The sequence below is a fragment of the Apostichopus japonicus genome, chromosome 9 (genome assembly GCF_037975245.1).
Source record: "Apostichopus japonicus isolate 1M-3 chromosome 9, ASM3797524v1, whole genome shotgun sequence".
NCBI lineage: Eukaryota > Metazoa > Echinodermata > Holothuroidea > Aspidochirotida > Stichopodidae > Apostichopus > Apostichopus japonicus.
The window spans coordinates 16607647-16679735 of NC_092569.1; the positions used below are offsets into that span (position 1 = coordinate 16607647).

General features: G+C 33.4%; 4 protein-coding genes across 4 annotated transcripts; all 4 read right to left on the minus strand.

Moving 5' to 3' along the window:
- Positions 1-3178: 3178 nt before the first annotated feature.
- LOC139973911 (fibrinogen-like protein A) lies at positions 3179-20181 on the minus strand. Its single transcript, XM_071980797.1, has 4 exons — positions 20178-20181; positions 19578-19750; positions 18989-19259; positions 3179-3605 (listed from the first exon to the last, which is right to left on the minus strand). The coding sequence occupies exons 1-4, from the start codon at positions 20179-20181 to the stop codon at positions 3355-3357; spliced, it is 699 nt and encodes a 232-aa protein (XP_071836898.1). The 3' UTR covers positions 3179-3354.
- Positions 20182-30370: 10189 nt separating this feature from the next.
- Positions 30371-37924, minus strand: LOC139972999 (fibrinogen-like protein A). Its single transcript, XM_071979344.1, has 4 exons — positions 37786-37924; positions 34632-34677; positions 32312-33305; positions 30371-30797 (listed from the first exon to the last, which is right to left on the minus strand). The coding sequence occupies exons 1-3, from the start codon at positions 37852-37854 to the stop codon at positions 33121-33123; spliced, it is 300 nt and encodes a 99-aa protein (XP_071835445.1). The 5' UTR covers positions 37855-37924; the 3' UTR covers positions 30371-30797; positions 32312-33120.
- On the minus strand, positions 30547-32612 carry LOC139973912 (fibrinogen-like protein A). The gene is made up of 2 exons (XM_071980798.1): positions 32312-32612; positions 30547-30797 (listed from the first exon to the last, which is right to left on the minus strand). Exons 1-2 carry the CDS (start codon positions 32610-32612, stop codon positions 30547-30549), a joined length of 552 nt encoding a protein of 183 aa, XP_071836899.1.
- Positions 37925-43011: 5087 nt separating the features above from the next.
- LOC139973917 (fibrinogen-like protein A) lies at positions 43012-48078 on the minus strand. Its single transcript, XM_071980806.1, has 5 exons — positions 48016-48078; positions 46954-46999; positions 45393-45565; positions 44545-44815; positions 43012-43442 (listed from the first exon to the last, which is right to left on the minus strand). Exons 1-5 carry the CDS (start codon positions 48076-48078, stop codon positions 43183-43185), a joined length of 813 nt encoding a protein of 270 aa, XP_071836907.1. The 3' UTR covers positions 43012-43182.
- Positions 48079-72089: the final 24011 nt, after the last annotated feature.

Here is a 72089-nt window from a genome sequence, read left to right on the forward strand (position 1 = left end):
TCGCAGTATCTAACTAACCGCATTCAATTTCAAATACAGATAAAATAGTGGGAAATTTGGTAACATTCATATTGTCTTGTTAAAGGTTCCACCTGTGTGCATTTTTGCCTACGAAAAACAAGTGCTCTGTGTAAACACAAATGCTTAAAACAGTTAGTGTAACTGGAATTTTCGAAAATATGTTTCAAAAGAGCTCTTAGTCCATAGTTACTCCAGAAATAGTTTATAATATTAATGTTCAACTTACGGTACTGTTATGATCTGCAGTCAGTCAATGCAAGTCAGTGCAAGTTTCGAGGAACTAGATAGGATCGATATAATAGCGCCCTCTATTAAGTATGGTTGTGGCTGGAGAGCCCCATTGAATTTTCAAGTGCTTACTGCTGTCGATACTTTGCAGCTCTGATTTTTTTGAGGGGCTCTTCTCAAACAGTGATATTCTTACGGCGATACGAATTGCATTTGGTTTATTATTATTATTATTATAATTATTATTATTATTATATTGGTAATTGTATTGTTGCAAAGGTAATGATATAAAAGGAAAGACCACTCAATATTCATTTGAGTTTCTGCAAAGTAAACATGGTTTGAAATTAACATTAAATGTAATACACAAGTTTAATAATATGAAAGTAAATCAATTGGCAAATTACGGAAAGTAGTCGTGTTGCGGCGTATATAAAGCATTGAATGGTTAAAACCCTTTGGTAAGATAAATTAATTTCAATTAGTTTTGTTTTAAGCAAAGAACTAAGCTACCAGGAATTTTAGAGCTAAACTAAAACGGAATTTAAAACTTGCAAATTTGTCTATTGTTTTGTCTGATGTTATGACTATTAAACAATCTTATAAAAATGAAGGTCGAGTGACAATATGACATTGTTTAGTAACAGGGGTAGGGTAAGATGCAGGTTGCCCCCTCCTCCTTACTTATTGCTATTGTGATCGACAGTGGTAATGCGACGCCCCGTCTGCGCATTTGCTACACCTACGGATGAACTCAAAAGCCATTTGCGGGATCGCTCTGGTTTATCAATTGAATTAGAAAACAAGAGTTTCAGATAATCAAATGATGGAATTTTTAGTCACATTTCTCTTTGTAAACCTTGAAGTATCTTTTACAAATATGGCATATTCACGAAATCCCTCCCCTCTAAATTTACGAAATGTATTGAATTTCCATCTGGGAACCCTACGCTAAATAATAAATTAAAAGATTCCCCCAGTGACTTGGGTAGTGACTTGCATGGGACAGTGGTGAATCGAGGATTCCACAAAGGAAGGAGTGCTGCCCTGGTGTCATTAAAGCCGTCTCCTGTTCAGGGATTTTGTTGTTTTTTAACAATCAAAGAATGAACAATTCAGACGCCAAACAGTGCATTCTGATACATATTAAGACAAATTAAATAAATACAAGTAGTGCTAAATGCCAGTTTTTGCTAACAAATATTTCGTATGATATTGAAAAAAAAGATGGGTGGACAGCCGTATAGAAGTAACTCAATTCTTCTCCAACTGAATAAGGAAAGTACCACGAATGATCCATTTACCCCGACTGACCATCTAAGGTAGAGATGGGGAGGGGGGGGGGGGGGGGTGAGGGCATGGTCTCTGTGAGCGATTATTATAAATTACGCTCCTACCTCAAATGGAAGAAGTGTGTTATATGTTTTTCTTAGCTAAGTTAACGCTCACCAAACTTCAATGTAAGTCCAGCATGTTCAAGGTTTTAACACGTGATATTTCTGCTCTTCTTGTGACTTGAAACTCCGAAATAGCTGGGTCTACTTCAAATAATTCTCCTTTTGTCTTACACACATACTAATTGTTAAACTACTGTTTCAATAGACACTATACATTTGTATTGGTAACTGGCACGTTGGCTATACATGGCACGTAATTTTATATTCTCAAATGAAAATGTTTAGCCGCGACGAAGCCGAAAGGTTGTTCATTAAATCCCTTGAATCGACACAATTTCCTCAATTATGTTCGATATGTTAATGTACTTTAAAATGCAATAATCCAGAAACAAGCAAAGATAAACAAGATTTAGTATTTAATATTGAATGATATCTTCATTTCGATGTAGTTTTAGCTAAATCAATTAATGCTCTTGCGGATGGTTATCTATTACTATTTATATCAACATTTTATATGGTAAAGGGTTTACTACGATTAACTGTCAAGTACTGTGTTAACAGTTATATTGATACTAACCTTAATAAGGATCATATTCACAGGTGTGTCAACGTGTCTTTATTTCTGTATCTATGGGGAGGGGGGGGGGAGTGGTAAGGGATGTAAAATACATACTTATAGGCAAAATCGTTTTTTTTTGTAAAGAAATTTATAGACTGGCTGCTTTCCAATAAATGTATCCCATGTTATGAGTTTCGTTTTGTTATGTGGAGTAAGGAATACACCTTAAGTGATGAAATTTCATCAATTATGTTCAAATCGTTAATGTACTCTAAAATGCAATTATCCAGAAACAAGCAAATATAAACATGATCATATTGAATGATTTTTGAATTCCATGTTATTTTTGGCAAATTTATTGATACTTAGGCGGATGGTTATTTATTACTTACACTTTGGTAAGTTGTATGGTAATTTAACAGTTACATTCACTATAACCTTTAAGGGTGTGAAGACTCGCGCAAAAAGAAACGTCTAATGCCGGTAATCTGACCTAGGTTCGAATGAGGTGTAACAGAAGTGTTAGACACCACCATCGATCCCCCAAAACACACACACAGCTTGCTACCATGGGTAATTAGAGACTAGTCTACAGTCAGTACATACAGCTGCGGTCAATACCCACAGCACAGTGTACAAACTATACAGCGATGGACATCTCGGGTCCAGCTAAAGATAACAAGGTATCATGTTTCATTACTGTACTGTCTGCATTTTGTAGCGACACGAACAAAACGTCACTTGCAAGCAACGGGAAGTTAACTTTTTCAGATGGCCGCACGCGGTTTGGGGCGAGTCTTCAATGCCTTTAAAGATATCATGAATGTTTATCAGAGTAACTATTTTCTACAGGGGGGGGGGGGAGGGGGCAAGCTGCTTTCAATTAAAGGTGCTAACATTATTATCTTCGTCATCAGCTTACTGCTGTTTAAATATTCAACACACACAGGACAAAGGATTTACACTCAGGGTGGATAATTACCTGACATTTATTCAAAAAATATTATCAAGAAGCAGTTATCGGTTTTGACAGAGAGATATATTTAAAGTTGTTCGTCAAGTTAAATTTTCGTTCATTGTATTCGAAAGTTGTAAGTTCATTTTTCTAGAAGCACTCATTGATAGATGTTGCTGTCTGCGGCTGATGTATCACACTGGACGTATCTTCATTTCTGCGTATTTTATGTTGTAATTACTTCCTGGAAGACTATACCAGTGGATGCTTTTGTAATTAGTACTTCCGGATGAGTAAAGTCCGTTGAGATTGACATTATAGTTATAAGTCTTGTACCACCACGCTCCATGATAATTCTGGGCCAGGTTATAACTACTATGTAGGTCGTTGTCACTGTCGAATGTAGTAAATGACATGTTCCTGTAGTAAGCCATTCTATCATTCACTGTGAAAATGAAAACACGAGATGGAGATAAAATGCATGATCATATTTAAAATAGTTTTCAGTTATTTCCACACGGCATAAATTAAGAGACGGTTCATAGTATAATTTATGTAGAATTATTGATGAATGAAACACTGTCAAATTAAACAAACAGTTTTTTTTTAAATTTGTATTAATTCCCAAATAAATGTTGTATACACCGCTTGAAGGAATTGTTAGTGCCTTTAGATGAAACCCAAATTAATATTGATTTGCTTTATTATACTTTTGTGCTTTTTTCCCAACATTATAAGAACACAATGATATATTTTCATTGCAAACTGACAATTTCTTTACGATTATACTGGAACCCTTTCCAACGTCAATTAATACAAACAATAAAAACGGGACAAAATGGCTAAATTTAAACCAGTTTGTTGTCAGTATCCAATTTTCACATCACACGTTATGGATTCATTTTTACTTTATGATACACATTATGTCTATGTCAAGTATTATATCGTTGCTACGACAATGGTACCGGTATGTGGGAACCGTATATAAAATTAAATTAACCAATTATGAAGAACATTATTTTTTCATCAATGGTTTTATTTACCAAATTATTGTATTATTGTTTGAGAAGTCTTTAAAGATTTTTACTCTGTTATTATTCTATTTTCGTTACGATTCCATTGGAACGGATATGAGGTCTTTTTAATTATTAGAGAGGGTAAAAAAAATTATGGGATGATGGGCAGATGACAAGGAAGTTGGAATAGGTTTGTTGTTATCAATTACAATGCCTTATGTCACTGTAGGTATAAGTGTTTCAACCTGAGTTCATTTAAGGTATATCTTTCAACCTGAGTTCATTTAAGGTGCGCATTGATCATGGATTCCAACCACAATTTCACCTGACCAGCTCTCTTCCGATTTGATAACAAACAGTGTTCTAATTGAATAAAAATAGTCAGTAATTGTCTATGACCGCCGGCTGTCTACGCTTTAGCTCCCAATTTATCGTTTATCACATGTAAGTATACTTTATTAAATCTCACATTCGAACATAATAAATAAACCAAATATAATTAAGATTTATGGATATATTAAAACAGTATGTTCAGACTGACAGCGTTGACGTGTTGGATTCTTCCGATGTTTTTTTTTATAACAACAGAAGTATAGTATAACGGCCATTGCCCGGGAGGTTTGCAGTGTATCGTTGCAGATTTATGCAATGTTATTATAGACATGTAAATGAGTTCATCATCATAGATATCGTTTTTGAGATGATCATTTCTAAAAGTCTGCGCATATGCTACATATTTGATGAATGATTACAATCACTAATGAACTGACAAATTTAAATATACGGGTTATTTTGACGACAAATGTTACAAAGGGAGGTAACGTATCAAGGTAGTAATGCATAATTTGGTAGAGGCGTTCATAATTTCCTTGCTAATATTTAGTCCTTTGTAAGGTATTGATGGTGACAAGCAAAATCCACGAGGTTTTATATTTACGTACCTGTAGTGCTGGAGCTATCGTAGTCTCCGAGGCCAACTAAACGATACTTAGTCTCTTCATCGCTGATCCTAAACAGGTCGTACTTCGCAAAATAGGGATCTCCGTTCACGTTGTTTAAATCAATGCGAAGCATGTAATCCTTTTGGTTAGTTAAGAGCGATATTTTATCGTTGCCAAGCCAAAATTCCTTATTTAGGAAACCAAAGCCATCTCGGTACTCATCCCAGTCTCTGTAAAATTCTACGGAACCATCGACCCGGCGTTGGAAGACCTGGTTTAGTTTTAAAACAAAAACATGTCATATTTGGGTTGAAAATAAAGAACAATGTGAACGATTTACGTTTGAGGGGTATGATGTATTAGCCTTAGTGTAGTTAGTGTTTAATGGTGCGTCTAACGTTGAACAGATACGGTAACCCTTGCACCATTTAGATTCTTCTTTTCAAATGGAATACATTGGTATCATATCATTTTTGCCCATATTGCGAACAGTAATATGGCTATAGAAACATTTTGAGGCACCAAAAAACTTTACACTATAAGAGAAAACAATCATACTTAGGATTATTAAGGTTACTCGTGAAGTTATTTTAAGCGTTATTAGAAACAATATCTAATACAGTAAATTTGACACTAAGTAACGTTTTCCTGAGAATTAAATCAAATTGAAAGGTATGAATAAAGAATGCAGCCCTTGTCGAACGAATAAGCACCTGTAACACAGAAAATCTGTATAATGGAATCGCTTTTTACTGACCCAATGAAGTATAAAATATCAAAACACTGCAGCAGGCACGCTAAGGAGATATGAATTAAGGCTAATATTATTTTATGTTCTTACCGTCCAGCCTCCTCCGTCAATTGAGTTATTACAGTAAACTTGAAAAGGTTCATTGGCTCCATCTGGCTTAATCAGATAAATTCCAGATTCAGAGGAACTCCCTTCACATTGGTCGTAAACTTCTTTACAATCTCGAGGATATTCTGGCACTTGGTAGAAAAAGTAGGAAGAGTCTGTAGAAATGAAAGAAAAACTTTTAAGTGAACTACCGAACTCGATGTCCCGTTTACCTAACTCTCGATTAAGGTGAAAATCACCGTTTGAAAAACAAATGTTTGTCAAATATTATAAATAAATCTTACATACATTTTTTTGCTTGAAAGAACACCATTGAAGTACACATTGTAAAATCGCAAAAAAAAACAACAAATAAACAGAATAATAATTAATGAAGTAACAGAATAACAAGCAAGTCCTGATAAGTTCTGGTAACTATTTTGTTAATTATAAAGGACAAATGTTGGCCCCCTTTTCACCGCCGCGACAAACATTAAAACAATTTCATTAATATTTTGTACTTTTCAGCCAGTGTTAAAAGCGTGCTGCTTTTCGATTTTTAGATATTTTTTATAATTTTTATTTGACCAAATTACAAAATCCAGAGTACGCCTTTCTGTGAAATAAGAATTATGAATAATGGTGGTAGGTCTTAGTTTATATAAAATACCGCATCAAGAAACGAGAGTATAAATGCATATTAACCATATTATGTGAAGACTACAAAAGCAGAAATCACCATTTTTGTCAATTCAGATCATTAATATGACTGATTAATTACGTTCCCGTATTACTGTTTTTGATGATAGCAATTTTTTTTACAAACGGAATTGAATATTAATTGAGATAAATACAATAAATGTATTTATTCACCAATGGGTATCTCCATAATAACAGTTTCCTAAAGGCATGAAATCCAAATTAATAATGTAAATTAAGTTTCATTCAAACAGAAATTTTAAATGAAGTAAACTAAATTAAAAAATCAATTCTAGTAGCTATGTTTGTTTAAGATTAATCGACAAATGTTGGCCTTCTTTAGACCACCGCGAAAAACGTTAAAAGGCTCTCAGTTTTGCTTACTATAAGTTGTTTTCAGCCAGCTTTAAAAGCTGGTTAGTTTTCGTTTTACAGTAGTGTTTGTAACCAAATTAAACAATCCACAATACGTCTTTATGTAAAGAAAGTATTTAATAAATATTAACAACTCGATGATGATATAAGGTAGTAGGTATTGGTACATATTTAATAACCACATCACGAATCGGAAGTATAGCAGCATATTAAACTAATGTATGTAAAACAAAGATGAAATCACAATAATTATCTATCAAAATCAATGATATAAATAACTTATTTAGTTAGATGAATCCTATATATCGATGGGTACCTCTAAATTTAAAAAAAAAAATGAAAATTACATTCATACTTGCAATGTCCATTTTAGAACGTGTAGATTTTTTCTTTGTTAAAGATTCATGTAAAAGTTCATTGAAATAGTAAACACAAAATGAATAAGAATGACACATTTTCTTACCTCCAGTGCTTCTTTTGTTCCTGCCAGAATTTTCCCGTCCAACATTCTAAAATGGAGATATGAAAATTGAAACATCAAAGTCAACAAATTCACTAAAAGGACATTCCGATAGGCAGGAGGGACTCGTTTGTAAAGGGTACTTACCGCCGAATTCAATTAAGTTCCAAAGCATTTTTAAGTTGCTGTTAATCTTTGGTTAAAGTTTAATGTAGTGATATCAAGGATCATTAACTATGTCACCATTGGGTCATCTTAATCATTTCACTGATAGAGAAGCAGTTACTTTGACCTATCGTGTGACAAGGTTTCGGTAATATTCGTATAAAATATCTTTCTCTTTTACTCAGATATTTAGCTTCTTTGTAGGAAACATTACGGGAAATCAAGAGACACTATTCCAACACTCTATCCCAACACAGTATAACTATTCAGTTCATAACGTATATAGAACTTTCGTTAAGCCGTGACATATTTTAATGAACACAAAATGTGTTTCTATTTGATAGTGTATTGTCGTTCTGTTTACTTCTTGGCATACATGTTTGAAGAAACTTTTCAAATTATTTTTGAAACTATTAAGATGACAGAATGACTGAAGAAACAAGTTACACACTCATTGCTATTGTTGTCCTGTTTCCCGCCCTTATATTGAATAACCTAGATAAAACAATAATATGTGGCGATGAATTTTCGCGACATGAAGTGAGAAAGTAATATGATTCGTTCTGGACGTTCACAATTTTCATAAATATATCTCATATTAATGGTCATGTTGTGTTTGTGTAGTAAAGGGAAATACGACTATAGTAGTGCTTACTTGAATTTATTATCGTTTAATTAGAAATTAAGGATTGATGAAAATATTGCGAATTGACTTTCATGTACATACAAATGCGTCTCGAATTATCCTGGTTGAATAAGTCGCTTTCGTATCATTTCTGCATTTTGTCATGTCACCTTGTTCTTTTATTATTATTTTTTTCAGAATAAGCTGAATGAATAGCCCAGCTTCAACTTGAAACATAATTTACATTGATAAGAAAGTTTAGAGATTTATCTAAAATAGTACTAAGTACGGAAGGTACTCTCACCGTTTCTTCCCTTCAAGGTTATGTTTGCTTAGTAAGTTCTACCAGTTTGGCCTTATGACACATATGATGTATTTGTTAGTAATGATCTAGAATACTTTAAAAAAATTCCTTCATAAACTTATACAACAGATTTAATTTGCTACAATTAAAGCTATATGGAATGCATCGTATTAAGCAAGGTTGTGTTTAAGAACTTGGAAAACTTCAACGCACTGATATTGACAACATTTTATCATCAACTGTAATATTCGCTTTCTGTGTTGTTCAAAAATTGAAATGGATTCCTTATTGCCTTCTCCATTTTTTTCAAATGTTTCCAAAGATAAATCCTTTTTGAATGTTTTATATAAAAAATTATTCGTTAACATAAACTAGCAGCGTTTCTCCATTAGAATCACTAATACAAATCCTAATCTAATCTAATAAATCTGGAAAGACATATTTATTTGAGAGATATTTTACAGGCCTTTATTAATACATACGATTCAACAATGTTATTAAGCCTATAAACCCTAATATGCTATTTTAACCAGTCTCAGTCATAAACGAATTGTTCAGTTTTCCTTTGTAGTAATACGGCGTACTTTTGACGTTTATATTCAACACTACAACACAGTTTAAGGCAATGAGTGATTCTTGTCATTTGTTTAAACTGTTATTAAAATATTTGGATATTCCATCGCTATGTCGTCGATGTCATGTCAAGGAAAACATGCTCTAAGAACACGGAAGAGAACAATTTATTTTTTATTTTTAATAAAAAAAAATTGAGTCTTTCGGTAGAATATATAACTTTCAGTAGTGCGTGTCCCGATTAGATACTTAAAAGTTTGGTAAATGTTGTTCTTTGGTTAACTTACAGAGTTAAACAAGCCGAAGCAACGTTATTCTCTCCTTGGTATATTGGGTTGTGTTTATGGTAAGTTTAATTAATGAAATATATGACGAAAGTAATATAGAGTGATTGTTTAATATATATGTACTGGTACTTGGTAGATTCACATCGAATATTATCTATTCAATATTTACATCAAGTGTTTGTGATTTATGAGTATAACTTATGATTCTAAGGCATCATTCCACAAGATTTAATATGAATATAGAGACGTTTTAAGTTTGATCGATTGCTCTGAGTTTCTGAGATTCGGCAGCAAAGTGTCAAGAGCGTTAACATTTGTTGAAAGTAATAATTTATTGGTTTCCTAAGTAATTCACAGTAAGTAATAGACTGACATTTAAGTATCAAGTTTTTAACTATTTTGATTTCTTCATTGATTCCTTAATGAAGTTACTTGTTATTTGGAAAGGTATCAGTGAAAACACATTTGTCAAATTTATATATTTCTTGGCGCAAAAAAGAGAATGCCTATCCAAGAATATCATCAATTACAGGTTAAGGACTGATTACTGGTAAAAGCGACATTTATCATAACATGTAAATAATTTTCGCTACCAAATTACATCCAACAGAATATATAATACATATCCAATGAATGGGAAATACATATTTATTTGAGAGAAATTTTAGAGGCCATAATTATTAAACACGATACAACGGTGACATGAAACATAGACTGAAATATGATATTTTACTCAGTCCCCTGAAAAAAGATTGTTTGATATTCATTTGCACTGATATGCGGGACTTTGGCCAGACATATCCGAAGTTCCTGTTGTAAACTTGATGAAATAAAGTCGATATGTTTTCTTTTCAACTTTTCAACTGCTATGAAAAGAAATCCTATCAAGAATTCCTTGGTGAGATGTCAAGGAAAGAACGCGCTCAAAACACAGGAGAAAACAAACTACGGTGTCGATTGATATAAACAATGAGTCTTGCGGTAGAATAAATACATTTATATAATAGTGGGTATCCTGAGTAGATATTCACAATGGCTAAAATCGTTGCTTTGTTTATATTTTACACAATTAAACAAGTCAAGACAACTTTATTCTTTTTTGTCTACTTTTAATCTGCTTTAGTCTTAAATGTAATTAACGGAATATAAATTAATCATTTGAAATTATTGGATCTCATTTTCTTGATATATAAAAGATAATCGCTTAAATCATTCCCGTAACTTAAGTTGTTATGGTTTATGAGTACTTTTTTATTTAAGACATCATTTAACCGTTTAATCTTACTTACCTAATCCATTACTAAGAAAATTTTATCAATGGTTCAAATAGTTCCTACTATTGTTTCAAAGCATTAAGTTATTGGTATTGCACTGTATCATGTATCTAGCAAGTCACCTTCCGTCATGTATTTTTTAAATATATATTTCAATTGCCAAAAATGGATATTGGAACTATGTTTGTACTATAGGATTGATGTACTAGATTGGAAGCCAGTTAACGATGGCTCAAGGAAAAACTTCAATTAATCTTTGTTAAGGAATCCACAGTTATATCCTTAGATATGATAACTATTTTCATGTTTTTTGTTTCCAATAATTGTCATAGTTTATTTGCTATGTTGGACGATGTAATTAAATACCCGTTTGAAACGTGATCGTTTCGACGAAATATGGGCAAGTCATTGTCAATTTTAAATTGCTTATTGTATTCGTTAATAAAAGGAATTCTTATCGTTGTTTCGAGAAAATAACTGATATTTAGACCCCCTTTCAAACCTATCCATATTAATGATATGGTGTAATTAAACTTATTATATTTTATTGTGCACACCGACAATAATGTCAAACAGCATGGTAAAGAGAAACTGAAAATCATATGTAGTTTAAAAATTATTGAGTTAGAAAATCATTTATCACAATTAAATATTTAACTTCAACTTGAATTTGTTAAAAGATAAAAGAAACTTACGGTTTCTGCCTGAAAAGCTGGAAGTTGAGAGAAGAGTCCCAAAACACAAAATGTTAGAATGAACTGCATCTTGACGATTTTTTCTGGTCTTAACGATCACAAATCTCAAGAAGGAATGAAGTAAACTTTCTGGCAGCGAACCAGTTCAACCACTTTATGAGCATACCCTACGTTCTATGACGTGGTTGTTGACACGTGTCACCGAAGAGCTGATTAACCATTTACATTTATACTAATTGTTATAACCCGGATGATCACGTAAATAAAAACATAAGCTAACAGTTTTTTCTATTGTCCCTTAAAGAGTAACATTTATGATAATTACTATTAGTCCATTTTTATAGCATTAATTGTATAGACGTAATGCGATGTCAATTTAATGGTCATGTTAGTTATATTACATTCATATACAATCTTTAACCAATTCAGAATATCTCTTTCGATAACACAAATTATATCGCATATATATTACACTCAGCTTATTAACCTTTCACCTATAAGTATCTTCGTAAGTTTGAATCCTAACGTACTACTTTCAATTAACCGAGTTTCGTCTCCTGCAGCTTACCATCAATAGTTTAATGATGTTAAGGAAACTCCTGTAGAGCCCATGAGCAGTGGGAAATTGAACTATATATCTACAACCAAGTCTTAGGATACCATTTAACAGTATCAAACCTCCATATCTATTAAAAAAAAAATCCAACTAACGTTCTCTACAAGTTGCCATGTTTTTGTGATATTACCCAGGATGCAACGTTTGCATGACGTCACACATGCACCTCGGCAGAGTTAGACTTGCCGCTATGCAGATTCTCTCGTAGAACCGCTGCACACAAAACAACGCTGGCGTACGGTATATGCTGAAACTGCTAAACTATCAATAATTTTCATATTATTACAACGGTTGAACTGGACTTTATTATCCAGAAATTTAAAGAAAAATAACTTAAGTTACCTTGTAGCCATCTTGCGTTCGATTTTGAGTAATGTATACAGACGAGATGTAGCCTAGGCCTAAATAGTGTATCGTCCAATGTCCACAATCGTAGTTCGAGTAACAAGTATAGTTACTATATAACTTAGTCATAGTAACACTACTCGACATACTGTGACTGCGATCATCACTTCGTCGATGAAAAGTATCGTTTATTCGAGCAATTCAACATGACTAAGGCCCACATTATCCCAGATGACTATTGCGTAGAACTGACTCCATCACCCCGACATAAGGTGCCACAAAGTAATAGTAATTTCAGAAGAAAGTGATCGAGCCATAGTTTAAAATTCGGAAGCAAACAATGACAATCACTGTGCGTCTGTAATGACAGTCATCTTGCAAAATACCAATTTATTTATAAACGACATTTAGCGTACGTATGTATCTATCGTTCAAAATTGGTTAAATATTCTACATTTACTTGGAGTATGAAGATGTTTAGTTATTATACCACTGGCAAGTTACTACCAATTTCAGCATTCAATATATCGATAACGGTTACAGTTGCTGGCAAGTTTTATTAAAATGCTTGGAAACAATTTTTCTTTTATCAGTAACCTCATTTACCCCTTGATTATCCTAGGAGTTTGCCAAGTCTATATATATTTCAAATTAGTAAAGAAGCTCTCCTTTAAGCTTGTAATATATTTTTGTCATCTATAAGAAACTCATCCGTACCAAGTTTCTTTTCGCCAGCCTGATGGGAAAAAATGAAATTTATATGCTCCCTTGTTCACTCGTTCCCACGTCTTCTAGCTCCCTTGTCCATAATTGTCTTCTTGGATTATTGTATATACATGCTATGTATGTATACTACGTATGTTAAGTGGGTATGAAAAAAGGGGCGCACTTTCTAATTCAAAATATAGGAAACCAAATTATTCAAGAACGACACATTTATCGTCGATGTGTTAAACTTTGTTTTATTACTTTTATCACGGACATGCTGAGTAACCATCTTAATATGAACTATAACATTATACCGTTAATAGAATCACCCACTTCGAACATTGTCTTTTGCTTATTGTTTGGTATGAGAAAGAGCCCTTTCAATCAACTAGGTTTATAAATTAAAATGTCTCTACATGCAGACCATTATTTCAGTTGCTTAGATGCAACCCAAAACACAATAGAAAAACTAACCGTTACAATTTTAAGGGCTCCCATATATAACTGGTTTACAGTGTATCTTGTTTTTGTTTTGTTTTTGTGTGTCCGACAAATCATGTTGTATATCATTTACGGATACGTTGCTTTTTTTATGAGGTTTTAAATAATTTATGTTCGTTTAGTAATTATAACTATATAAAAAGATGCTGTAATAGTTACAATTTACCATTAAAAGGCGCATTCCAAACAATCTACTATTTTAAGGCGAATATTTTGAAATCCGGACTAAGTATGGAATCATCATGAGCACTCTTTTCTCCTGTTGTATAAGGTATTGCGAATTAGATTCTGCCTAAAGCGATCCTTTTACGATAATAATGAGATTTACACGAAGTATTTTTTTGCCTCGATTCTGATTGTTTTATCGGTTAAAACTGGTAAAGGTGAGTACCCTTTTCTTAGTTAAAACTGATGTGTGTTATTATTTCTTAACATCTGTTACATTTATGACTAGTTGCTACTGCAGTACACTTACAAACAGAAAATACTAAACACTCTCATCCTATGCATAATGATTAACTGGATAACCAGACTACTTTAAAGGTTTCGCCAATAATTTCGTCTACATTTATTGGAAGACACTTAACTGCAAAACGCTTAAAATCTGCATGTTGAACCATCTTTACAACGTCAGTTTGTAAGTTTTGCACAGTAGTATCTGCTGACAAGTCTAACATGTGTTACGGTGTTATAACCTACTTTAGCTTATACTGCGTACTGTTTGCCTCTTATGAACAGTACAAACTGATCAAGGGTCCGTTGCAAAACTAAGACTACACTAGATCTTCTGACTGTTTTGACCAAATGAAAGTTATAAGTTAATATTAGAGATTCCACTCTTATAAGTTGGTAATTTAGCCGCCAATCCATTTTTTAAAGTGTACATTAATCACATGAAATGATCTACCGTAATGTCTACTGTAAAATTCGTCCACTGTGGGAAAACCTCTGCATAAGCTACAGTGTAGAACCACATGTGAAAGTTCCATTACCTTTATCTTCTCCAATTCTATCGTTAACTATATGTAAATCCAAACTTTAACAAGTCTCAAAAAGTTTACGACCATTGTTGTTAGTAACTTTATCCCCATGGTTGTACCGAGATGTGCAAATATCTTATAGATCAAGATCGGATTTGGAGTTCAAATCATTGTATAAAGTATCGGAATCAGTTCCATGCATTTTAAACTCTTCAGAGTCAAATAAGTCACTTAGCGTGTTCATTATTGTATAGGAATCTCCCACGAGATAGATCAAGGCACCATTGTATATAAATTTGAAAAGAATGCAATCGTTGGCGATGACATCAAACAAATCCGGATCATCCGGGTATTTAGAATTCTCGTGTGGTATGTAGGTACCACCCACAATCACTTAACCAACCACGCTATCGTCAATCGCTGTCAACAATGTTTCATCTAAACGAGATATCTTAGAGTACTTGGTAATTGCCGGACAGAGAGAATTTAATTACAATACAATCCCGAAAATTCAACCGTATCGGAATTTGTTCGCTGGCCTCGTATTACGAACAATCGTAAAGCCCGTAAATGAATAGAACCAATCTCCTCAGTTTTAGTTTACAAACATGAAAAACAAAATGTCAAATTTCCTGATATGATATGGTAGAATATTATTTTGCTTCTCATTCCGCAACCTCTCAGGCTATGAATGCGAATAGATTTAGATGGTCAACGCCTAGTATGATCAGTACAGGGTGGTTCCCCGAGTAATGTTTTACAAACAATATCTGAAGAATCCAAGGTTGAAGGCCCGAGATCCTGTAACTAATTGTAAAGTTGTAGTTCCTTCACTTTATCATCGCTCAAATGCAATTTCAAAATATCCTTAGCCGAATCTGAAGATCAATTAATACGAACAAAATCGTTAGTACTACTAATGATCAACCCGAGGTACTGTTATGATCCGCAGTCAGTCACTGCAACTTGACAAGTTTCGTGGAACTAGTTAGACCGATATGACAGCGCTCGCTGTTAATTTTAGGCGTGTTTGTAGATATCCCTATTGGAACCCCTGAGGCTAAATACAGTCGATAGTTTTCATTTGCAGGTATCACACCAGCAAAAAAGCTAAAATGACCAAATGTAATGCTTGTTTTAGCATAATATCAGGTACCATCATATATCTTTATGCATGCCTTTATGTGAAAAAGAATAATTTAAAATAGGGAGAATGTCGGATGATATAAACCATTTTAGAAATTCTTTGGTTAAATGTGGATATTACTCCGAGCGGGTCTTGAAAGTTCAATGGAACGATTATTGTGGTGCGACACCTGAAGCCACGATTTAATAGAGGGCGCTTTTCACAAACAGTAAAAAACGTCAAGACGATGCAAATGTAATTAAGAAAACGAAAGACTCCTCGATAGTCATTTGAATCTCTGTAGATGAGCATTCCCGACAGCGCTTAAAATTGCGCAATTATTGTTTTTTTTTTTGTATCAATGAGGTAAACATTACATTTTTATTAGCTTTTTGTTATTTTTAATTAGCAATTTCAAGAGTCGGTGCTCGATGAAGGATCTTACACGAAGTTGTAAGGACAAGAAAGTAGATTTAAATAAGTATTCATCCTCTTTAGTGATATAAGTTGGCAAATGAGATGTTTTCAACTCATGGTACGTATTTTGAGTTCAACAAGTCATAAAAGCATTATGCTTTACTTATTCAACTTTATATGTTGTTTCAACTCAAACATAACAACATCCTCTTGTCTTCTTGCCTGTGATCATGATACGATTATTATGTATCGGGACGAATTGAATACTTTAGTATGGAATATATTAATAAGTTCATACGGTGAGAGAACAATGTCTTACTTTAAAAGATATGTTCGTGTATACGTTGAGGATTACGTTGAAAATTGGCGAATGAAGGAAAGAATGTTGGACTGCTTTATCGATTTGATTGATTTTTTTTTTAAATGATAATTCGATGTCATAGGACTACATGAGAAATTAAGAAAATATTCCTGGCATGTACGGAAATGTATTGTTTGTGAGTAATTATGCACTTCACGGTAATTAGATCTAACGTTACATTCTATCGCTGACTCCAAACAAGTAACTCGAATTCTTGCATGGTTACAGCACTGGCCCCACACATTTTTTTTATTGTACTGGGCCGTAGTAGCTGGGGCAAGGGGTGGGGGTGGGGTGTGACCAATAAGTGAATTCGTGCAGGGCTGCGGTCAAGTGAAATATTATTGTTCTTGAACGGTAGATAGGGGTGGAGGAGAGAAAGATTGCTTCGAGGCAAAACCTGCAAACTGGAGTCATTGTGGATAACGGTTTTTTTTTTGTGTAGCTTATATATTGGGCGTTATTCTCGATTACTGTCAATCTCATTTTAGTAAAGAAAACAATACAATTTGCATCAAAAAAAAGCTCGATAAAAGCCACAATGGTTCACAATGAAAAAAACTCAAGATAGACGAGTCTGGAAATAATTATATTCATCTTCCTTTAATATTCATCATTCAATGTTATAAAAGTCATAAAGATATGTTGTTATGGTAATAGTCGGTTATTCAATTATTGTCTAGAGTAAATGACGATGATACAATTGTTGGTGATCATCCTAGTTGCTGCTTATGGTCGATGTATTACACTGGACGTATCTTCATTTCAGCGTATTTTATGTTGTAACTACTCCCTGGAAGATTATACCAGAGTATGCTCTTGTAATCAGTACTGCCGGCTGTGTACAATCCGTTTAGGTTAGAATAATAGTTATAATAATAATAATAATAACAATAACTACCGTACCACCACGCTCCGTGACAATACTGGGCGAAGTGATAATCAGAGCGAGGATCATTGTCGCGATTGAAGGTCGAAAAAGATTGGTTCCTGTGATTCGCCATCCTGTCGTTTGCTGCGAAAGGAAAACACAAAATCGAGATGAAGTAGACAGGAATCTTCATTTTATTATTTGTTTACACGTTCATTAAATACTGGATACATTTGTTGGAGATAATGAACAAGCTATACAATATAATATGTAAGAATCTTTCTAAAATGTTATGTTGATAGTTACATCGATTTGCCTCAGAGTGTACTTGTGGTATCCAGATGTGATACCACAGCTGTCATTAATATGTCTAATTTTCTATAAATCGCCATTATTGGATCAATTTGTATTGACTTTGCATTCCCCCAAAGTAAGTTATAAGCGATAGGTGGAAAAATCAAGCAATATTTTTTGATATGTCTTTGTTTAGTATACAGTAAAACTATGATATCACACTTGTTTCCTCAACTTCATTTATTAAACCAAGTTTCTAACAATTTCAGCGATTAATTACATGGATAAATTTTACAATTACTGTTAAACTTAATGACAAAGATTAGAACCATGTGTTTCTGTTGTCATCGGTTGTTTCATTTATATATATATATATATATATATATATATATATATATATATATATATATATATGTATATATATATGTATATATATATATATATATATATACAGATATCTTACATTTCTAGAATAACAAGGTGTTTTGCTTCTGTTTTATTCCCTTTTTATTCTTATTTTGTTTGTTTTGTGTTTTTCTTTACTTTCATAAAGGGCTTTATTGGTATGACTATATGAGAGCAGGGTAGGACATAGGTGATGGGGAGTGATAGGATGAAATTTATGAAAAACAAGACTCGCTGTGAAGTACACATACAAGTACTTTTTTTTGGACCCCATCCTATCATACTTTGGAATATCTTTCCACTTCCCTATATCTCTACTTCCTAGTTGACACTCAGAATGTAAAAAAAAACATAACACGGGAAATGAATTTGACGAAGAACATTCTAGGTATATAATCATATCTTATAGCGACTCTTTAAGTAACTATATATCTTGTCATCTGTCTATGCAGAGTTTACTACCTTTATTGTTGGAACACATTCAGTAATAATAGTAATAATACATGTGGGTTGCACGTTGCCTAATGTCACAAATGGTACATTTTCCCAATATGCCTAGTGTTTGTTACCTTTAAATTTCGCATTGATCTATATATATTCCAAACTCAATTCTACCTGACCAGCTTTCTTCCGATTTGATTACAAACAGTGTACTAATTGAAGAAAAATAGTCAGTAATTGTAGATATCGTTTTTGAGCTGATAATTTCTAAAATGTCTGCGTATATGCTTCATATTTGATGAATGGTTACAATCGGCTAATGAACTGACAAACTAAATACACGGGTTAATTTGACGACAAATGTTAGAAAGGGAGGTAATGGATCAAGGTAGTAATGTATAATTTGGTAGAGGCGTTAATAAACTTCTTGCTAATCTTCAGTACTTTGAAATATCATTGATAAGGTATCGATAAAGACAAGCAAATTCCACGAGGTTTTATATTTACGTACCTGTAGTGCTGGAGCTATCGTATTCTCCAAGGCCAACTAAACGATACTTAGTCTCTTTATCGCTGATCCTAAACAGGTCGTACTTCGCAAAATAGGGATCTCCATTCACGTTGTTTAAATCAATGCGAAGCATGTAATCCTTTTGGTTAGTTAAGAGTGATATTTTATCGTTGCCAAGCCAAAATTCCCTCTTTAGGAAACCAAAGCCATCTCGGTATTCTTCCCAGTCTCTGTAAAACTCTACAGAACCATCGACCCGGCGTTGGAAGACCTGGTTAAGTTTCAAAACAAAACATGACATATTTGGTTGAACATAAAGTACAATTTGTGCGATGTGCGTTTGATGCGTTTGATGCGTATCAGTGTGGTTAGTGTTTTAATGGTTCGTATTACGTTGAACAGATACGGTAGCTTGTGCACCGCTTAGATTTTTTTCTAACGGAATACATGGTTTTCATATATTTTATGCTCTTATTGCGAAGATTGCAAAGAAATCGCTTTTTAGAGAACAAATAAAATATAACTATACACATACTTCAGCAAGCACGCAAAATAGAAATTAATTAAGGGTAATATGTTAGGTTCTTACCGTCCAGCCTCCTCCGTCAATTGAGTTATTACAGTAAACTTGAAAAGGTTCATTGGCTCCATCTGGCTTAATTAGATAAACTCCAGATTCAGAGGTACTCCCTTCACATTGGTCGTAAACTTCTTTACAATCTCGAGGATATTCTGGCTCTTGGTAGAAAAAGTAGGAAGAGTCTGTAGAAATGAAAGAAAAACTTTTTGGGTGAACTACCGAACTCGATGTCCCGTTTACCTGACTCTCGATTAAGGTAAAAATTACGGTTTGCAGAAGAAAATGTTTGTCAAAATAGTAAACATAAATCTTCTATACATTTCTCTGCTTGAAAGAACACCCTTGAAGTACACATTGTAAAATCGTAAAAAGAAACAACAAATTTACAGAATAATCTTAAATGAAGTAACATAATCAAAAACAAATCCTGATCAGTTCTGGTAACTATTTCTGCTTAGTTTAAACGACAAATGTTGGTCTTCTTATACCGCCGCGACAAACCTTAGAAAAAAAATAATTGTTGGTACTTTTCAGCCAGTGATTAAAGCGTGTTGCTTTTCGATTATTGGATTTTTGTTTTATTTAACAATATTACAAAATCCAAAGTACGCATTTCTGTGAAGAAAGAATTAAGGGTGGCAGGTCTTAGTTTATATTTAATTACCACATCAAGAAAGTATAAATGCATATTAACCAAAAACATGTGAAGACTACTAAAGCAGAAATCATCATTATTGTCAATTAAGATCATTAATATGACTGATTAATTACGTTTCTGTTATACTGATGATACTGATGATGATATTTTTTTTACAAACGGAATTGAATATTAAGTGAGATGAATACTACATATGTATTTATATACCGAGGGGTATCTCTATAATAGTAAGTTACTAAAGGAAATAAAGCCCAAATTAAAAATGTAAATTAAGTTAAATTCATACCGAAATTTTAAATGCAGTTAAATAATTTTAAAAATCCCGATCAATTCTAGTAGCTTTGTTAGTTTAAGATTAATCGAAAAATGTTGGTCTCCTTTAGACCACCGCGAGAAACGTTAAAAGGCTCTCAGTTTTTTAATATAAGTTGTTTCCAGCCACCTTTAAAAGTGGATCAAATTTCGTTTTACAGTATTTTTTGTAACCAAATTAACTAATCCACAGTACGTCTTTAGGTGAAGAAATCATTTAAAACATATTAACCAGTAGATGATGATATAAGGTAGTAGATATTGGTGCTTATTTAATTACCACATCACGAAACGAAAGTATAGCAGCATACGGAACAAAAGTATGTCAAAAATGCAGAAATCACAATAATTGTTTGTCAAAAACAATGATATAAATGATTAATGAAGTTAAATAAATCTTATATATCGATGGGTACCTATAAATTGAAAAAAAAGTAAAATATACATTTATACTTGTAATGTCCTTCTTTAAAACGCGTAGTTTTTGTAAAGATTCATGTTAAAGTTCCTTGAAAAAAAGAAATGAATGAGAATTTTTTCTTACCTCCAGTGCTTCTTTTGTTCCTCCCAGAACTTTCCCGTCCAAGATTCTAACGGAGATATGAAAATTGAAAATATAAAAGTCAACAAAGTCACTCAAAGAACATTCCGATAGGCGGGAGGGACTCGTTTTTAAGCGAACTTACCGCCGAAATCAATACATTTCCAAAGTGTTTTTAAGTTGCTGTTAATCTTTGGTTAAAGTCCAATGAAGTGAAATCAGGGATCATTAACTATATCACCATTAGGTCATCTTAATCATTTCACTGATAGAGAGGCATTTACTTTGACACCACTCGTGTGACGAGGTTTCTGTAATATTCGTATTAAGATCTCTCTGTTTGACTTAGATATTAGCTTCTTTGTATGAAACATTACGGGAAATCAAGAGACACTATTACAACATTCTATTCTAACACAGTATAACTATTCAATTTTTTAACGTATATAGAACTTTCGTTAAGCCGTGACATATTTTAATGAAAACAAAATGTGTTTCCATTCGATACTGTGTTGTCGTTGTGTTTACTTCTTGGCATGGATGTTTGAAGACAAACTTTTTAAAATTATTTTTGAAGCTATTTAGATGACAGAATGACGAATAAACAAGTTACACACTCAACGCTATTGTTGTCCTGTTTCCCGCCCTGTTACTGAATAATCTAGATAAAACAATCATATGTGGCGCTTGAATTTTTGCGACATGACGTGAGAAAGTAATATGGACGTTCAAAATTTTCATAAATATATCTCATATTAATGGACAAGTTTGTGTAGTAAAAGGGAAATACGACCCAAGCAGTGCTTACTTGATTAAATTATCGTTTAGTGAGAAGTTTAGGATTGACGAAAATATTACGAATTGAGTTTAATGTACATGCAAATGCGTTTAGAATTATCCTAGTTAAATGAGTCGTTTTCGTATCTCTGAGCCATTTCTACATTTTGTCATGTGTTCTTTGGTTTTGTTCAGTATAAGCTGAATAATATGCCCAGCTTTAACTTGAAACAAACTTACAATTATTAGAAAGTTTAGAAATTTACATAAAATAGTACTAAGTACGGTGGGTACTCTCGCCGTTTCTTCCTTCAAGGTTCTGTTTGTTTAGTAACTTGTACCTCATAAACTAATACCACCGATACAATTCATTACAATAGAAGCTATATGGAATGCATCATAATAATCAATGTTGTGTTTGAGAAATTGGAAAACTTCAACGCACTGATTTAGACAACATTTTATCATCAAGTGTGATATTCGCTTTCTATATTGTTCAAAAATTGTAATGGATTCCTCACTGCCTTCTCCATGTTTTCAAATGATTCCAAAAATGAATCCGTTTTGACTATTTTATATAAAAATAATTCCTTAACGTAAACTAGCAGCGTACCTCCATTAGAATATCTAATACAAATCCTAATCTAATCTAATAAATCTTGATATTTATTTGGGAGATATTTTACAGGCCTTTTTTACTACATACGGTGCAACAATGTTATTAAGCCTTTACCCAGATATGCTATTTTAAACATTCATGTCTCATTCATAACAAATTGTTCAGTTTTCCTTTTGAAGTCATACGACGGCGTACTTTTGACGTTTACATTCAACAAAACATCAGGTTAAGGCAATGAGTGATTCTTGTCATTTGTTTAAACTGTTATTAAAATATCTGGATTTTCCATCGCTATGTCGACGATGTGATGCCTAGGAAAACATGCTCTAAGAACACGGTAGAGAACAAACTATTCTTTCTTTTTATGTAAAAAATAAGTTTCTAGGTAAAACAAAATAAATTTCAGTAGTGCGTGTCCCGATTGTTGTTTGGTTTATTTACAGAGTTAAACAAGCCGAAGCAACGTTATTCTCTCCTTGGTATGTTTAATTAATGAAATACATGACGAAAGTAATATAAAGTTATTGTTTAAAAAATATGTACTGTTACTTGGTAGGATCACATCGAATATAATCGATTCGATATTTACATCAAGTGTTTGTGATTTATGAGTATAGCCTAACTTATGATTTTAAGGCATCATTCCACCTGATCTAGTATGAATATAAAAAAAAGCTTTTAGTTTTATTGATTGCTCTGAGTTTCTGAGATTCGGCAGCAAAGTGTCAATAGGGTTAACATTTGTTAAAATTAATAATTTGTTGCTCTCCTAAGTTTGTAGTAGACTCTCATTTAAGTATCAGGTTTTAACTATTTTGATTTCTTCATCGATTGTTAATCAGGTTACTTGCTTTTTTGAAAGGTATAATTGAAAACACATTTGTCAAATTTGTATATTTCTTGGCGCAAAAAGGGAGAATGCCCATCCAAGAATATCAGCAATTAAAGGTTAAGAACTGCTTACTGGGGAAAGGAACATTTATCATAACATGTACGTAATATTCGCTACCAAATTACATCCAACAAAATATATAATATCTATCCAATGAATGGGAAATAAATATTTATTTGAGAGATATTTTAAAGACCACTATTAGTAAACACGATACAACGGTGACATGAAACATGATATTTTACTCAGTCTCCAGAATAAAATTGTTTGATATACATTGTAGTAATACGGGGGACTTTGGCCATATCCGAAGTTCATGTGGGTAATCCTGATAAAATTAAATCGAGAAGTTTTCTTTTCAACTTGTTTTACTGCTATAAAAAGAAATTCTATCATGATTTCCTTGATGAGATGTCGAGTAAGGAACGCGCTCAAAACACAGGAAAGAACAAACGACAATGTCGATTGATATTAACAATGAGTCTCGCAATAGAATAAATACATTTCTAGAATAACGGTTATATTTAGTAGCTATTAACATATGCCAAAATCGTTGCTTTGTTTATTTATACAATTCAACAAGTCAAAACAACTTTATTCTTTTTTTTTCTGCTTTTGATCTGCTTTAGTCTTAAATGTAATTAACGGAATATAAATTTGACATTTGAAATTACTGGATCTTATTTTCTTGATATATAGAATATAATCGTTTGAATGTTTCCAGCAACTTAAGTTTAAAATCATTTATGAGTATTTTTGCTATATGTAACCATTTAATCGAACTTACCTAATATGTTAATAAGAAAATGTTAAGTTTTATAAATTACTTCAAATAGTTTCTATTATTGTTTCAAGGCATTAAGTTATTGGTATTGCACTGCACCATGTATCTAGCAAATCACCTTCCTTCATGTAATTTTGAAAATTATATTTGAATTGCCGAAAAGGGATGTTCGAACTATGTTTGTACTATAGGATTGATGTACTAGCTTAGAAGCAAGTTAAAGATGGCTAAAAGAAACAATTTCAATTAATTCTTTGTTAAGGAATCCACAGTTATATCCTTACATATGATAATTATTTTCATGTTTTTTCGATATTTGTTATAGTTTATTTGCTATGTTATACCATATAATTAAATACCTGTTTGAAACGTGATCGTGTGCACGATATATCAGCAAGTCATTGTCTATTTTAAATTGCTTACTGTATTCCTTAAAAAAATAGGAATTCTTATCGTTGTTTTAAGAAAATAACTGATATTTAGACCCCTTTTCAAACCTATCCATGTTAATGATATGGTGTAATTAAACTTATTATATTTTATTGTGCACATGAGGTAGTTCACAATGAGCATTATATATTTTATTGTTGATAAGTAGATTAAGTACAATAATATCAATATTTTAAAAACAGACAAATAAATTAATGGAACACCGACAATAAACTCAAACAGCATGGTAAAGAGAAACTAAAAATCATATTTAGCTTAAAAATTATTGAGTTAGAAAATCATATATCACAGTTAAATATTCGACTTCAACTTGAATTTGTTAAAAGATAAAAGAAACTTACAGTTTCTGCCTGGAAAGCTGGAAGTTGAGAGAAGAGTCCCAAAACACAAAATATTAGGATGAACTGCATCTTGACGATTTGTTCTGGTCTTAACGATCACAAATCTCAAGAAGGAATGAAGTAAACTTTCTGGCAGAGAACCAGTTCAACCACTTTCTGGGCTAACCCTGCGTACTGTGACGTGGTTGTTGACACGTGTCACCGAAGTGCTTATGAACCATTTACCTTTACACTATTTGTTACAACCTGGATGATCAGGTAAATAAAAACACAAGCTAACAGTTTTTCTATTGTCCTTTAAAGAGTAAAAATTATGATAATTACTATTATTCCATTTTTATAGCTTCAATTGTATAGACGTAATGCAATGTGACTTTCATGGTCACATTAGTTATATCACATTCATATGCAATCTTAAACCAATTCAGAATATCTCTTTTGATAACACAAATTATATCGCATATATATTACAGTCAGCTTATTAGCCTTACACTTTTAAGTACCTCCGCTAGTTTGAATCCTAACGTACTACTTTCAATTAACTGATTTTTTTTCTCCTGCAGCTTACCATCGACAGTTAAATGATGTCAAGGAAACTGCTGTAAAGCCCCTTATGCAGTGCCAAAAATTCTTATATATATCTACAATCAAGAAGATACAATTTAACAGTATCAAACCTTTATATCTAGGAAAAGACGAGTTTTTTTTTATTTTATAAAATCGCACCCACGATCTTTGCAAGTTACCATGTTTTTGTGAAATTACCCAGGATGCAACGTTTGCATGACGTCACACATGCACATAGGTATATTTAGACAAAAATTAACTATGTAAATATTATTTAAGTTGGCAACGCATTTTCAGGAACTCTCTCAGGTGCATGTAAGACGTCGTAGACAGCTGATTGTCTGCTTCCCTCTCCTCCAATATGGAGGATAATGGCGGATAAGGGGAAAATGGGGGGGGGGGGGGTGAATTTGATTTATTTTTACTCAATGAAGTCGTAAAAGAATAACATGGTAAAGGTCATTATTGTTGGCGTAAATATGTATACTAAAAGTATGTGAAGATCAATCAGGCAGTATTGCTCCCCATTAAGGTTAGTTTATACAAGGAAAAGAATTTATGATTTTATAGAGTCATTGTGAAGTTACCCTTACTACCAACATGTTACAAAGGCAATGGAAAGGAGTAATTTTAATGAATGGAATTTATTACGTAGGACGACGTCAATCCTATCTTACATTGTACAGTATGTTTACAGTAAACCTCTGAACATCGATGAGAATGTGGCAGCAGTAATCGAACGGTTTCATAGATTTATTTCAGATGATCTTACTTAACAGTTGCCTTGAAGTTAATGCAGACACTGACTGTCTTTTCATCTTTTTATTTTTGTAATCGTGATTTCGACTTGTGTCGGCTACTCTCCTATATGACCGCTGAGAATGAGAATGAAACATTTTATCAATTGTTGCCTGTCACAAAGACATACATACACGTGGTCTGAGCATTCAGTGGTTGTAGAAGACGTGTGTAGTACTGCGTAGAAAGAGCAGCAATGTAATAGCCAGAGTAGATTGTGTCAACAGGAAAGATAAAGGAAATCATCCCCTGTAAAATGACATGCTAGACAACAGAGAGATTACTTTAAGATAGTGTGTCGCCAGTTATGTTGGCGTATGACATATCGGCATGGAACTTCTGCTTTTAGACATCATTCTTCAAGATAGCTGGTTGAGGTCGCTGTATAACTTACTCCTAGTCGATACTCATAAACAACAACTTTATGATAAGGGCTTCGATAAGACAAGGATGTATACAATCAAACAATATGTGCGTGAACCTTACGTCATATTAATTTTACAATAGGATATTGATGTTTGCATGTGATCTATAAAAAGACTTAATTCAACCTCAGATAAGCACCTACATTGACGGCAAATCATTGGTAAAGACATTAAAGTCCCATCTACATTCGATTTCGACGGTATACATATTCCTTTTATTTCTTGGTGGGGGAGGAGGATATGAGGGGGGATGGACGGGGAGGGGAGGGGAATAGACGAATGTATAATGTAGTCAATGGGCACATTCGCTAGATCTCTTCGGATCAGCCAACATGTTAAGAAAAAAGCCCATCGTCATGATTTGTGGTTATTTACTACTCAATCGTACAAAAAGAAGTTGTCGAGTTAGGGATCGGTTACTTTGTGTTTATAATGGACTCCATAACGGGCTTGATATGATAATCGCAGTATCTAACTAACCGCATTCACTTTCAAATACAGATAAAATAGTGGGAAATTTGGTAACATTCATATTGTCTAGTTAAAGGTTCCACTTGTGTGCATTTTTGCCTACGAAAAACAAGTGCTCTGTGTAAACACAAATGCTTAAAACAGTTAGTGTAACTGGAATTTTCGAAAATATGTTTCAAAAGAGCTCTTAGTCCATAGTTACTCCAGAAATAGTTTATAATATTAATGTTCAACTCCCGGTACTGTTATGATCTGCAGTCAGTCAATGCAAGTCAGTGCAAGTTTCGAGGAACTAGATAGGATCGATATAATAGCGCCCTCTATTAAGTATGGTTGTGGCTGGAGAGCCCCATTGAATTTTCAAGTGCTTACTGCTGTCGATACTTTGCAGCTCTGATTTTTTTGAGGGGCTCTTCTCAAACAGTGATATTCTTACGGCGATACGAATTGCATTTGGTTTATTATTATTATTATTATAATTATTATTATTATTATATTGGTAATTGTATTGTTGCAAAGGTAATGATATAAAAGGAAAGACCACTCAATATTCATTTGAGTTTCTGCAAAGTAAACATGGTTTGAAATTAACATTAAATGTAATACACAAGTTTAATAATATGAAAGTAAATCAATTGGCAAATTACGGAAAGTAGTCGTGTTGCGGCGTATATAAAGCATTGAATGGTTAAAACCCTTTGGTAAGATAAATTAATTTCAATTAGTTTTGTTTTAAGCAAAGAACTAAGCTACCAGGAATTTTAGAGCTAAACTAAAACGGAATTTAAAACTTGCAAATTTGTCTATTGTTTTGTCTGATGTTATGACTATTAAACAATCTTATAAAAATGAAGGTCGAGTGACAATATGACATTGTTTAGTAACAGGGGTAGGGTAAGATGCAGGTTGCCCCCTCCTCCTTACTTATTGCTATTGTGATCGACAGTGGTAATGCGACGCCCCGTCTGCGCATTTGCTACACCTACGTATGAACTCAAAAGCCATTTGCGGGATCGCTCTGGTTTATCAATTGAATTAGAAAACAAGAGTTTCAGATAATCAAATGATGGAATTTTTAGTCACATTTCTCTTTGTAAACCTTGAAGTATCTTTTACAAATATGGCATATTCACGAAATCCCTCCCCTCTAAATTTACGAAATGTATTGAATTTCCATCTGGGAACCCTACGCTAAATAATAAATTAAAAGATTCCCCCAGTGACTTGGGTAGTGACTTGCATGGGACAGTGGTGAATCGAGGATTCCACAAAGGAAGGAGTGCTGCCCTGGTGTCATTAAAGCCGTCTCCTGTTCAGGGATTTTGTTGTTTTTTAACAATCAAAGAATGAACAATTCAGACGCCAAAGAGTGCATTCTGATACATATTAAGACAAATTAAATAAATACAAGTAGTGCTAAATGCCAGTTTTTGCTAACAAATATTTCGTATGATATTGAAAAAAAAGATGGGTGGACAGCCGTATAGAAGTAACTCAATTCTTCTCCAACTGAATAAGGAAAGTACCACGAATGATCCATTTACCCCGACTGACCATCTAAGGTAGAGATGGGGAGGGGGGGGGGTGAGGGCATGGTCTCTGTGAGCGATTATTATAAATTACGCTCCTACCTCAAATGGAAGAAGTGTGTTATATGTTTTTCTTAGCTAAGTTAACGCTCACCAAACTTCAATGTAAGTCCAGCATGTTCAAGGTTTTAACACGTGATATTTCTGCTCTTCTTGTGACTTGAAACTCCGAAATAGCTGGGTCTACTTCAAATAATTCTCCTTTTGTCTTACACACATACTAATTGTTAAACTACTGTTTCAATAGACACTATACATTTGTATTGGTAACTGGCACGTTGGCTATACATGGCACGTAATTTTATATTCTCAAATGAAAATGTTTAGCCGCGACGAAGCCGAAAGGTTGTTCATTAAATCCCTTGAATCGACACAATTTCCTCAATTATGTTCGATATGTTAATGTACTTTAAAATGCAATAATCCAGAAACAAGCAAAGATAAACAAGATTTAGTATTTAATATTGAATGATATCTTCATTTCGATGTAGTTTTAGCTAAATCAATTAATGCTCTTGCGGATGGTTATCTATTACTATTTATATCAACATTTTATATGGTAAAGGGTTTACTACGATTAACTGTCAAGTACTGTGTTAACAGTTATATTGATACTAACCTTAATAAGGATCATATTCACAGGTGTGTCAAAGTGTCTTTATTTCTGTATCTATGGGGAGGGGGGGGGGGGGGAGTGGTAAGGGATGTAAAATACATACTTATAGGCAAAATCGTTTTTTTTTTGTAAAGAAATTTATAGACTGGCTGCTTTCCAATAAATGTATCCCATGTTATGAGTTTCGTTTTGTTATGTGGAGTAAGGAATGTACCTTAAGTGATGAAATTTCATCAATTATGTTCAAATCGTTAATGTACTCTAAAATGCAATTATCCAGAAACAAGCAAATATAAACATGATCATATTGAATGATTTTTGAATTCCATGTTATTTTTGGCAAATTTATTGATACTTAGGCGGATGGTTATTTATTACTTACACTTTGGTAAGTTGTATGGTAATTTAACAGTTACATTCACTATAACCTTTAAGGGTGTGAAGACTCGCGCAAAAAGAAACGTCTAATGCCGGTAATCTGACCTAGGTTCGAATGAGGTGTAACAGAAGTGTTAGACACCACCATCGATCCCCCAAAACACACACACAGCTTGCTACCATGGGTAATTAGAGACTAGTCTACAGTCAGTACATACAGCTGCGGTCAATACCCACAGCACAGTGTACAAACTATACAGCGATGGACATCTCAGGTCCAGCTAAAGATAACAAGGTATCATGTTTCATTACTGTACTGTCTGCATTTTGTAGCGACACGAACAAAACGTCACTTGCAAGCAACGGGAAGTTAACTTTTTCAGATGGCCGCACGCGGTTTGGGGCGAGTCTTCAATGCCTTTAAAGATATCATGAATGTTTATCAGAGTAACTATTTTCTACAGGGGGGGGGGGAGGGGGCAAGCTGCTTTCAATTAAAGGTGCTAACATTATTATCTTCGTCATCAGCTTACTGCTGTTTAAATATTCAACACACACAGGACAAAGGATTTACACTCAGGGTGGATAATTACCTGACATTTATTCAAAAAATATTATCAAGAAGCAGTTATCGGTTTTGACAGAGAGATATATTTAAAGTTGTTCGTCAAGTTAAATTTTCGTTCATTGTATTCGAAAGTTGTAAGTTCATTTTTCTAGAAGCACTCATTGATTGATGTTGCTGTCTGCGGCTGATGTATCACACTGGACGTATCTTCATTTCTGCGTATTTTATGTTGTAATTACTTCCTGGAAGACTATACCAGTGGATGCTTTTGTAATTAGTACTTCCGGATGAGTAAAGTCCGTTGAGATTGACATTATAGTTATAAGTCTTGTACCACCACGCTCCATGATAATTCTGGGCCAGGTTATAACTACTATGTAGGTCGTTGTCACTGTCGAATGTAGTAAATGACATGTTCCTGTAGTAAGCCATTCTATCATTCACTGTGAAAATGAAAACACGAGATGGAGATAAAATGCATGATCATATTTAAAATAGTTTTCAGTTATTTCCACACGGCATAAATTAAGAGACGGTTCATAGTATAATTTATGTAGAATTATTGATGAATGAAACACTGTCAAATTAAACAAACAGTTTTTTTTTTTAAATTTGTATTAATTCCCAAATAAATGTTGTATACACCGCTTGAAGGAATTGCTAGTGCCTTTAGATGAAACCCAAATTAATATTGATTTGCTTTATTATACTTTTGTGCTTTTTTCCCAACATTATAAGAACACAATGATATATTTTCATTGCAAACTGACAATTTCTTTACGATTATACTGGAACCCTTTCCAACGTCAATTAATACAAACAATAAAAACGGGACAAAATGGCTAAATTTAAACCAGTTTGTTGTCAGTATCCAATTTTCACATCACACGTTATGGATTAATTTTTACTTTATGATACACATTATGTCTATGTCAAGTATTATATCGTTGCTACGACAATGGTACCGGTATGTGGGAACCGTATATAAAATTAAATTAACCAATTATGAAGAACATTATTTTTTCATCAATGGTTTTATTTACCAAATTATTGTATTATTGTTTGAGAAGTCTTTAAAGATTTTTACTCTGTTATTATTCTATTTTCGTTACGATTCCATTGGAACGGATATGAGGTCTTTTTAATTATTAGAGAGGGTAAAAAAAATTATGGGATGATGGGCAGATGACAAGGAAGTTGGAATAGGTTTGTTGTTATCAATTACAATGCCTTATGTCACTGTAGGTATAAGTGTTTCACCCTGAGTTCATTTAAGGTATATCTTGCAACCTGAGTTCATTTAAGGTGCGCATTGATCATGGATTCCAACCACAATTTCACCTGACCAGCTCTCTTCCGATTTGATAACAAACAGTGTTCTAATTGAATAAAAATAGTCAGTAATTGTCTATGACCGCCGGCTGTCTACGCTTTAGCTCCCAATTTATCGTTTATCACATGTAAGTATACTTTATTAAATCTCACATTCGAACATAATAAATAAACCAAATATAATTCATATTTATGGATATATTAAAACAGTATGTTCAGACTGACAGCGTTGACGTGTTGGATTCTTCCGGTGTTTTTTTTTATAACAACAGAAGTATAGTATAACGACCATTGCCCGGGAGGTTTGCAGTGTATCGTTGCAGATTTATGCAATGTTATTATAGACATGTAAATGAGTTCATCATCATAGATATCGTTTTTGAGATGATCATTTCTAAAAGTCTGCGCATATGCTACATATTTGATGAATGATTACAATCACTAATGAACTGACAAATTTAAATACACGGGTTATTTTGGCGACAAATGTTACAAAGGGAGGTAACGTATCAAGGTAGTTATGCATAATTTGGTAGAGGCGTTCATAATTTCCTTGCTAATATTTAGTCCTTTGTAAGGTATTGATGGTGACAAGCAAAATCCACGAGGTTAAATATATACGTACCTGTAGTGCTGGAGCTATCGTATTCTCCAAGGCCAACTAAACGATACTTAGTCTCTTCATCGCTGATCCTAAACAGGTCGTACTTCGCAAAGTAGGGATCTCCATTCACGTTGTTTAAATCAATGCGAAGCATGTAATCCTTTTGGTTAGTTAAGAGTGATATTTTATCGTTGCCAAGCCAAAATTCCCTGTTCAGGAAACCAAAGCCATCTCGGTAATCATCCCAGTCTCTGTAAAATTCTACGGAACCATCGACCCGGCGTTGGAAGACCTGGTTTAGTTGCAAAACAAAACATGTCATATTTGGTTTGAACATAATGAACCATTTGTACGATGTACGGGTTTGATTTATCAGTGTGGTTAGTTTTAATGGTTCGTCTTACGTTGAACAGATACTGTAACCTGTACACCATTTAGATTCTTCTTTTTCTGATGGAATACATTTGGTATCATATAATTTATGCCCATATTGCGAACAGTATATGGCTTTAGAAACATTTTGAGGTTTCGAAAAACTGTCTCGCTACAAGAGGAAACAATCATACTTAGGAATATTAATGGTTACTCTGAAAGTTATAATTGAGCGTAATTAGAAATACATATCTAAGACGGTAAATTTGACACTAAGTAACGTTTTCCTGAGAATTAAATCAAGCTGAAAAAGATATGAATAAAGAATGCATGCCTTGTCAAACGAATCAGCACCTGTAACACACATAATCTGTATAAGGAATCGCTTTTTACAGAACCAATAAAATATCAACATACTTCAGGAAGCAGAATAGAAATTAATTAAGGGTAATATATTTTTATGTTCTTACCGTCCAGCCTCCTCCGTCAATTGAGTTATTACAATAAACTTGAAAAGGTTCATTGGCTTCATCTGGCTTAATCAGATAAATTCCAGATTCAGAGGAACTCCCTTCACATTGGTCGTAAACTTCTTTACAATCTCGAGGATATTCTGGGTCTTGGTAGAAAAAGTAGGAGGAGTCTGAAGGAAAGAAAATGAAAAACTTGTAAGAAATAGATGCGAACAATTTTAAAGTGAACTACCAAACTCGACGTCCCGTTTACCGGTCTATCGATAAAATTGAAATTACGGTTTGCACAAAGAAAAAACTGTTTTTCAAAATATGACACATAAACCTTCCATACATTTTCTTGCTTGGAAGAACACCATTGAAGTAAACATTGTAAAATCGTAAAAGGAAACAACAAATAAACAGAAAAATCTTAAATGAAGTAACAGAATACAACCCCTCCCTCCTCCCACCGCAAGAAAAAAAAATCCTGATAAGTTCTGGTAACTATGTCTATTTAATTTAAAACGACAAATGTTGGCCTCCTTTTCACCGCCGCGACTAACATTAAAAGGCTTTCAGTATTTTGTTTACCTTTTTGCCTAGTGTTAAAAGCGTGTGGCTTTTGATTTTGAGATATTTTTTTTTTCTTCACCAAATTACAAAAACCAGAGTACGTCAGAGTACTTAGGGTATAGTAGGTTTTGGTTCATATATAAATACCACATCAAGAAGCGTAAGTATTAACGCATATTAACCAAAAATATGTGAAGACCACAAAAACAGAAATCACCATCATTGTCAATCAATATCATTATTATGACTGATCGATTAAGTTTCTATAATACTGTTTTGATGATATTATTTTAAAACGGTACTGAATATTAAGTGAGATGAATACTATATATGTATTTATTCACCGATGGGTATCTCTATAATAATAGTTTACTAAAGACATGAAACCCAAATTAAAAATTAAAATGGAAAAAAAAATCATACCGAAATTTTAAATGAAGTAATATAATTTTAAGTAGCTATGTTTGTTTAAGATTAATCGACAAATGTTGGCTTACTTTAGACCACCGCGAAACACATTAAAAGGCTCTCAATATTTTTACTATAAGTTGTTTCCAGCTAGCTTTTAAAGCGGGTAATTTTTTTTTACAGTATTTCTTGTAACCAAATTTAATTATCCACACTACGTCTTTAAATGAAGAAAGCATTTAAAAAATATTAACCAGTCGATGATAATATAAGGTAGTAGGTATTGGTGCATATTTAATTACCACATCACGAACGGAAGTATAACAGCATATGGAACAAATGCATTTCAATAAAGTAGAAATCGCAACAAGTGTCGATCAAAATCAATGATGTAGATGATTAATTAAGTTAGATGAATCCTATATATCGATGGGTACCTCTAAATTGACAAAATTGTAAAAATGTAAAAGATTTATGTTAGAATCATTGGAATAGTAAAGAACATATGAATAAGAATGATACATTTCTCTTACCTCCAGTGCTTCTTTTGTTCCTCACAGAATTTTCCCGTCCAACATTCTAAAATGGAGATATGAAAATTGAAAATATAAAAGTCAACGAAGTCACTAAAAGGACATTCCGATAGGCGTGAGGGACTCGTTTGTAAAGGGTACTTACTGCCGAAATCAATTCAGTTCCAAAGCATTTTTTAGTTGCTGCTAATCTTTGGTTAAAGTCCAATGTAGTGAAATCAGGGATCATTAACTATGTCACCATTAAGTCATCTTAATCATTTCACTGATAGAGAGGCATTTACTTTGACCCCAATCGTGTGACAAGGTTTATGTAATATTCGTACTAAGATATTTCTCTTTCACTCAGATATTATTTCCTTTGTAGGAAACATTACGGGAAATCAAGAGACACTATTCAACACTCTATTCCAACACAGTATAAGTATTCAATTAATAACGTATAAAGAACTATCGTTAAGCCGTGACATATTTTAATGAAAACAAAATGTGTTTCTATTCGATACTGTGTTGTCGTTGTGTTTACTTCTTGGCATGGAGGTTTGAAGACAAGCTTTTTACAATGTTTTTGAAACTATTAAGATGACAGAATGACTGAATAAATAAGTTACACACTCAACGCCATTGTTGTCCTGTTTCTCGCCCTTTTACTGAATAACCTAGATAAAACAATAATATATGGCGCTTGAATTTTCGCGACATGAAGTGAGAAAGTAATATGATTCGTTCTAGACGTTCACAATTTTCATAAATATATCTCATTTTAATGGTCATGTTTGTCTTTGTGTAGTTAAAAGGAAATACGACTATAGCAGTGCTTACTTGAATTTTTAGTTTAGTAAGAAATTGAGGATTGATGAAAATATTACGAATTGAGTTTCATGTACGTACAAATACATTTTGAATTATCCTATTTAAATGGGTCGCTTTCGTATCTCTGAGCCATATCTGCATTTTGTCAAGGGATCTTGTTTATTCTTATCATTTTTTCAGTATAAGCTGAATGGATTGGCCAGCAACAACTTGCAACATAATTTACAATTTTTAGAAAGTTTTAAAATAGTACAAAGTATGGTGGGTACTCTCACCGTTTCTTGCTTTTAGGTTATGTTTGCTTATTAAGTTGTACTGTTCTGATCTTATGACACATATGATGTATTTGTTAATAATAATATTTAATACTTATTAAAACTCCCCCATAAACTTATACCACCGATACAATTTATTACAGTTTAAGCTTTTTAGAATGCATCATATTAATCAATTTTGTGTTTGAGAAATTAGAAAACTTCAACGCACTGATCTAGACAACATTTTATCATCAAAAGTGATATTCGAGTTTAATGTTGATCAAAAATTGTAATGGATTTTTCTCCAATTTTTAAAATGTTTCCAAAGATAAATCCTATTTGACTATTTGATATAGACATAATTCCTTAGCATAAACTAACAGCGTTCCTCCAGCAGAATCTTTAATACAAATCCTGATCTAATCTAATAAGCGGAAAATTTATTTGAGAGATAATTAACATGCCTTTATTACTAAATGCGATGCAACGATGATGTGAAACATTCTATACCCTTACAAGATATTTTAAACAGTCTCAGTCATAAACAAAATGTTCACTAAGTAGTAATACCGTAATAACGTACTTTTGACCAGACATATCAGACGTTTATCTTAAACACTATATCACATTAAGGCGATAAGTGGTTCTTGTTATTTGTTTAAACTGTTATTAAAAGAATTTAAATTTCCATCGATATGTCGTCGATGTCATACCAAGGAAAACATGCTCTAAGAACACAGTAGAGAACAAACTATTGTTTCTTTTGAGGTAAAAAAAATGTGTGACATTCATTTGTAGTGATACGGCTGACTTTGGCCAGACATATCCGAAGTTCATGTTTTAAACTTGATGAAATTAAGTCGAGATGTTTTCTTTTCAATTTTTTAAACTGCTATAAAAAGAAATTCTATCCAGATTTCCTTGATGAGATGTCAAGGAAGGAACGCGCTCAAAACACAGGGGAGAACAAACTACAATGTCGATTGATATAAACAATGACTCTCGCGGTAGAATAAATACATTTCTATAAAAGTGGGTATCCTGAGTAGATATTCACAAATGCCAAAGTTCGTTGCTTTGTTTATTTAAACAATTAAGCAAATCAAACAACTTCATTCTTTTTTTCTACTTTTGATCTGCTTTAGTCTTAAATGTAATAAACGGAATATAAATTATTGGATTTTATTTTCTTGATATATAGAAAACAGTCGTTTGAATCTTTCCCGCAACTTAAGTTTTTATCATTTATGAGTATTTTTTATGTAAGACATCATTTAACCATTTAATATAACTTACCTAATCCGTTAATAAGAAAATGTTAAGTTTTATCGATTGCTTCAAATAGTTCCTATTATTGTTTCAAGGCATTAAGTTATTGGTATTGCACTGTACCATGTATCTACCAAGTCACCTTCCGTCATGTAGTTTTTTAAAGTATATATTTGAATTGTCAAAAATGGATAATGGAACTATGTTTGTACTACATGATTGATGTACTAGCTTGGAAGCAAGTTAAAATGGCTCAAGGAAAAATTTCAATTAATCTTTGTTAAAGAATCCACGGTTATATCCTTACATATGATAAATATTTTCATGTTTTTTGTTATCGATGGTTGTTAAAGTTTATTTGCTATGTTGGACGAAATAATTAAATACCCGTTTGAAACGTGATCGTTTCCACGATATATAGGCAAGTAACTCTCAATTTTAAATTGCTTATTGTATTCGTTAACAAAAGGAAATTCTTATCGCTGTTTCAGGTAAATAACTGATATTTAAACTCCTTTTCAAACCAAACTTATCTATGATATGGTGTAATATAATTGATTTTGTTTTATTGCGCACATGAGGTAGTTCACAATGAGAGTCTATTTTTTTTTTAATAAGTAGATTAAGTATAATATATATCAATACTTTAAAAATAGACAAATACATCAACTGAACATAGACAATAAACTCAAACAGCATGGTAAAGAGAACTGAAAAATTGTATTAAGTTTAAAAATAATTGAGTTAGAAAATCATTTATCACAATTAAATATTCAACTTCAACTTGAATTTGACAAAACATAAAAGAAACTTACGGTTTCTGCCTGGAAAGCTGGAAGTTGAGAGAAGAGTCCCAAAACACAAAATGTTAGGATGAACTGCATCTTGACGATTTTTTTCTGGTCTTAACGATCACAAATCTCAAGAAGGAATGAAGTAAACTTTCTGACAGCGAATCAGTTCAACCACTTTCTGAGCTTACCCTGCGTCCTATGACGTGGTTGTTGACACGTGTCACCGAAGAGCTGATTAACCATTTACATTTATACTATTTGTGATAACCTGGATGATCACGTAAATAAAAACATAAGCTAACAGTTTTTCTATTGTCCCTAAAGAGTAAAACTTATGACAATTACCATTGGTCTTTTATTATAGCTTTAAATGTATAGACGTAATGCGATGAGAGGTCACATTAGTTTTAATACATTCTTGTACAATCGCAAACCAATTCAAAATATCTCTTTCGATAACACAGATAATATCGCATATATATTACACTCAGCTTATTAACCTTTTACCCATAAGTACTTCCGTAAGTTTGATTCCTAACGTACTACTTTCTATTAACTGAATTTCGTCTCCTGTAGCTTACCATCAACAGTTAAATGATGTTAAGGAAACTGATTAAAGGACCCTTTATGCAGTGCCCAAAAATTATAATATATATCTACAATCAAGAGGATACCACTTAACAGTATCAAACCTCCATATCTAGGGAAACAGGAGTTTATTTTAATGAAATCCCACCCATGTTCTCTGCAAGTTGCCATGTTTTTGTGAAATTACACACAATGCAACGTTTGTGTGGCGTCACACGTGCACCTCGGCATAGTTAGATTTGCCGCTATGAAGATTCTCTCGAAGTACCGCTGCACACAAAACAACGCTCGCATACGGTATATGCTGAAACTACTAAACTAACACTGATTTTCAAATTATTACAACTGTTGAATTGAACTGTATTATCCAGAAATCTAAAGAATAATAACTTAAGTCATCACCATCTTGCGTTCGATTTTGAGTAATGTATACGAGATGTAGCCTAGACCTAAACAGTGTATCGTCCAATGTCCACAATCGTAGTTCAGGTAACAAGTATAGTCACAATTTAACTTAGTCATAGTAACACTACTCAACATACTGTGACTGCGATCATCACTTCGTCGATGAAAAGTATCGTTCATTCGAGCAATTCAACATGACTGAGGCACACATTACCCCAGGTGAATATTGCGTACAACTGACTCCATCCTGCGACAAAGAATAGTAATTCCAGAAGAAATTGATTGAGCCGTAGTTTAAAATTCGAAAGCAAACAATGACAATCACTGTGCGTCTGTGTTGACAGTCATCTTGCAAAATACCAATTTACGCAAATTTATTAATAAACGACATTTAGCGTAAGTATGCATCTATCCTTCAAAATTGGTTAAATATTTTACATTAACATACATTTTGATGGTGTTTTACACTATTTAAAAAATATCCAAAGGTCTTACAAGTTGTGTAACAATTAACTATGTTAATATCATTTGAGTTGGCAACGCATTTTCAGGAACTCTCTCAGGTGCATGTATGACGTCGTAAACAGCTGATTATCTGCTTCCCTCTCCTCCAATATGGAAGAAAAGTGCGGATAAAGGGGATAATGGCCGGGAATTTGATTCTTTTTATTCAATGAATTCGTAAAAGAATGACATGATAAAGGTCATTATTGTTGGCGTAAATATGTATACTGAAAGTATGTGAAGAGTCAATCAGGCAGTATTGCTCCCCATTAAGGTTAGTTTATACAAGGAGAAGGATTTATGTTTTTATAGTGTCTTTGTGAAGTTACCCTTACTACCAACATGTTAGAAAGGCAATGGAAGGGAGTTCTTTTAATGAATGGAATTTATGACGTAAGACGACATCAATCATATCATACATTGTACAGTATGTGTACAGTAAACCTCTGAACATCTAAAACAATATGACAGCAGTGATCAAATGGTTTCATTGATTTATTTCAGTTGGTCTTACTAAACAGTTGCATTGAAGTTAAGGCCGACACTGACTGTCTTTCCATCTTTTTAATAGAGTAATCGTGATATCGACTTGTGTCGGCGATTCTTCTATATGACCGATGAGAATGACGGAACTTTTTATCAATTGTTGCCTGTCACAAATACAAACATACAAGTGGTCTGAGCATTCAGTTTTTGTAGAAGACATGTGTAGAACTGCATAGAAAGAGAAGCAATGTGATAGCCAGAGCAGATTACGTCAACAGGAAAGATAAAGGAAATCATCCCCTGTAAAATGATATACTAGCCTACAAGAATCATACATATTAACATATCAAGCCCATGTAGGAGTTATAAGTTTTTAGTTTATATTCGGTCGTCCTCTGTTTGAGAAAAACCAGTTTAGTGTCTTTCAAGTTACCTTTACAGTTTATCAGTGCTGAAATATTACACTACATTAGCAGGATGTGTTTTAGCTGGATACGTATGTATTCAGTAAAATTCTAAAAAAATTATGACTATATTTTATAGGCAGAGGAATATTTTCCCTTGTTTCTTTATTCAGACAGGTTTAAGTAAGTACTTACAATAAATACATATTGGATATTCTTCATCCTTTGTTTGTGTGTACTGTATGTCTATACATACATACAGTGCCATACGAAGAAAGGAAAAGCATATATTTCGTTGTGGTGGGAGTACGAGGAAGGGGGGGGTGGATGGACGAATGTTATCTGTAGTCAATGATCACTTTTGCTCGATCTCTTTGCATCGGCGAAAATTGTACGAAGAAAATGTATATAATTTTATTTGGAGATTTTTGTCGTGTTCAGTAGTACTATGGAAAAGTTTCTAAGAGATGATTTTATTTCTTTTAATCAGTTACTTTCGTGCATTATGTGAGCAGCAATGGACAATAAAAGAACCGTAGTATCTATCCCAAGGTGAGGACTGCATTTACATGTATGTCCATTGACTCTTTAATGGTCTAATGATTGATACAGACATGACACGCAAAGTGTGAAGGCATTCTGGTGTATGAGGACATGTTATTTTATGGACCGAGGGCGCTGTCATATATGGCCTAATGTATGTATAATGAATCTTGTATAGAAATGCGCTTGGTGATTGTCTAGTTAAGGTTCCACTTGTGTGCAGTTTTGCCTAGGAAAAAAAGTGCTTCATGAAACACAAGTGTTTAAAACAGTTAGTCTAACTGGAATGTTCGAAAATATGTTTCAAAATATCTCTTAGTTCATAGTTGCTCCAGAAATATTTTATAATATTAATTATCAAAGCACGTTACTGTTATGATCTGCAGTCAGTCAATGAAACTTGCCAAGTTTCGCGGAAATAGTTTGACCCATATGACAGCGCTTGCTGTTAATTTTAGGCGTGGTTGGGGGGCCCCGTTGAATGCCTTAGGATGAATGCAGACGACACTTTTCCTTTGCAGGTACCACAACAGAAAAAAAGGAGCTAAGATGACCAAATGTAATGATGGTTTTAGCATAATATCAGTTACCATCATCTGTCTTTATGCCGTTATGTGAAAGAGAATAATTTAAGATAGTGAGGACTGAAGGTGATATAACCCATTTTATACATTCTTTGGTTAAATGTTGATATTACTCCGAGCAAGCAGACTGAAGGGTTGGTCTCAGTTTGCTACATTTGCTCCTCTTCTAGCTCAAAATCAAAACGGTCATGATATGAAACTTTGCAAGTGCCATGACAGACCAATATGTGGTGGGTAGGATATGTATGTATTTTAGATCCTCCTGCAAGCAGGAACTCGCGAAGAAGCCTCATTGACTTATCAAAGCCGCAAGCTGACTAAAGTCAGTATCTTAGATTAATATTTAACGTCCATGATTATGAGTTGTCAATTGTCAAAAACTCTGTAACTAGACGGCACACGTTAATCTTGAAGTAACTCGAACTGGAGCTATTATGATTGGAAGGCACCGGCCTTATCCACTTTCAACTGACAAACGGAGTGAGCTAACGATCCGTATGCCAGTTGAAATCTTCTATCAATGCTTTGGAGGGTCTTGAAAGTTTAATTGAACGAATATTGTGGTGCGACACCTGAAGCCACGATTTAATAGAGGACGCTCTTCACAAACAGTGAAAAACCTCAAGGCGATGCAAATGTAATTAAGAAAAACGAAAGACTCCTCGATACATATTTGAATCTCTGTAAATGAGCATTCCCGACAGCGCTTAACATTGTGCATTTGCTGTTTTTTGTATCAATGAGATAAATTTTACATTTTTATTAGCTTTTTGTTATGTTTACCGAGCAAATTCAAGAGTCGGTGCTCGGTGAAAGATCTTACACGTTGTTTTAAGGACAAGAAAGTAGATTTAAGTAAGTATTCATCCTCTTTAGTGATACAAGTTGGTGAATGAGATGTTTGCAACTCATGGTACATATTTTGAGTTCAACAAGTCATAAAAGCATTATGCTTTCTTATTCAACTTTATATGTTGTTTCAATTCAAACATAACAACATCCTCTTGTCTTCTTGCCTGTGATCATTTATACCACTATTATCTATGGGGACGAATTGAATACTTTAGTATGGAATATATTAATAAGTTCATACGGTGAGAGAACAATGTCTTACTTTAAAAGATATTTTCGTGTATACGTTGAGGATTACGTTGAAAATTGGCGAGTGAAGGAAATAATGTTGGACTGCCTTATCGAGTCGATTGAGTTTTAATGATAATTCGATGTCATATACAGGACTACATGAGAAAGTAAGAAAATATTCCTGGCATGTACAGAAATGTATTGTTTGTGTGTAATTGTGCACTTCACGGTAATTAGAGCGTAACGTAACTTTCTATCGCTGACTCCAAACAAGTAACTCAAATTTTGTGCATAGTAACAGGACAGGCCCCATACCTTTTTTTTTTTTTATTGTACTGGGTCGTAGTGGTTAAGGGCGATGGTAGGGGAGGGGGGTGGGACCAATAAGTGAAGTCGTGCAGAGCTGCGGTCAAGTGAAATATTATTTTTCTTGAACGGCAGATAGGGGTGGAGGAGTGGAAGATTGCTAAGTGGCAAAACCTGTAAACTGGAGTCATGTGGATAACGGGTTTTTTTTTTTGTGTAGCATATATTGGGCGTTTTTCTCGATTACTGTCAATCTCATTTCAGTAAAAAAAAAATACAATTTGCATAAAAAACGCTCGATAAAAACCACAGTGGTTTCACAATGAAAAGCAAAACTCAAGATGGACGAGTCTGGAAATAATTATATTCATCTTCCTTTCCTATTCATTTATTTGATGTTATCAAAATTATAAGGATTTGTTGTTAAGTCAATAGTCCAATATATATAAGTCTAGAGTTTATGACGATGATACAATGTTTGGTGATCATCCTAGTTGCTGAGAACGGTCGATGCATTACACTGGACGTATCTTCATTTCCGCGTATTTTATGTTGTAACTACTCCCTGGAAGATTACACCAATACATGCTCTTGGAAGTAGTACTGCCGGCTGTGTACAGTCCGTTCAGGTTAGAATTATAATCACAATAACAATAAGTACCGTGCCACCAAGCTCCGTAACAATACTGGGCTAAGTTATAACTAGAGTGACGATCATTGTCGCGATTGAACGTCGTAAATGTCTGGTTTCTGTGATTCGCCATCCTATCGATTGCTGCGAAAGGAAAACACAAATACGAGATGAAGTAGACATGGTTCTTCATTATATTATTTATTTACACGATTTACTTAAATACTGGATGCATCATTACGACTTTCTGGATACATTTGTTGGAGATAATGAACAGGCTATACAATATAATATGTTAGAATCCTTCTAAAATGTTATGTTGATAGTTACATTGTTGTGCTTCAAGAGTACTCGTGGTAATCACATGTGATATCACAGCTGTCATTGAAAAGTTTTTTTTTTTAAATTCCCATTTTGGGATCAATTTGTATTGACTTTGCATTCCCCCAAGTTAAGGTATAAACGATTGGGTAGAAATGCAATGGTTTTTGATATTTTTTTTTATTTGGTGTACAGTAAAACTATGACATCACTCACACTTGTTTCCATGAAGTACATTTATTAAACCAAGTTCCTTACAATTTCAGCTATTAAAATATGGATAAATTTTCCAATTACTGGAAAATTAATGACAAAGCTTAGATCCATGTGCTTCAGTTGTCATAGGTAGTTTCATATATATATATATATATATATATATATATATATATATATATATATATATATATATATATATATATTCTGTATCTGTTTAATTCCCTTTTCTTAGTTTGTTTTGTTTTGTTTTGTTTTGTGTTTTTTTGTTGTTGTACTTTCCTAAAGGGTTTTATTGCTATGACTATATGAGAGCAGGGTAGGAAATAGGAGATGTCATACTTTGGACATTCCATTTCCCTATATCTCTACTTCCTGGTTGACACTCAGATAACAAGGGAAATTAATTTGACGAAGAATATTCTATGTTTATAATCATATCTTGCGACTTTTCAAGTAACTATATTTATTGTCATCTGTATATGCAGAGTTTACTACCTACCGTTGCCAAATGTCACAAATGGCACATTTTTCCGAAATGCCAATTGTTTATAACCTTTAAATTTTGTACTGATATATTTATCGTATTGATAGAAACACTGTATTAACCATATATCATATACTGCTGATGTTTAACTTCCGAGTGAGAGTTATACATCAGAACAGCAGGGAAATACAAAGTGCAAACACATAACTTATTATATATACGTACCTGTTGTGCTGGAGCTATCGTATTCTCCAAGGCCAACTAAACGATACTTAGTCTCTTCATCGCTGATCCTAAACAGGTCGTACTTCGCAAAATAGGGATCTCCATTCACGTTCTTTAAATCAATGCGAAGCATGTAATCCTTTTGGTTAGTTAAGAGTGATATTTTATCGTTGCCAAGCCAAAATTCCCTTTTAAGGAAACCAAAGCCATCTCGGTAATCATCCCAGTCTCTGTAAAATTCTACGGAACCATCGACCCGGCGTTGGAAGACCTGGTTTAGTTTCAAAACAAAAACATGTCATATTTGGTTTGAAAATAAAGAACAATATAAAAAAAAAAAAACGGTTTACGTTTGAGGGGTATGATGTATTAGACTGAGTGTAGTCAGTGTTTTAATGTTAGGTCTTACGTTGACGGTAGCCTGTGCACCATTTTGATTCTTCTTTTTCAAATGGAATACATTGGTAACATATAATTTTTGCCCATATTGCGAACAGTAATGTAGCTGTAGAAACATTTTGTGGTTTCGCAAAACTTTCTCGCTATAAGAGAAAACAATCATACTTAGGATTATTCATGGTTATTCGTGAAGTTATTTTAAGCGTATTTTAAATACATATCTAATACGGTAAATTTGACACTAAGTAACGTTTTCTTTAGAATTAAATCAAACTAAAAGATATGAATAAAGACTGCATGCCTTGTCGAACGAATCAGCACCTGTTACACACATAATCTGTATAAAGGAATCGCTTTTTACTGAACCAATAAAATAGAAAATATCAACATACTTCAGGAAGCACGCTAAATAGAAATTAACTAAGGCTAATATTATGTTATGTTCTTACCGTCCAGGCTCCTCCGTCAATTGAGTTATTACAGTAAACTTGAAAAGGTTCATTGGCTCCATCTGGCTTAATCAGATAAATACCAGATTCAGTGGAACTCCCTTCACATTGGTCGTAAACTTCTTTGCAATCTCGAGGATATTCTGGCTCTTGGTAGAAAAAGTAGGAGGAATCTGAAGGAATGAAAGAGAAAAACTTGTAAGAAATGGATGCGATCAATTTTAATGTGAACTACCAAACTCGATGTCCCGTTTTATCGGTCTATCGATACAATTGAAAATTACGGTTTTCAAAAACAAACAAAAACTGTTTTTCAAAATAATGAACACAAAATTTCCATACTGCTTCTTGCTTGGAAGAACAACATTGAAGTAAACATTGTAAATTCGTAAAAGAACAACAAATACACAGAAAAATCTTAAATGAAGTAACAGAATACACCCCCATCCCACCGCAAAAAAAAAAAAGAATCCTGATAATTCTGGTAACTTTGTCTATTTAATTTAAAACGACAAAAGGTTGGCCTCCTTTTCACCACCGCGACAAACATTAAACGGCTTCCAGTAGGTTTATTAACTTTTCAGCCAGTGTTAAAGAGTGTTGCTTTCGATTTTTAGATATTTTAGTTTTTTTCACCAAATTACAAAAACCAGAGTACGCCTTTCAGTGAAGATATGATTATGACTTAGGGTAGGGTTCATATATAATTACCACATTAAGAAAGGTAAGTAATAACGCATATTAACCAAAAATATGTGAAGACCCCAAAAGCAGAAATAACCATAACTGTCAAACAATATCATTAATATGACTGATCGATTAAGTTTCTGTAAAACTGTTTTCGATGATATTATTTTAATAACGGCTCTGAATATTAAGTGAGATGAAAACTATATAGGCCTATGTATATATTCACCGATGGAAACTCTATAATAATAGTTTCCTAAAGACATGTAACCCAACTTAAAAATGTAAATTAAGTTACATTTTAATTACAAATTAAGTAAACTAATAAAAAAAAAACAGATCAATTCTAGAAGCTATGTTTCTTTAAGATTATTCAATAAATGTTGGCCTCCTTTAGACCACCGCGAAAATCGTTAAAAGGCTCTCAGTTTTTTTCTAACTATAGGTTGTTCCCAGCCATCTTTAAAAGCGGGTTAATTTTCGTTTTACAGTATTTTATTGTAACCAAATTAAAAAATACGTCAGTACGTCTTTATGTTAGGAAGAATTTTAAAACATTTTAAACAGTCGGTGATGATGGTTTTGGTGCAAAGTTATTATTACCCCATCAAGAAACGGAAGTATAACAGCAAATCAAACAAATGTATGTCAAAAAAAAAACAGAAATCACAATAAGTGTCATTCAAAATCAATGATATAAATGATTCATTAAGTTAGATGAATCATATATATATCGATAGGTACCTCCAAATTGAAAAAAAAAAATTACATTGATACTTGTAATGTACATCTTTATAACATGTATTTTTTTTGTAAAAGATTCATGTCAAAGTTCCTTGAAAAAAAAAGAATAAGAAAGATAACTTTTTTTTACCTCCAGTGCTTCTTTTGTTCCTCCCAGAACTTTCCCGTCCAAGATTCTAACATGGAGATATGAAAATTAAAAATATAAAAGTCAACAAAGTCACTAAAAGGACATTCCGATATCGGGAGGGACTCGTTTTTAAAGGGTACTTACCGCCGAAATCATTTTAGTTCCAAAGCATTTTTAAGTTGCTGCTAATCTTTGGTTAAAGTCCAATGATGTTAAATCAGGGATCATTAACTATGTCACCATTAGGTCATCTTAACCATTTCACTGATAGACACCATTTACTTTGACCCCATTCGTATGACAAGGTTTCTGTATTATTCGCATTAAGATCTTTCCCTTTTACTCATATATTATCTTTTCTGTAGGAAACATTACGGGAATTCAAGAGACACTATTCCAACACTCTATTCCAACACAGTATAAGTATTCAGTTTAAAACGTATATAGAACTTTCGTGACATATTTAAATGCAGACAAAATGTGTTTCTATCCGATACTGCGTTGTCGTTGTTTACTTATTGGCACGGATGTTTATAGACAACTTTAAAAAAAATATTTTTAAACTATTAAGATGACAGAATGACGAATAAACAAGTTACACACTCAACGCTATTGTTGTCCTGTTTCCCGCCCTTTTACTGAATAACCTATATAAAAAATTAAAAAAAAACTGTGCCGCTTGAATTTTCCCGACATAAAGTGAGAAAGTAATATGGACGTTCACAATTTTCATAAATATATCTCATATTAATGGTCATGTTTGTGTAGTAAAAGGGAAATACGACTATAGCAGTTCCTACTTGAGTTAATTATCTTTTAGTAAGAAGTTTAGGAATGATGAAAATATTACGAATTTAGTTTAATGTCAATACAAATGCGTTTTGAATTATCCTAGTTAAATGAGTCGTTTTCGTATCTCTGAGGCATTTCTGCATTTTGTCGTGTGATCTTGTTTACTCTTATCATTTTTTTCATTATAAGCTGAATGAATTGCCCAGTTTCAACTTGAAACATAATTTACAATTATTAGAAAGTTTAGAGATTTACCTAAAACTGTATTACGAATGGCGGGTACTCTCGCCGTTTCTTCCTTCGAGGTTCTGTTTGCTTAGTAAGTTGTACCATTTTGACCTTTTGGCACATTATGTTTTTGTTAATAATAATATATAAGACTTATTAAAACTCCCTCATAAACTTATACCACCGATACAATTTATTACAATAGAAGCAATATAGAATGCATCATATTAATCAATGTTGTGTTAGAGAAATTGGAAAACTTCAACGCACTGATCTAGACATCATTTTATCATCAAGTGTGATATTCGCTTTCTATATTGTTCAAAATTTTAATGGATTCCTCACTGCCTTCTCCATTTTTTTTTCAAATGATTACAAAGATAAATCCTTTTTGACTATTTTATATAAAAATAATTCCTTAACATAAACTAACAGCGTACCTCCATTAGAATCTCTAATACAAATCCTAATTTAATCTAATAAATCTGGAAAAACATATTTATTTGAGAGATATTTTACAGGCCTTTATTACTACATACGATGCAACAATGTTATTAAGCCTTTACCCTGATATGCTATTTTAAACAGTCTCATTCAAAACAAATTCTTCAGTTTTCCTTTTGAAGTAATACGGCGTACCTTTGACGTTTATATGAACTCTACATCAGATTAAGGCAATGAGTGACTTTTGTCATTTGTTTAAACTGTTAATAAAATATTTGGATATTCCATTGCTATGTTGTCGATGTCATGCCAGGGAAAACATGCTCTAAGAACAAACGAGAGAACAATGTATTCTTTCTTTTTATGTAAAAAATGAGTTTCTAGGTAAAATAAATACATTTCAGTGGTGCGTGTCCCGATTATATATTTACAATTTTGTTTAATTTTGTTGTTTGGTTTATTTACAGAAATAAACAAGCCGAAGCAACGTTATACTCTCCTTGGTATATTGGTCTGTGTTGATGGTAATTTTAATTAATGAAATATATGATGAAAGTAATATAAAGTTATTATTTAATATATATTTACTGGTACTTGGATTCACATCGAGAATAATCCATTAAAGATTTAAATCAAGTGTTTATAAGTTATGAGTATAACTTATGATTTTAAGGCATTATTCCACAAGATATAATATGAATTTAAAATCGTTTTAAATTTGATTGATTGCTCTGAGTTTCTGTACAGTACACTACATATTATAATTCACCTTCGTTCAGATGAAATGTCAAATATGAATATTTATACTATGTTTGTGCTATAATATTGAAAGACTAGATTCGGCAGCAAAGTGTCAAGAGCGTTAACATTTGTTAAAATTAATAATTTATTGCTTTCCTAAGTAAGTAGTAGACTGTCATTTAAGTATCATGTTTTTAACTATTTTGATTTATTCATCGATTGTTAATCAGGTTACTAGCTACTTTGAAAGGTATACTTGAAAACACATTTGTCAAATTTATATTTTTCTTGGCGCAAAAATCGAGAATGCCCATCCAAGAATATCAGCAATTAAAGGTTTAGAACTGCTTACTGGGAAAAGGAACATTTTCATAACACGTAGGTAATATTTGCTACCAAATTACATCCAACAGAATATATAATATATATTCAATGAATGGGAAAATAATATTTATTTGAGAGATATTTTAAAGACCATTATCGTTAAACACGATACAACGGTGACATGAAACATGATATTTTACTCATTCTTTAGAATAAAATTGTTTGATATACATTGTAGTAATGCGGGGGAATTTGGCCAGACATATCCGAAGTTCATGTGGGTAAACTTGATGAAATTAAATCGAGAAGTTTTCTTTTCAACTTGTTTTACTGCTATAAAAAGAAATTCTATCACGATTTCCTGGATGAGATGTCAAGGAAGGAACGCGCTCAAAACACAGAAAAGAACAAACTACAATGTCGATTGATATAAACAATGACTATCGCAATAGAATAAATACATTTCTATAATAACGGTTATATTTAGTAGCTATTCACAAATGCCAAAAACGATGCTTTGTTTATTTAAACAATTCAAACAAGTCAAAACAACTTTATTCTTTTTTTCTGCTTTTGATCTGCTTTAGTCTTAAATGTAATAAACGGAATATATATTTGACATTTGAAATTAATGGATCTTATTCTCTTGATATATAGAAGATAATCGTTTGAATCTTTCCCGCAACTCAAGTTTTTATGATTTATGAGTATTTTTTTTATTTAAGACATCATTTAACCATTTAATCTAACTTACCTAGTCCGTTAATAAGAAAGTGTTAAGTTTTATCGATTGCTTCAAATGGTTCCTGTTATTGTTTCAATGCATTAAGTGATTGGTATTGCACTGAACCATGTATCTAGCAAGTCAACTTCCTTCATGTATTTTTTTAAATATATATTTGAATTGCCAAAAATGGATGTTCGAACTATATATAATTGTACTATAGTATTGTAATACTAGCTTGGAAGCAAGTTAACGATGGCTAAAAGGAAAAAAAATTCAAGTAATTCTTTGTTAGGAATCCACAGTTATACCCTTACCTATGAAAATCAAGTTTTTTATTTTATCGATAATTTTATAATTTTATTTGTTATGTTGGACGATATAATTAAATACCCTTTTAAAACGTGATCGTTTTCCACGATAAATCGGCAAGTCATTGTCAATTTTAAATCGCTTATTGTATTCGTTAGAGTAAAAGGAATTCTTATCGTTGTTTTACGAAATAAGTGATATTTGAAACCCTGTTCAAACCCATCCTTATTTATGATATTATTAAAAACAGACATATACATCATATGAACACCGAAAATAAACTCAAACAGCATGGTAAAGAGAAACTGCAAATTTGTATTTAGTTTAAACATTATTGAGTTAGAAAATCATTTATCACAATTAAATATTCAACTTGAATTTGATAAAAAATAAAAGAAACTTACGGTTTCTGCCTGAAAAGCTGGAACTTGAGAGAAGAGTCCCAAAACACAAAATGTTAGGATGAACTGCATCGTGACAATATTTTCTGGTCTTAACGATCACAAATCTCAAGAAGGAATGAAGTAAACTTTCTGGCAGTGAACCAGTTCAACCACTTTATGAGCATACCCTGTGTACTATGACGTGGTTGTTGACACGTGTCACCGAAGAGCTGATGAACCATTTACATTTATACTATTTGTTATAACCTGGATGATCACGTAAATAAAAACATAAGCTAACAGTTTTTCTGTTGTCCCTTAAAGAGTAAAAATGATGACAATAACTATTAGTCCATTTTGATAGCTTTAATTGTATAGACGTAATGCGATGTTGCTTTTAATGGTCACATTAGTTGTATTATATTCATATACAATCTCAAACCAACTCAAAATATTTCTTTCGATAACACAAATTATATCGCATTATATATATTACACTTAGCTTATTAACCTTTCACCTATAAGTACCTCCGTAAGTTTGAATCCTAACGTACTACTTTCAATTAACTGAATTTCGTCTCATGTAGCTTACCATCAACAGTTAAATGATGTTAAGGAAACTGCTGTAACAGCCCCTTAAGCAGTGCCAAATATCCAAATATATATCTACAATCAAGAGAATACCGTTTAACAGTATCAAACCATCCATATCTAGGGAAACACGAGTTTTTTTTTTTTGAAATCCCACCCAAGCTCTCTGCAAGTTGCCATGTTTTTGTGAAATTACCCAGGATGCAACGTTTGCATGACGTCACACATGCACCTCGGCAGAGTTGGACTTGCCGCTATGCAGATTCTCTCGTAGAACCGCTCCACACAAAACCACGCTCGCGTACGGTATATGCTGAAACTACTAAACTATCATTAATTTTTAAATTATTACAACGGTTGAACTGGACTTTATTATCCAGAAATCTAAAGACAAATAAATTAGTCATCATGTAGCCATCCTGCGTACGATTTTGAGTAATGTATACAGACGACATTGTAGCCTAGGCCTAAACAGTGTATCGTCCAATGTCCACAATCGTAGTTCGAGTAACAAGTTTAGTTACTATATAGCCTAGTCATGGTAACACTACTCGACATACTGTGACTGCGATCATCACTTCGTCGATGAAAAGTATCGTTCATTCGAGCAATTCAACATGACTGAGGCCCACATTATCCCTTATGACTATTGTGTAGAACTGACTCCATCACCCCGACATAAGATGCGACACAAAAATAGTAATTCCAGAAGAAATTGATTGAGCCGTAGTTTAAAATTCGAAAGCAAACAATGACAATCACTGTGCGTCTGTGTTGACAGTCATCTTGCAAAATACCAATTTACGCATATTTATTTATAAACGACATTTAACGTACGTATGCATCTATCCTTCAAAATTGGTTAAATATTTTACATGTACCTGAATTCTGAAGATGTTTTACACTTTCTAATTAAAATCCTAGAGTCTTACAAGTCGTGTAAAAATTAACTATGTTAATATCATTTGAGTTGGCAACACATTTTCAGGAACTCTCTCAAGTGCATGTATGATGTCGTAAACAGCTGATTATCTGCTTCCCTCTCCTCCAATATAGAAGAAAAGGGCGGATAAGGGGATAATGGCCGTGAATTTTTTTCATTTAATGAAGTCGTAAAAGAATAACATGATAAAGGTCATTATTGTTGGCGTAAATATGTATACTAAAAGTATGTGAAGATCAATCAGGCAGTATTAATGCTCCCCATTGAGGTTAGTTTATACAAGAGAAGGATTTATGATTTTATAGTGTCTTCTGAAGTTACCCTTACTACCAACATGTTACAAAGGCAATGGAAGGGAGTTCTTTTAATGAATGGAATTTATGACGTAAGACGACATCAATCCAACATACATTGTACAGTATGTGTACAGTTAACCTCTGAACATCGATGAGAATGTGGCAGCAGTGATCGAATGGTTTCCTTTATTTCTTTCAGCTGGTCTTACTAAACAGTGTCCTTGAAGTTAAGGCCGACACTGACATCTTTCCATCTTTTTAATAGTGTAATCTTGATATCGACTTGTGTCGGCGATTCTCCTATATGACCGCTGAGAATGATCAAAATTTGTATCTGTTGTTGTCTGTCACAAAGACATACATACACGTGGTCTGAACATTCAGTGGTTATAGAAGACGTGTGTAGTATATCGCAGAAAGAGGAGCAATGTGAGCTTAAAGTTGCTAGTTTTGCGTGGATATATAAAAATGTTTAAATTCATGCATTGCACCTTCTCCTTCACCCAAATATATATTGTAAACTGTCATTCTAAGGTAGATCTGAAAGTTATATCATCATAATCATATATGAATTAATCTTTAGCATTCTTTTGATTTAAATGTATCGTTGAATATCTTTGTAACCAAAGAATACAATGCAAATAATTTTTCGCCGGTCATGTAGGAGTATAACATATCAATATGAAACTGCTGTTTGTTGACATGATACTTCAAGATAACAAGTTTAGGTCGCTGTATAGTTTAATCCCAGTCTATGCTCATAAACGACAACTTTATACTTATGGCTTTGATAAGACCTGGATGTATACAATCAAACAATATGTGCGTGGACCTTACGTCATATTAATTTTACAATAGGATATTGATGTTTGCATGTGATTTTATGAAGAGACTTAATTCAACCTCATATAAGCACCTCCATTGACCGCAAATCACCGGTACAGACATTAAAGTTCCATCTACATTCGACGTTGACGGTAAAAATATTCTTTGTTATTTGTTTTATTTATTTTTTGGGGTGGGAGAGGAATAAAGAGGGTAGGAGGGGAGGAGGGAAGGGGTGTAGGGTATTGGGATAAGACGAATGTATACTGCAGTCAATGATCCATTCGCTCAATCTCTTCGAATCCGCCAAAATTGTACGAAAAAGACTCATTGTCATGATTATGCGGTTATTTACTACTCAATTGTACCAAAAACTTTTGTCGAGATTGGGATCGGTTCCTTAGTGTTCATAATGGAATGCATAACGGGCCTCTAATAAGCTTTTCGATTTGTGAATGTTTTATTTAAAAATGGCGATATCTGACTAACCGTGTTCACTTTCAAATACAGATAAAAAAGTGGGAAAATTGGAATACATCCATATTAGAGTTCTTTGCACGTGTTCAATAGCACTATGGGAAAGTTTCTAGATCTGCAGACAGTCAATGCAACTTGTCAAGTTTCGAGGAACTAGATAGGATCGATATGATAGCGCCCTCTATTAATTATGGGAATGGCCGAAGAGCCCCATTGAATTCTTAAGTGCTTATTGCAGTCGATACTTTGCAGCTCTGAATTTTTGAGGGCGCACTTCACAACAGTGATATTTTTAAGACGATACGAATTCCTTTGGTTATTATTATTATTATTATTTTATGGGCTATTTTATCGTTGCAATGGTAATTTAGAAACGAAAGACCCACTCAATATTCATTTGAGTCTCTGCAAATGAACATTCATCTTATCGCTGGAAACATGGTTTGAAATTAATATTGAATGTCACACACAAGTTAAGTAAGAAGAAAATAAATCAATTGGAATCGGAGAAAAATGGTCGGATTGCGGCGCATATGAAGCAATGAATGTGGACAATCCTTTGGTAAGATATGGTAATTTTAACATGGTAATATAATATGTATATAATATATATATTTAATATGGTAATTGTTATAGGCTAAGAACTAAGCTACAGGGAAATTTAAAGCTAAACTAAAACGGAAATTAAAACTTGTATATTATGACTACTGGTTTAGCTGAAGTAACGACAATTAAACAATCTTACAAAACGAATGTTCAGTGACAATAGGACATTGTTAAGTAACATGGTAGGGTAGGATGCATGTAGCCCTTCCCCCTTACTATTGTTACTGTAATTGGCAGTGGGAAAGCTAGTTAGGATGTTCCTCCACCACCCCTTCCCCCTCACTTTACTACCTACAGATGCACTCAAAACCATTGCTGTGTCGTTCTGATTTATCCATTGAAATAGCAATCAAGAGTTACAGATAATGAAATGATATAACTTCTAGTTACATGTACCTTTGTAAACCTTCTATTGGATAAATACGGAATTGCCGTCCCTCCAAATTTACAAGTTGGAATAAACTGCCATCTGGGAACCCTACGCTAAATAATAAATTAATAAATTCCCCGACTGACTTGGATAGTGACTTGACTCATTTTGTGAGTTACAGAAGTCAGTCAAGGATTCCGAAAAGAAGGGGTCCTTCCTGGTGTCATTAAAGCCGTCTCCTATTCAAGGATTGCTTTTTTTCAACAAGTAAATAATAAACAATTAAGACGCCAAATAGTACATTCTGATACACATTTTGACAATAATTTAAATAAATACAAGTATTCCTAAACGCAAGTGTTTGATACTAAATACTTGGTGTGAATTTGGATGAAACATTAGGTGTCCAACCGTTATAATAGTGACCAAATTCTTCTCCAACTGAATGAGGTAAGTACCCCGAATGATCCACCCCCCGAGACTGACCATCTAAGTAGAGTAAGGGGGGGGGGGCATGGTCACTGTGAGCGATTATTGTAAAGCAGTCTCCTACCTCAAATGGAAGAAGAGTGCTATAGGTTCCCCGTAGCTAAATTGACGCTGACCGAACTTCAATGTCAGACTCGCATCTTTCAAAAGGTTTAAACAGTCACTTGGTATTTCTTTTCCTCTTTTCACTCGAAATACCGAAATAGTTGGGTCTACTTCAAATTATTTCTCTTTCGGGTTACACACTGACTAATGGTAAACTACTGTGGCCACTAAGGCGTAGTACAAAATTTCAATATATAGCACCATAAACCACAAAGCACCACAAGTTTTATTAGTAACTAGCACGTTGGCTATTAATAGCAAGTCATTTGTCTATCATCCAAATGAACATATTTAGCCCATAAGAAGTAAACATTTTGTTTAATAAATCCTCTGAATCGAGAAGGTTTCCTCAATTATATTCGAAACGTTTTTGTGCTCTGAAATGGAATAGCCCAGAAACAAGCAAACATAAACATGATTAAGTATCTCATATTGAATCATTTCTTGATTTCAATGTAATTTTAAGCAAACTTATTGATACTCGGGCGGATGGCTATTTATAACTATTTATAGTAACACTTCATATGGTAAAGGGCGTGTTGGTGTATTTAAATGGGAGGGGGAGACAAAATTACAGGGGATTTCTTTCTTAAGAAATTGATAGACTTCCTGCTTTCCATTGCATCACTTTATGAGCCTCGTTTGTGTGTAGGGAGTGAGTATGGAACGTACCTTAATTGACAAAATCATTGGACGAGCTGCTCTTAAATGGTATTTCCCTTTGTCAATGTAAGATACCATTTCCGAATCAAAAAGAGACTGTTCGCAATTCCTAGGGGATTGTCTCTTAGGGGATTGTATGATACTGGGCCTAGATGTTTACCGTGATTTAAGTAGTTCTCAACTTGTAAAAGAAATTTGAATTATAAAAAAAATCGTTAACGTAGGGAATGCTGATATTTACTTTCTTCTGGAATATAATATTTGATATGAAAAATTAATAAAATCCAACTGATGCTTCAATAATAGTTGATAGCCGAAAACCATATCCGACTTGGAAACAATAATTTGTCTAAAAATATGTTGCTCAACATCTAAAACAAAATCAGAAGTTATTTTACACTCCCAATACAAGTGTTCAATAAACCCCTCCTTTAGGTCACAGGGAGTATACCGTGAATTGTCAATAAAACCCATCAAACTCAGGAATGGTTTGTCCCAAGTATACGATGAAGAAAGCAAAATTAAAAGTATTGTAATTGTGTCACTCTCTTTTAACGACTTGAAAGGCATTTGAAAGATAACACGCCATTGTAGAGAGCTATAATCGAAGTTTACATTCCATTTACAATACACTTCGTAATAATAACTTAACTGAATAAGCAATTCCTAACATTGAAAATATTCGTAGTTTGCTTTGAGTTTTCTTAAATAATGAATTTTAAAAATACAAAAGCTTATTCGTACTTCCAGACGTAAAAGACATTGAAAAAGCCAATGACTATTAGCTCTGCCCTGTCCCAATATGTAATCGACGGTAAATTTACAATAATCATTCTCTGTTGTATTATTGACGTTGTCGTAAACTTATGTAGACGCTCAAACGCGAGATCGCAAAATATGGGAAACTGGTGACGATACAAAGTTAACGAGCTCAAAAGTGTTATCCAGGCATCTTATTATTTCGTCTGCCTTCGATTATCTCCGATGAACGTCGCGTATGCATAGCTGTGGATGATGATTCGTTATTCTTGACGTCTTCACAAATGTGCGCTTTAGATAAATTCAGCCTAAATTGAGGACAAGTTTAGAACAATACGATACAGAAATGATACAATTTAAAATTGTTAAGTAAAGTAAACTAAGAAGGAGAAACATATACTGATACTGACTCCTTGAACAACGCTTTCTGTATTTCAAATTGTTAAATTTAATTGGTAGAAGCAAATGGAAATGTTGATACTTTGTTTCAGAAACTAGTGAAGTGATCCAGAAAATGGCCTCAATAACCACAGCTATTAATTTGCAAAGTTTGCGGAAAAGCGAGTAGGCATCACATCCTAGTAGACCTTTAGAAAATTAAATGTATCTAATGTACGCTAAAATAACTGATTAGACTAAAAACTGCGTAATCCACAAATAAAAATGTAACGCCATTTGTAAACTGGATCAAACGTACCGCATACGTCAACCAAACGCTATATGATACAATATGCAAACCGTTTGTTGATGCAAAACCAATTGCTGAAGCTTTCGTGTCATACTTAACCAATTTAACAATACACATGTAATATGAATAATCAACCCTTGGCTGACAGTTATATTAAGAACACGTTATAGCACTTAAAAATGTCAAAACAAGATTTCTTTATTTGTAACATTTTTTGCACGCAAATAATAACGTCTAAAATATTTTGTTAGATTCTTTCATTTTTATATCTCGAGAAAGTCGTTTAATTATTGGTTCAAAGGATCACTCTTTTTCAAATGAAACACCAAATTGTTATCCTCAAGCCACGAAAACTATAACACCACAACTTCACAGCGAATGTAACGGATTTCCAGAAGATCCAAATCCGAGTCTATAAATTGAATGGACTCGAGTAGTATAGGTTCGATGAGTCATTTCACAGTAATTGGTAACAGCTTTCTATTGTCTTTGTCAGACAGGCTCTATAGAGGGTCCGAATGTATGATTTCTAGCAATACTGAGGTTAGAGTTGAAGTTGTCTCTCTCTATGACATAACAACAGTCATAACAACAATACGTTTCAAGCTATATTTGTCTTTCTATGATATACAAATGTACAGCTGTTACCTCATGAGAACAAACGTTTCACCCTTCCATATCCGATAGACCACACATATACACGATAAACATCAATACGAAAATGACTAAAGCGTCACTTGGTGTAAGATAGTCCATACGGTGCACATTTGAGCTAATGACGTCATTGTAACGAAATCCGGAATTTCGTCGTTTTCCAAAGGAGAGAGATCAGAGGTAAACTAACATAATTGGTTGTGTTCCGTGTATTCATATTCATCATTATAATTCAGTTGCAGGTTGTGTTCTGCTCCCCAAACATGTTGAACAGTAGCCACCAACATGTCTTCTGAAACCCTTTTTTCCTGCAAAGAGAAAACAGAAAAGATATACGGGAATTAATCTATTCTAGTTAAACCGCATCCGTAAGTTTCAATTTAACTTTCATTAAGTATTAACTGATCTCAATAGATTAAATAAAGATATTTGATTGGTGTCCAATAAATTCGAAGTCAAAATATCTCACATGAAAAATTTATGACGTCAAGATACAGGCATTGCCGGTCTTACAGTCATCTTTCAATAACTCGCCGTTATCTGTCGTGGCGTCAGAGGCTAATCCCACTAAAGAAATTCTGATCAAAGGTATGCAATATAAGACTAATCTATTCAAATATGTACAAGAATATAAGAAGATATAACTTGATTGTTTTAAAACGAGATGACAAAAAAGTGTGCCGGGATATTCGTAATGGTGCGGGAATGTTTATTTTGTTTACCTCTCACAATTAATTAGAGTAACTACCATATAGCTATCAAGCTAAATCATCGTCTTCCTTTTTTTCCCCTCTTTTCCTTGGCGGCGGAACCCGAGTATTCGTTCAGTCTGTTGCATGATGCTTTCATTCAAACTGTTATAAAAGGCTTTACTCATTTGGTTTTTGTTATTCAGTGTCGGGCTAAGCGCATTGAGGCTAGAGCAGGCAGGGTAAGTAAACCTCATTGATTCAGATAATCGCGAATGTCGTTTCCAAGTTATACCTTCATCAGCTATTCATCAAAGTATGCAGGAATTTAATACTATATTGTTAATCAAGTTAACAGCTATTATCCCATACGGAAAAAATAAAGACTGGCTTATCTGATATATTGATGCGCTGCATTGGCCTACACATGCGGGCCTGTCTGTGTACACTGTACATGGGCTTTAAGTTTATAGCCTTTATAAGCATACGTTAACTTAACCATTATACATTCAATGGGACTGGGGTTGAGAGTGGACAGTTGTTTGTTACACAGGTTTTTTTTTGGTGACCTTTCTTAGTAACTTTATTTGCACATTTCGGAATGGATTATCTTCTCCACAGTTTTGGTACTGAATTATCTTTATGATAGTACCAATAATATTTACGGACAATTGTTCCTCATTGCGGTTCCAGTAGAACAATATTATATATCTTATCATTGGCAGATAACCGGAAAAACTCGCTTTTATTCCACATGGACAAGCTGCTGGAGAATTTATACTGGTATAGGTCAATGCGAACTATTCCAACCCTTGTAACAATATGGAGCGCAATATACTAAAAAAAAAAACAGGATTTCCGGAACTAAATACAACATTTTTGGAATCGGAAACTCAAAATTTTCGGAACTAAATTCAGAATTTTCGGAACTTAATGCAGGATTTTCGGAACTGAATTCAGGATTTTCGGAACTTAATGCAGGATTTTCGGAACTAAATTCAGGATTTGGTGAATTAAATTCAGGATTTTCGGAACTAAATTCAAGATTTTTGGAACTAAATGTCCAGATAGTGAGGCTCTCCGTCCAATTTGTAAGTAAATTGTTTTTACAAGTTAAATTAGGCCTAGTCTGTTTCGTAAAAACTTTTTAAGAAGAGTCACTCAGTAAAGAACCTGGGCACGAAAACCAAACTACCGAACGACTGATCCGTTCTCAACCCCAGTCCCCTTGCATCGAGACTGTGACTGTGTGATCATCGCCGGTGTGTATCACCATTCCCCTCTAAAGGGAACAGATGCTACACATGATCTTAACCAAAATGCCGAGAAGCGATCTGTTTCGTATATGTATACATATATTCAATGATACATCTAGTTTGTAAGTGATGTAAGCCATAGATATTCATAATAAGTTTACCCTATAACGTTTCCTCAGCCACATATATTCATTTAGGAAAAACACTATGTAAGTGATGTAATACACACACATATTCATAAATAGATTAGCTATGTCAGTTGTCTCAGCCACAGATATTCATAAATAGACTAAACGTGTTTCGTATGTTTGTTAAGTCACAGATAATACTAGACTCATCTATTATTAAAGGGATGTAACTTACAGATATTCATAGATTAATGTTTTTCGTATGTATTTGCAGGACTTTCGGAACAAAACTAAGGATTTCTTGCATTCTTGGAAGCTGATTGGATTCCATCGGATTCTATTTGTCAATCGTGGTGATTGACTGATTTCTTCGCCGGTCCGTGGTAAGTATCTAGGGACAGTAAGGGACCGAGGGCAAGGAAGGGAACAGATGAGGAAGAAAAACCGTGAGTACATTTTTTTCTATACTTAATATTCTGGATTGTCTTACTAACACTGGAAGAAGTCCCACTCAAACAATTTCATTGACGTACATTGAGACCCTATTGAGACCCATTTCAACTATTTATTCAACAGATACCAAACAAAGCGTAATAAATTACAAATCTCAACGTAATTATAAATATTTATTTGTTATTCCAAACTAACTACGCATAGTCAAAATAAGCCATTTATTCTATGGATACAAAAATGTGTACTTAAAACTCGGACTTATCTAAACAATTTTTAAGTATCTAAATACAAATGGGGAATTAAATAAATGTAATCGATACAAAACTTGCATAATTACTTAATTCCATTCTCATTACAAATCTCCATTACTTATCTCTCAGATAAGTGGATCAAACCATCGATTAAAAGAAATCTGACATTTCATTCTCCTTTAAGAGAGAACAATATTTAGCACAATGCTTCTACGTTCTCTTCACGTTCTTTAAATTTGAAGACCACGAGAGTATCCATTCTTTCTTTTGCCTCGTAGCTCACTCGTATCTTTATCGCTGATGGCGAACAAATTTAAGATTTTGCTGTACACCACTTATCAATTTTGTTTTTACAGCAAGCGCACGTCTGTAAAGAATTTTTACAAAATTATGTAGCTGAAGGCGCTACTATGACATAACACTTGTATTTTAAGTTCAGTAATAAATTTTGGTTTCTAATTCAGCGAAATATCTAATTCAGCGAAACAGTACATAATTTTGCTTTCATGAAAGTATGTCGCTTGAGTACAAGCGTTTCACCCCGTTAGGAAATATCTCAAAGAAATGTTCTAGACATGAGCTCGTTTGGTTTACTTTTCCAACCACATACATTACCTTGGCATTCCACCACACCTTATCTTCCCTTCCCGAAAAAATGGAAGACTTAGATATAACTTTTGCAATTGTACAAAATAATTGCGAACGGAAGACCACGAAAGAGATACAACAGCCACTGTATTTATGTACAAACGCACTATACCGATTGGCAGTTCCATGCCTGCCGATGTCGATTCCATTAAAACCGTGCCAAATTCAATTTGCTATGTGCACTTTTCGGTGATATCAGTAAAAAGTAAGTTATCGAATTATCACAACATAGTTTTACGCTTGTCACAAGTTGTTTGTATATATGTTAAAAATGTAGGCTTATGAATGCTTTATTGTTGTAGTGTATATATTTATAGATGCAACTGTTTTGTTAGTGTTGAAGGCCACATGTAGTCTTAGATACATCTATTATGTTAGTGTTGTAGGCCACATATATTCCTAGATACATATGTCATGTAAGTGTTGGAGGCCACAGATATTCATAGACACAGCTGTTATGTTAATGTTGTAGGCCACACATATTCATAGATACATATAACATGCTAGTGTTGCAGGCTACATCCCAGATACAGCTGTTATGTTAGTGTTGTAGGCCACAGATATTCATAGATACAGCTGTTATATTAATGTTGTAGGCCACATATATTCATAGATATAGCTGTTATGTTAGTGTTGTAGGCCACGGATATTCATAGATACAGCTGTAACGCTAGTGTTGTGGGCCACTTATATTTATAGATGTGTATTATATGTTAGTGTTGTAGGCCACATATATTCATAGAAACAGCTGTTTTGTTGGTGCCGTAGGCCACAAATATTCATAGATACATCTTTTCAATGTTAGTATTGTAGGCCACATATATTCCCAGGTACAGCTGCTTTGTTAGTGGTGTAGTTTAATCCTATTCGTAAGTATTCTAGCCACAGATATTCATAGTGTCATACTATTCGTCATTATTCTAAGCCACAGATATTGATAGTTTCATCCTATTCGTAAGTATTCTAGGTTACAGATATTCATAGTTTAATACTTTTATTAAGTATTCTAAGCCACAGATATTCATAGATTTATCCTATTCGTAAGTATTCTAAGCCACAGATATTCATAGCTTAATCCTACTCGTAAGTATTCTAAGCCACAGATATTCATAGCTTAATCCTATTCCTAAGTTATCTAAGCGACAGAAATTCATAGTTTAATACTATTCGTAAGTTTCTTAGCCACAGATATTCATAGTGTAATCACATAAGTAAGTATTATGATCCACATATATACATAGTTCAGTCCTATTCGTAAGTATTCTAAGAAACATATATATTTATAGTTTAATCAGATTCGTAAGTATTCTTAGCCACAGATATTCATAGTTTTATTCTAATTGTAAGTATTCTACGCTACAGATTTTCATAGATTAATCTTATTCGTTAGTATTCTAAGTTACAGATAATCATAGTTAATTCTTAATCGTACGTATTCTAAAGCACAGATATTCATAGTTAAATCTGGTTCGTAAGTATTGTAAGCTATAGATATTCATAGACTAATCCTATTCGTTAGTAATCTAAGCCACTGATATTCATAGTTTAATCCAATTATTTAGTATTCTATGCCACAGATTTTCATAGTTTTCTCCTATTCGTAAATATTCTAGGCTACATATATAATCCTATTTGAAGGTATTCTAAGCTACATATACTCATAGTTAGCCAAAGATGTTGATTGTTTAATCCTCTTTGTAAGTATATTAAGCCACATGTAGCCATAGTTTATTCATACCCGTTATTATTGTAAGCTACAGATAATCATAGTTTAATCCTTCTTGTAAGTTTTCTAAGCCACGGATATTCATTATTTAATCTGATTCATAAGTGTTCTAAGCTAATAAAAAAATGAAAATTTTGACGCTGAAGGGTTCATTCTGATACACATTTACACAATAAATAAATACAAGTAGTGCTAAATTCAACTTCTGCTAACTAATATTTCGTGTGATTTTGAAAATAAAGGTGGGTGTCCAGCCGTATAGAAGTAGCTCAATTCTTCTCCAACTGAATTAGGAAAGTACCCGAATGATCCATTCACCCTGACTGGCCATATAGGCAGAGAGGGGGAGGGGAGGCATGGGCGGCGATCATGGGGGGGACGGGGGGGGACATGTCCCCCCAATATTTTAGGTGGGGGGATATAGTATCTAATATCCCCCCCAATATTTGGTGGCATAGTTTTTTTTAAGCATATGTTTTATATTTTTTTATGATATCGCTAGTAATTTCAATATAGGAAATGCTTAGATGCAAATTACAAGGCCTGGGAAGTGCCATTTCCAGCAATCTGGGAGGCATTTTCGACCAAAATTTTCTTTTGCGCTTCGCGCCAACTTATGGTGGCGCTACGCTTAGAAAGTCTGGGTACAAGCTTTGCCCCTCCCTTGGCAAATTCTTCGCAAGGCGCCTGTCTAACCGTGTCACAATTTGTTACTATATATGACCGAAAGTAGTTTTTCCCTTTTTTTCTCGAAATGAATAGCTAGACGGACCGCATCCGTAATGAAATTTGGTTTGCATCTTGTGTATGAGTGTAAGTACGTACAATCACACATATGATCCACATCGATATGGGTTCACTGGGTTTCCATTTGGCCTGTTTTCTATAAGATTTCTAACCGCAGGTGCGTAGCCAAGGAGGGGGGGGGGTGGAGACCGCCCTCCCCCTCGAGCATACTTTTTGGGTATTTTCTATGATATCAAGTTTTATAGTAGCCGTTATAAGAGGTTTTAATATTTTTACACCAATAATTTAACTGTGTCTGAATTTTCACAAATATCATAATTCCCTCTACTTGTGCAATTTTGACCGGTCTGTTAGGGCTTGAGGGGGGTTTTTCTATATTGGTTGTCCATAGATGAAATTTGTGCAACATTATGGGTATGTTTTGAAGTGAATTTATTATTCAAATTCTGAACAAATAATGGGCTTAAAACCTTGAAAAGTGGAACTGACGGGTATTGTGGGGCGTTACGTAGAATTACCTACAAAAGCAATGATCCACAGGAGATGCAATGAGGTCGAACATGATGTGTGACTGGTGACAATCTTGAAAAAAGGCTATGAATGAAAAAAAAACTATTAGGAAAAACTTGGTTCTCAGGCAAAAGTGTACATCTGGTTGGTCATTTTCAAGCCCGAGAAGTGCCATTTCCGGTGATCTGGGGGGGCTATCAAAACCAGAAATTTTCTTGTACGCTGCGCGCCAACCAATGGTGGCGCTCCGCTTTGATAGTAATTCGCCTGCATCCAAGCAAATGTCCCCCCCAATATTTGAAACAGATCGCCGCCCCTGAGGGGAGGTGCATGATCTCTGTGAGTGAGGATTATAAAGTACGTTCCTACCTCAAAAGGAAGAAGTGTGCTATTAGTTCCCCCTAGCTTAACGCTCACCAATCTTCAATGTAAGTCCAGCATCTTTCTAGGGTTTTAATATGTAATATTTCTGCGCTTCTTGTGACTTGAAACTCCGAAATAGGTGGGTCTCCTTCAAATAAGTTCCCTTTGGTCTTACACACATACTAATTGTTAAACTACTATTTCAATAGATATCACTATACACTTGTACTGGTAACTAGCACGTTGGCTATACATGGCACGTATTTTATTAATTCTCAAATGAAAATGTTTAGCCTCAAAGAAGCCGTAAGTTTGTTCATTAAATCCTCTGAATCGACACAATTTCCTCAACTATGTTCGATTCGGTAATGTACTCTAAAATGCAATAATCCAGAAACAAGTAAAGATAAACAAGATTTAGTATCTAATATTAAATAATATCTTCATTTCGATGTAGTTTTTGTCAAATGTATTAATGCTCTGACGGATGGTTATCTATTACTATTTATAGTAACACTCTATATGGTTAAGGGTTTGCATTGTCTTACTGTTAAGTACTGTGTTGACAGTTTTATTGATAAGAAACAAGCAAATATGAACATGATCTCATTGAATATTTTCTTGAATTAGATGTAAATTTTGCAAGTTTATTGATACCTGGGCGGATGGTTATTTACTACTATTGTATACACTTTGGTAAGTTGTATGGTATTTTAACAGTTACATTGACAATAACCTTAAAGGGATCATGAATATGTTCACAGGTTTATCGAAGTGATTATATATGTATATGAAAAGGATGGGGGGCATGCTGCTTTCAATTAATGGTGCTAACATTATGATCTTCCTCATCAGCTTACTGCTGTTTAAACATTCAACACACACACACACACAGGACAAAGGATTTACTCTCAGGGTGGATAAGTACTTGAAATTTATTCTTCTGCAGTATTCGTCATTCGAAAATATTATCAAAAAGCAGTTATCGGTTTGACAAAGAGTTATATTTTAAGTTATTTGTCAAGTGAAATTATTCTTTTACTGTGTTCGAAAGTTGCAAGTTCATTTCTCGAGAAGCACTCATTTGCTGGTGTCTTGTTTGAGAAATAATTGTTAAAATTTGGATGAAAACATTATTTTTCACGGGACTCTGTGACCCCTGATGAAACTTCATGTTTTTTTATTGGAGTTGTTGTCTGCGTCTGATATATTACACTGGACGTATCTTCATTTCAGCGTATTTTATGTGGTATTAACTTCCTGGAAGACTATACCAGTAGATGCTGTTGTGACTAGTACTTCCCGCTGAGTAAAGTCCGTTGAGACTGGCATACTTATAGTAATTCCTGTACCACCACGCTCCATGATAGTGCAGGGCCAGGTTATAACTACTATCAAGTTCGTTGTCACGGTTGAATGTCGAAAATGACTGGTTCATGTGGATTGTCATTCTATCCCCTGTGAAAAAGAAAGCACGAGATGGAGATAAAAATACATGATTATATCTACAATAATATTAAGTTATTTCCATACGGCATAAATTAGAAGAAGTTTCATAGTAGAATTTATGTAAGATTAATGAAACACTGTCGTATTAAACAACCTTTTTCTTTAAATTTTTATTTATTTCCAAACAAAAGTTGTTTACACTACTTGAAAGAATTATTAGTGCATTTGGATGGAAACTGAACTTATATGGATTTGCTTTATTATATTTTTGTGTTTTCTCCCAACATTGTTAGTAAACCCGGATACATATTATTGCAAACTGACCATCTCTTTACGATGATACTGGAACCCTTTCCGACGTAAATTAATGAAAATAATAAATACGGGACAACGTAGCTTAATTTAAAACCAGTTTGTTGTCAGTATCCAACTTTCACATCACATCTTATGGATTCCTTTGTACTTCATGATACACATTATGTCTATTTCAAATAATGTATCACTGCTCCGACAATGGTACCGGTATATGGGAGTCGTAAAAGAAATTAAGCAATAATTATTGTGAAGAAAATTATGTTTTCATCAATGGTTTTCTTTACCAAATTATTGGGTTATTGTTTAAGAAGTCTATAAAGACTTCTAATTTATTGCTTTTATTATCTTTTCGTTATGTTTCCAATTGGACGGAGGGGAGGTTTTTTTTATTATTAGAAAGAATGAAGATTAATGATAGGATGATGCACAGATGACAAAGAAACTGGAATAGGTTTGTTGTTATAAATTACATAGCATTGTGACACTGTAGGTATAAGCGTTTCAACCTGAGTTCATTTAAGGCATATCTCTCAACCTGAGATCATTTTCGGAGAGCATTCACCATTACTTCTAAAGAAAATTCTACCTGAACAGATTTCTTCCAATTTGATTACAAACAGTGTACTAATTGAAGAAAAATAGTCAGTAATTGTAGATATGGTTTTTGAGATGATAATTTCTAAAATGTCTGCGTATATGCTACATATTTGATGAATGGTTACAATCGGCTAATGAACTGATAAACTAAATACACGGGTTAATTTGACGACATATGTTGGAAAGGGAGGTAATGCATCAAGGTACTAATGCATAATTTGGTAGAGGCGTTACTAAACTTCTTGCTAATCTTCAGTACTTTGAAACATATTTGATAAAGTATCGATAATGACAAGCAAAATCCACGAGGTTTTATATATACGTACCTGCAGTGCTGGAGCTATCGTATTCTCCAAGGCCAACTAAACGATATTTAGTCTCTTCATCGCTGATCCTAAACAGGTCGTACTTCGCAAAATAGGGATCTCCATTCACGTTCTTTAAATCAATGCGAAGCATGTAATCCTTTTGGTTAGTTAAGAGTGATATTTTATCGTTGCCAAGCCAAAATTCCTTATTTAGGAAACCAAAGCCACCTCGGTACTCATCCCAGTCTCTGTAAAATTCCACGGAACCATCGACCCGGCGTTGTAAGACCTGGTTTAGTTTCAAAACAAAAACATGACATATTTGGTTTGAGCATAATAAACAATTTGTACGATGTACGTTTGATGGGTATGTATCGCTGTGGTTATTGCTTAATGGTTCGTCATGCGTTGAACAGATACGGTAGCCTGATGGAATTCATTGGTATCACATAATTCATATCCATATTGCGAACAGTAATATGGCTGTAAAAACATTGTGAGGTACCGAAAAACTTTCTCACTATGAGAGAAAACAATCCTACTTAGGAATACTAATGGTTACTCGAGAAGTTATGTTAAGCTTTATTAGAAATACATATCTAAGATGGTAAATTTAACACCAAGTTACCTTTTTAAATCAAACTGAAAAGATAATAATAATAATAAAGAATGCATGCTTTGTCGAAAAACTTTCTCACTATAAGATAAAAAATCATAGTTAGGATTATTAAAGGTTACTCGAAGTTATTTAAAGTTATTTAAAAATATCTAATACGGTAAATTTTACACTAAGTAACGTTTTCCTAGGAAATAAATCTAACTGAAAGGTATGAATAAAGAAAACATGACTGGTCGAACGAATAAGCACCTATAACACAGAGAATCTGTATAATGGAATCGCTTTTTACTGAACCAATAAAGTATAAACTTTCAAGACAATGCAGCAGGCACGCTAAGTAGAAATGAATTAAGGCTAATATTATGTTATGTTCTTACCGTCCAGCCTCCTCCGTCAATTGAGTTATTACAGTAAACTTGAAAAGGTTCATTGGCTCCATCTGGCTTAATCAGATAAACTCCAGATTCAGAGGAACTCCCTTCACATTGGTCGTAAACTTCTTTACAATCTCGAGGATATTCTGGCTCTTGGTAGAAAAAGTAGGAAGAGTCTGAAGGAATGAAAGAAAACCCTTTTTAGTGAACTACTGAACTCGATATCCCGTTTACCTAACTCTCGATTAAGGTTTGCAAAACAAATGTTTGTCAAATATTAAACATAAATCTTACATAAATTTTTCTGCTTGAAAGAACACCATTAAAGTGCACATTGTAAAATCGTAAACATAAACAAGAAAGATACGGAATAATAATTAATGAAATAATAATTAAATAATTAATGAAACAGAATAACAAGCAAGTCCTGATCAGTTCTGGTAACTTTGTGTGTTTCATTTCAAACTACAAATGTTGACCTCTTTTTCACAGCCGCGACAAACCTTAAACAATTTTTTTATTATTTGTACTTTTCAGCCAGTGATAAAAGCCTGTTGCTTTTCGATTTTAGAATTGTTTACATTTTTTAATTTAACCAAATTCCCAAAACCTAGAGTACGCCTTTCTGTGAAGAAAGAATTATGACTAACGGTGGTAGGTCTTAGTTTATTTATAATTACCACATCAAGAAACGTAAGTATAAAAGCATATTGATCAAAATATATGAAGACTACAAAAGCAGATTTCACCATTATTGTCAATTAAGATCATTAATATGACTGATTAATTTCGTTTCTGTAATACTGTTTTTGATGGTAATTTTTTTTGTTTCAAACAGAATTGAAAATTAAGTGACATGAATACTATATATGTATTTATTCACCGATGGCTACATCTATAATAATAGTTTCCTAAAGGCATTAAACCCAAATTAGAAATGAAAATTAAAATACATTCAAACCGAATTTTAAATGAAGTAAACTAATAAAAAAAAAACGATCGATTTTAGTAGCTATGTTTGTTTTTAAGATAAATAGACAAATGTTGGCCTCCTTTTTACGATAAGTATTTTTACTATAAGTTGTTTCCAGTCAACTTTAAAAACTTAAATTAAATTAAATAATCCACAGTATGTCTTTATGTAAAGAAAGCATTTAATAAATTTTAACCAGTTGATGATGATATAAGGTAGTAGGTGCATATCTAAATTACCACATTACGAAACAGCATATTAAACAAATGTATGTAAAAACAAAACAGAAATCACAATAACTGTCCATCAAAATCAAAGATATAAATGACTAATTAAGTTAGATGAATCATATATATCGATGGGTACCTCTAAATTGAAAAAAAAGGAAAATTGCATTCATACTTGTAATGCACTTCTTTAGAATATGTATTTTTTTTTTGTAAAAGATTCATGTTGAAGTTCCGTGAAAAAAAGAAATGAATAAGAATGATATTGTTTTTAACCTCCAGTGCTTCTTTTGTTCCTCCCAGAATTTTCCCGTCCAACGTTCTAAAATGGAGATATGAAAATTAAAAATATGAAAGTCAACGAAGTCACTAAAAGGACATTCCGATAGCGGGAGGGACTCGTTTGTAAAGGGTACTTACCGCCGAAATCAATTGTAATAGTCGTATTAAGATCGTTCCCTTTACTCAGATATTAGCTTCTTTGCAGGAAACATTACGGGAAATCAAGAGACACTATTCCAACACTCTATTGCAACACAGTATAAGTATTCATTTAATAACGTATATAGAACTATCGTTAAGCCGTGACATATTTTAATGAAAACAAAACGTGTATCTATTCGATACTGTGTTGTCATGGTGTTCACTTCTTGGCATGGATGTTTATAGACACAGTTTTTAAAATTATTTTTAAACTATGAAGATGACAGAATGACGAATAAACAAGTTACATACTCAACGCTATTGTTGTCCTGTTTCCCGCCCCTATTCCAAATAACCTAGATAAAACAATAAACTGTGCCGCTTGAATTTTCCCAACATGAAGTGAGAAAGTAATATGGACGTTCACAATTTTCATAAATATATCTCATATTCATGGCCTTGTTCGTGTTTGTGTAGTAAAGGGAAATACGACTTTAGCAGTGCTTACTTGAATTAATTATCGTTTAGTAAAAAGTTTAGGATTGATGAAAATATTACGAATTGAGTTTAATGTACATGCAAATGCGTTTTGAATTATATTAGTTAAATGAGTCGTTTTCGTATCTCTGAGCCATTTCTGCAGTTTGTCATTTGATCTTGTTTTTTTTATATAAGCACTAATCTAGACAACATTATACCATTTCATCCTCCAGCGGAACCTATAATACGAACCCTAATCTAATCTAATAAATCGGATAATACATATTTATTTGAGAGATATTTTACAGGCCTTTATTGCTATATACGATGCAACAATGTTAATGTAGCCTATACTAAACCACAATATGCTATTTTCATTAGTCTCCGTCAAATGTTCAGTACTCGTTTGTAGTGATACTGCGTACTTTTGACGTTTATATTCAACAATACATCAGATTCACGCAATGGGTGGTTCTTGTCATTTGTTTAAATTGTTATTAAAATAACAGTTGATTCTTTCTTTTTGAAGAAAATGAGTATCTCGGTAGAATAAATAACTTTCAGTAGTGTGTGTCCCGATCAGATATTTACCATAGTGTTAAATTTTGAGTTAAACAAGCCGAAGCAACTTTATTCTCTCCTTGGTATGTTGGTATGTGTTGATGGTAAGGTTCATTAATGAAATATGTGACGAAAGTAATATAAAGATATTTTTTAACATATGTGTAATGATACTTGGTAGATTCACATCGAATAAAATCGATTCAGTATTTACAACAATTGTTTGTGATTTATGAGTATGATTTATGATTTAAGGGCTTCATTCCACAAGATCTAATTTGAATATAAGAGACGTTTTAAGTTTGATTGATTGCTCTGAGTTTCTGTACACTACCCTACGTCTCAGTGGCGTAGGAAGGTACTTTTGAGTGGGGGGGGGGCTGAAGACTGATGACCGGCCTGGGGGAGGGGTCTAAGGGGAGGGGGTGTGCCCCTCCCCTTTGGAATTTTTTTGCATTTCCAGGTGGCCTCAGATGCAGTTTGGTGCAATATAGCACACTTCAACACCCACTCCATTTTGTAAAGAATTTTGCATTTTCACCTGGCCTTAGATGCAATTTGGTGCTTCAAATGAGATTTTTTTCTCATTTGGAAATGAAAAAGGGGTTTTCTGACTTGCGGAGCG

Bases quoted from the DNA above. Each gene is read 5' to 3' on its own strand.
- LOC139973917 (XM_071980806.1), bottom strand. From the start codon at position 48,078: ATGGTACAACTTACTAAGCAAACAGAACCTCGAAGGAAGAAACGGCGA. The intron at 47,000-48,015 runs GTAATACAGTTT...TCTCCATGTTAG, and splicing joins GGCGAGAGTACCCGCCATTC to AATCTTGGACGGGAAAGTTC. The intron at 45,566-46,953 runs GTAAAAAAAAGT...TCATTCCTTCAG, and splicing joins GAACAAAAGAAGCACTGGAG to ATTCCTCCTACTTTTTCTAC.
- LOC139973911 (XM_071980797.1), bottom strand. The intron at 19,260-19,577 runs GTAAGAACCTAA...AAACTTAACCAG, and splicing joins TTGACGGAGGAGGCTGGACG to GTCTTCCAACGCCGGGTCGA. The intron at 3,606-18,988 runs GTACGTAAATAT...TCATTTTCACAG, and splicing joins CGATAGCTCCAGCACTACAG to TGAATGATAGAATGGCTTAC.
- LOC139973912 (XM_071980798.1), bottom strand. From the start codon at position 32,612: ATGACATGTTTTGTTTTGCAACTAAACCAGGTCTTCCAACGCCGGGTC. The intron at 30,798-32,311 runs GTACGTATATAT...TCATTTTCACAG, and splicing joins CGATAGCTCCAGCACTACAG to TGAATGATAGAATGGCTTAC.
- LOC139972999 (XM_071979344.1), bottom strand. From the start codon at position 37,854: ATGCAGTTCATCCTAACATTTTGTGTTTTGGGACTCTTCTCTCAACTT. The intron at 34,678-37,785 runs GTAAGTTTCTTT...TCTCCATTTTAG, and splicing joins CAGCTTTCCAGGCAGAAACC to AATGTTGGACGGGAAAATTC. The intron at 33,306-34,631 runs GTAAGAGAAATG...TCTTTCCTTCAG, and splicing joins GAACAAAAGAAGCACTGGAG to ACTCCTCCTACTTTTTCTAC.